The following is a 72,089-nucleotide window of genomic DNA, read 5'->3' on the forward strand; positions in this document are numbered from 1 at the left end:
TGTTTAGCCAGTAACAAATACATTTGACCTGATAGCTTTTTTAATTTTTAAATTTATTTATTTTTCTTTATTTTATTCCAGGGATAAATTTACACATAAATTTTCCAAGGTTACATGATTCATGCTGTCTCCCTCCCCTCTTCTTTTCCCCCTCCCAGAGTTGACAAGAAATTCTACTAGTTTATACATGTATTATCACAAAACCTATTTCCATATTATTCATTTTTTGTAAGAGAATAATCTTAGAAGACCAAAACCCCACACCATATACCCAAATATACAAGTGATAAATCATGTTTTCATTTGTATTTCTACTCCAACAGTTCTTTCTTTAGATGTGGATAGCATTCCTTTTCATAAATCCCTCAGAATTATCCTGTTTCGTTGTGTTGCTGTTAGTAGCAAAGTCTATAACATTTGATCATCACACAATATTTCAGTTACTGTGTATAATGTTCTCCTAGTTCTATTTATTTCACTCCTCATCAGTTCATATAGGTCTTTCCAGTTCTTAAAGAAATCATCCAGTTAATTATTCCTTATAGTACAATAGTATTCCATCACCATCATATACCACAATTTGTTAAGCTATTCCCCAATTGAGGGACATCCCCTCATTTTCCAATTTTTTTGCCATGACAAAAAGAGCAGCTATAAATATTTTTGTACAAACAGGTCCATTTAAAAAAAATCTCTTTGAGATATAGACCTAGTAGTGGATTGCTGAATCAAAAGGTATGCATTTTTAAAAATTCTTACCTTTCCTTTTAGTATCAATATTGTGTATTGGTTCCAAGGTTGCAGAAGATCGATAAGGGCTAGGCAATGGGGGTTAAGTGTCTTGCTCAGGGTCACACAGCTAGGAAATGTCTGAAGCCAGATTTGCTAGACCTGGCTCTCAATCCACGGAGCCACCTAGCTGCCCCCGGTATGCATTCTTTTAAAGCCCTTTGGGCATAATTCCAAATTGCCTTCCAGAATGGGAAAACTCCACTAGCAATGCATCAGTGTCTCAATTTTGCCACATCCTCTCCAACATTTATTATTTTCCTTTACTTTCATATTGGCCAATCAGTTAGGTGTAAGGTGGTACCTCAGAGTTGTTTTGATTTGCATTTCTCTAATCAAGAGAGATTTAGAACATTTTTATATGATTATTAATAGCTTTAATCTCTTCCTCTGAACATCACTTATTCATATCCCTTGACCATTTGTCAATTGGGGAATGGCTTGGTTTCTTATACATTTGACTTAGTTCTTTATATATTTGAAAAATTAGACCTTCATTAGAGAAATTTAATTTACATTTCCCCCCCAGTTTGTTGCTTCCCTTCAATCTTGGTTGCACTGGTTTAGTTTATACAAAACGTTTTTAATTTAATATAATCAAAATTATTCATTTTATATCTTATAATGTTCTCTATCTCTTGTTTGGTTTTAAATTCTTCCCTTCTCCACAAATCTGACAAGCAAAGGATTTTATTTTTACCTAATTTGCTTATAATATCACTCTTTATGTTTAAATCATATACCCATTTTGAAGTTATCTTGGTACAGGGCATGAGATACTGATCTAAACCTAATTTTTGCCATACTGTTTTCCAATTATCCCAGCAGTTTTTGTCAAATAGTGAGTTCTTATCTCAAAAGATGGGATCTTCGAGTTTATCAAATGCCAGACTGCTGAGGTTATTTACCCCATGTCTATTCCATTGATCCCCACCTTCTGTCTTTTAGCCAAAACCAGATTGTTTTGATGATCACTGCTTTATAGTATAGTTTAAGTTCTGGTAATGCGAGGCCACTATCCATCATATTTTTTTTTTCATTAATTCCCTTGATATTCTTGATCTTTTGTTCTCCAGATGAATTTTGTTATTTTTTCTAGTTCTATAAAATAGTTTTTTGATAGTTTGATAGGTATATCACTGAATAAGTAAATTAATTTAGGTAGGATTGTTATTTTAATTATATTAGCTCGGCCTACCCATGAGCAATTAATGTTTTTCCAATTGTTTAGATCTAATTTTATTTGTGTGAAAAGTGTTTTGTAATTGTGTTCATATAATTCCTGTGTTTATCTTGGCAGACAGATTCCCAAATATTTTATGTTATCTAGAGTAATTTTAAATGGAGTTTCACTTTCTAACTCTTATTGCTGACTTTTGTTGGAAATAAATAGAAATGCTGATTTATGTGGGTTTATTTTGTATTCTGCAATTTTGCTAAAGTTATGAATTATTTCCTCAAAATTTTTAGTTGATTTCTAGGATCACATCATCTGCAAAGAGTGATAGTTTAATTTCCTCATTGCCAACTTTAATTACTTCAATTTTTTCTTCTCAAATTGCTACAGCTAGCATTTCTAGTACAATATTAAATAATAGTGGTGATAATGGGCATCCTTGCTTCACTCCTGATGTTATTGGAAGGTTTCTAACTTATCCCCATTGCAGATGATATTTGCTGATGGTTTTAAATAAATACTACTTATTATTTTGAGGAAAGGCCTTTTTATTCCTAAAATTTCTAGTGTCTTTATGGATGTTGTATTTTTAATTTATTTTAATTATTTATTACATGTAGCTATCATTAATACATCTAATAATTAATAATTCAATAAATAACTTATTATTTATTATAAATAAGAGTTTAATGATAATAAAATACTTTAATGATTAATAATATGTTTATTATTAATATATTTATTATTTTATTCCTATTCTTTCTAGTGTCTTTATGGGTGTTGTATCTAGTGTTTTTATGGGTATTGTATTTTGCCATAGACTTTTTCTGCCTATCTATTGAGATAATTTCTGTTAGTTTGATTATTAATATGATCAGTTATGCTGATAGTTTTCCTAATATTAAACCAGCCTTGGATTCCTGGTATAAACCCTACTTTGTCCTAGTGAATAATCCTTGTAATATATTGCTGAAATCTCTTTCTAGTAATTTTATTTAAGATTTTTGCATCTATGTTCATTAAGGAGGTTAGTCTTTAATTTTCTTTCTCTGTTTTTGGTCATCCCAGCTTAGGAATCAGTACCATGTTGTGTTATAAAAAGAATTTGGTAAGACTCTTTCTTTGCTTATTTTGTCAAATAGTTTGTATAGTATTGGGATTAATTGTTCTTTAAAGGTTTGATAAAATTCACTTGTGAATCTATCTGGCCCTGGGATTTTATCTGGGAGAGTTCATTGATGACTTGTTCAATTTTTAACAAATAATTAAAAAATAATATTTTATTTTCCCCCACTTACAAGTAAAAACAAATTATAACATTTATTTTCTTTAAAATTTTGAGTTCCAAATTCTCTCCCCCACTTCCACCCCTGCCTTCTCCCTGAGATGGTAAGCAATCTGATATAGATTTTACATATACTGTCATGTAAAACATTTTTCCATCCTAGTCATTTTGTGGAAGAGATCTCAAAAAATTAAGAAGAAAAAAGCAAAATATAGTTTCACTTCATATTCAGACTCCAGTTCTTTTTTGGAGGGCTGATGACATTTTTCATTATGAGTCTACTGTCTTGGATCACTGCATTGCTGCTATTTATTGGCATATGATTTAGTAAAAATAGTTTCTAATAATCATAATTTATTATGAATTCTTTTTTTCTTTTGGTAAAGAGATTTTCTTCTCTCTAAAAGAATCGCCAAAATTTTTAAGCTTTAAAAAAAATAGATATGAAATGCTTTTTGCTATGGTAAAAAACTGGAAGTAAAGTGGGTGCCCAGCAACTGAGGAGTGGTGGAACATATTAAGTCTATGAATGTAATATAACATTATCCTTGTGCTATAAGAACATGTATCTATATATGTATATACACATTGTCCTTCAGTCTTTCACAATTGGTTTCCTTTGCAACTTAATACTTATTAAATGTGACTGAAGGACTCTGATTAATGAAGTGACCAAGCATGATTCCAGAGAACTATACAATTCACTGCCTGACAAAGAGATAGGGAACTCAAAGTGCAGATTGAGACATGAGTTTCTTTTGTTGTGCTTATTAGTTACAAAATTATTGTTGTTGTTTTTAAGGGTGGAGGGGAATTTGGAGAATTTGAATAGTAGATGCTAAAGAAAGAAAAGAGAGTCAGTGTAGCATTTTCTAAAAAGTGAACAGAAGGTTCAGAAGGAGACATAGACAAGGACAGCTTTGGAGTTAGCATGTTTAATTTATTACATAATTTTAAAGAGAAATGAAGGTATCTCTAACAGAAATGTGAGGTTTCAGGACAATCCTTTTTCTGTTCTTCCTTGTATATGGAAATATTAATATTTGTTGATGTTTCCCAAGTTCAGAATAACAACAAGAATGAGATTATTTTTAAAAATCACACAGGTAGGAAGTATCAGAGGCCACATTCAAACCCAGGATTTGTCATCTCTAGGCCTGACTTCCCTCTATCCACTAAGTCACCTAGCTGCTCCTCTGTGATTTGTTCTTTGGGCCACAGGGTAGCTTTGCTGGGTGATCCATGTATAAGAGATAGTATCCCAAATATTCTAAAAATGAAATTCTGAACACTGGAGTTTTAACTAGTAATTCAGTCATATGAAGCAGATTTAGCTTAGCTGGAAAAAAGGAAGCACTGAGCAGAGGGAAAGGCATGTCCATTGTCCTATCTCTTTGAGATGGATTGGAGACAGGGCATGGGAGTTAAGGAAATTGAGAAACTGGGAGGTTTTTGTACTCAAAAGAGTTGAGGAAAAGAAAAACACTCAAACTAGATACTAACTTTATTGAAGAGGAGGAAGAGTGATTCATAAATCCATTGATGATAGAGTGATCTTTAATAGAGAATAGCTGCCCAGAACCAGGAGAATCATATACACAGAGACGGATACACTGTGGCATAATAGAATATAATGGACTTCCCTGCTAGCAGCAATGCAATGATTCAGGACAATTCTGTGGGATTTATGAGAAAGAACATTATCCACACCCAGAGAAAGAACTGTGGAAGTAGAAACACAGAAGAAAAAAAACTGCTTGATCAAATGGGATGATGGGGATATGATTGGGAATATAGACTCTAAATGATCACCCTAATGCAAATATTAATAATATGGAAATTGGTCTTGATCAATGACATATGCAAAACCTAGTGGAATTGCTCATTGGCTACAGCAGGAGGTGGTAGGAGGAGGGGAGGGAAAGAACATGAATCATGTAACCATAGGAAAACATCATTAATTAATTAATTAAATATTTTCAAAAAATAGAGAATAGCTGTCAATGGATAATGGAAACAGAATGATCTTACTGTGGCAGTGAGAAGCTGAGATTAGGTTAATTCCTCTGTTGGTGAAGGGTATGTCAAAGGGTATTAAAAGAAAGAGCAATCAGCTTTAGCATATCAAATGATATAAATCTTCAAAAGAAAGCTAGATTTGTGTGAATACCTAAAAGGGGAAGAAGAAATGTGAAAGGAATAGATCTAGGTTCATAGGATCTTAGACTTAGAGCTGAAATAGATCTTAGAAGTCATCAAAACCAAGCACCTCTAGATGAAGAAATGAAGGCCAAAAAAAGTAAAGGAATTTTGACACAGAATCATAGATATACAGTTGAAGAGAACCTTGGTGATCATCTAGTATAACTTAAGTGGCAGAAAGATATTAGAAATCAAGCTCCTGTAGAAGTTTGGTAGCACAGTGGATAGTGTGCAAGGCCCAAGGCAGGAGGACGTGAGTTCAAATCTAATTTCAGACATTTCCTAGCTGTGTGACGGTGGCCCAATTGATTAGTTAGTTTTAATTCTAAGATAGGTAGTAAGAGTTTAAAAAAAAAAAAGACTCAAGTCTTAAAAAAATTATGCCTTTTGTTTGCAAAGTTTCTTTAATGACCCCAAACTTCTCATGGAAACAAAGGCCCATCTTTTTAATACATACATTCTACTGGTTTTGTTCTGTGGCACTGAAACAGGAAATACAACATTCCTTGAAAAAGAAATATTAAACAGAAAGCAGTGATTGGTATGAACAGGCAGCAAAATATAATTAATGAACTACTTCAAAGTACTGAAGTAAAAAGCTGATTCCATGGTAAGAGTGAAAGACTATGGATGGAGAACTGGAATGTTCTAGTGATACTCTCAAAGTGTCAGGGGAAATGACATTCAGCAGAACTCATCTGGAGAACTGATGAGTGGTCTTGCATAAGAATCAGACAGGATGATCAAATGTCTTTGGCTTCTGATTGTTATCTTTGGAAGGAACTAATTAATTGATTAGACAGCTAAGTGGGGCAGTGGATAGAGTGGGGGCAGTGGATAGAGTGCTGGGTCTGGAGTCAGCAAGACTTAGTTATTTTAAAGTTCAAATCTAGCCTCTAGCACTTACTAGCTGTAGGACCTTGGGCAAGTCACTTAAGCTTATTTGCCTCAGTTTCCTCATCTATAAAATTAGTTGGAGAAGGAAATAACAACCACTCCAGTATCTTTGCCAAGAAAACCTCAAATTGGGATCACAAAGAGTTGGACGTGACTAAACAACAACAAACGAATTGATCAGATCACAAATCTATTTGAGAATTATCTTTGCCAATTTGCTGGATTTGAGGTGAAATTCCAGAATTGTTTTACTTTGTATTTCTTTTATCATTAGTGGTTTGGAGCAATCTTTTACCTAGTTAATAGTTTTCAATCTATTTTTAATAATTGTTTATATCTTTTGATCACTCATCAGATGGGGAATTGCTCTTGGTCTTATAAATTTCTGTTAATTCCTTATGTATTTTCAGGATCAAATCCTTATCAGAGATATTTTGAAGCAAAGATTTTTTTTTCTCCCAATAGATGATTTCCCTTCTTATTCTAGTTGCCTTGATTTTGTTCATTCAAAACATTTAAATTTCATGTAATCTAAACTATTTTGTGTTTTGTGATCTCTCTAATCTGTTTGGTTAAGACTTCCCCTCCTAATCAAAATTATGAAGAGAAAAGTGACAGCTCACATTTAATAAACTTTATTGCTATCACAAGGATAGAAGAAGATTAGCTGCTAGTTGGGCTAGCCTCCAAGCCAGCAGGGGAGCCCATACAGTGGAGGGAAGAAGTGGTATACATGCTCCATATGAAGACCCAGAACTCTTTGGGGCTCAAACTTATATAGAGTTTTAAACAAAGGGCCAGTATAATACTAATAAAAGATTGCCCTGTGATCTAGAGGACAGTAAAGTAAGGGTATTTTCTAAATTGCTGTATAAAGAGTGAGGAATGAGAAGCAAGGATATAGGAAACTTAATCCTCTTTTAGCGAATCCAGCAAGAGGCTGAGGGGAAATAGTCATTCTCTGTGTTTATTAAATTCAGCCTACCTGTATTCTGAGGGACTGGGGCTATACCAGTCAAACCTGTTTTTATCGGTGGACAATACTTTCAACATTTTCTTCCAGTTATTTTAAGATGCAAATGTTTATTTTGCTGAGTATCCATTTAGAATGGATTGTGGTATAATGCTGGTCTAACTCTTTTTTTTTTTGACAGTTCTCTTTTTTCACCAAGAGTTCTAGAGTGTCCTTCCCCAAGTTGTTTAGGACCTTAGATTTATGGCATACTGGTTACTGAGTTTGATTGCTTTTGACCTTTATCTCCTGCTCTACTTTTTTTTTTCTACTGAACTTTTCTATTTTTAGACCAGTATAACATCAGCTTCACAGTTTCTCCAACAGAAACTACTGAAATTGACTACAGTGGCCTTATAAAAAAACTAGAATTTTGAGAAGCTAGCAGTTTATTATTTTAAAAGTGTAGTAGAAAGGCTGAGGCTAAAATACAGAGAACTTCCTAACAGTTTGAGGTTGCAGATCAGAAACTCCTTTATAATTTGCCTAGAGATGCCTATTGATTTAATCAACTGGGATTATAAAGTCATAGATTTAGAGGTGGGAAAGGTCTTCAAGTTTATCAAATTCACATTTCCCAATTAACAAAAAAGGAAACTGAGGCTTAAAGAGGCTCAGTACCTATAATTACAAACCAGTTTGTCAGGGGCAGAATTTGAACCCAATCATCCTAAAGCCAAGCTCAGCAGTTTTTGCACCATCCCACATTGTCTATCCTGAGCTATTAAGGGCTGCTATGTGACACTGTGGGTAGAGTGCCAGGCCAGTAGTTTGAAAGCCTCATTTTCCTGATTTATTAAGCACTGCAGAAAGTTAAAAAGTTAAGAAGAGCACGTTCCTTTTCTACATGCTGTTATAAGGGAACAAATACCATCTGGCTGAGAGAGAATAGTGCAAATGGAGGGTAATTATTATTATGGGGAACAGAGGGATTTACGAGATGTCTCTTCTAGGCCTCTGATTATGTAACGCCACAAAGTGGACCTTTCTTCTCAAGAAGAATCTTTTCTATCCATAAGGATGTTAAATTACAGTTGACTTTATTAACTTTTGGGGGTTCAATCTGGGGCTGACCTCAGGGTTCTCTTCGACTCCCACACCCACAATGCACCGGGCCACGCCATCTTAGTAGTTCCTCTATCACGTGATACTCCTTTGCGCGCACTCTCCTTTGGCGCCTGCGCAGAAGGTTCGGCTCCCCTCCCCCCCCCCCCCCGCTATTTTTCTCGGTGGCGGCGGCCACGAGCGGAAGTTCTTGGACGTACCAGTTCCGTCTGTGTGTTCGAGTGGACAAAATGGCGAAGATCGCCAAAACTCACGAAGGTAAGGAATATTTCCCTGTTTTCTCTTGATCACCTCTTCTCTTAGGTTCCAGCGGTTCCATTTCCCTCTCGTCCTTTTGTTTTACCTTCTCTGGGGTCGAGAAGATAAACTCTAGGCCTCAGGGTTTGGGGTCGATTGGGCGGCGGCGCAGGCCGCGGTACGATGTAATGGCGTCCCACCCGCTTTCCCCCACCCCCTCCCCGACAGCGCTTTGTTTTGTGCTTCGGTGCTACTCTTCCCCTTGTCTTTCTTTGTGAGGCCGATGGGCTTCTCCTAAGCGCACAGGAAAAGGCCCCGGAGAAAGTGATCGTGAAAAAGGCGCTCGGGGAAAAGGGCACATGCGCTGGTCTTTTCTACCCCCAGAAATGGTGTTATACTTCAGACGAGACAGGGAGGGACTCAAATATGGTGTTTTCATTTGTGGCACCGCGGTGAGACTCCTCCGGGGCCCTTTGGCTTCCGTGTACATATAGAGCACTTTACATTTTTTACTTATCTTTTTAATTCTAATTTAGTTAAGTATTTAGATTTGCCTGGGCGAAGCTATTTGGTACCGTCCTTATTCCCACCCCACCCCCTCCCCGTTATTCTTTTTAATTTTTAATAGATACTTTTTACAAGAGGGAATGGAGAAAGGCGATTTCTTTAATGTAAGAAGCTTAGGCCTTCCTTTTTCATTTTGAAATTATTTTAACGTGAGGGAGAGGGGTTGTGTTAGCAAATTGGTAGTTAATTTACTAAAATCCTCCGTATGGTTTGACCAGGGAGGGGGAATTTCTTTGTATCTTCAGCGCTTAACACAGTGCCTGGCACGTAGTAAACGCTTAGCGAATGGTTCTTGCCTTGAATGTAGAGCTCCGTTTCTGGTTTTCCAATTTTAGTAGCCACAAGAGGATTCCAAAGAATGTTACGCCTGAGAATCTGAAACTAGGCAATTAAAACTTACAGCTACATACTGTTTAAGAAGCTGTAGTCTATATAGCTCTATAGCTCCTACTGTTTAAAAACCTAAACTGGAGGTAATTTTCGTGGTGTTTTTCAAGTTTGTGTTTTTTTGTTTCTTAAACATTACTATCCAGAAGTGATGTTTTTCAAGTGTTTCTTTATAATAGCTTGTCAGAAAAATGAGTAAAAGAACATAAATTTGCATTAAATTTCTAGATGACACAAAGTTGGTAGGGATAGCCAACTCTAGATAATAATAGGATCCAGAAAAACTTACCATTTTACAAAACTTAAAGATATAGCTTTGATTCTTAATTATGTGGAATAGTTTTGTCTTGTCATTATTTTTTATGCTTTGTCTTCTAAAAATGTTCTTTATTAACATGTTTACTAAAAGGTAGCCATGGATAGAATGAGGAATTGAGTTAAGAGCAGTAGGTTTTGCTAAGTTTTCACATCTCAGTGTAAAAGCTTTGGTGGGTAGGATGTTGAAAACCATTAATGTTAAAGTAATTTTTCTGAGTGAATTTTCATGACCGATTTGAGCAACTTGATGTACTAGGGTCATTGAAAACTGACTTTTGCTTTTTTAATATAGTGTGTGTTCAGATATTATATTGCCAAATAAGTTACTAGTTTACATGTTTGTGAAAAGACTTAGATGTTGAATACAAGACATTCCAGTTTAGTTTTTATTTAAAGTTACTAGCTCTACCTGAAGTTTGTACCTTGTCTTGTGTGTCTGTTTAACCACATCCCTTCTCTGAGGTACCTTTATGGGTCTTTGGTGTCACTTCCCATCATTATGCTACATTGACTCTAGTTTGTCTGTCTATTCAATTCACATGATCTACTCAGCTTCACTGAGATGTTGGAACCTTGATCTTGCCATTACTCACACCGTGTTTATGAACTCTGAAATTCCTTTATCTGATCATAATACTTTTTATTCAATTTTTTTAATCTATACTTTATTACCACAAATTCTGCTTTATCCTCACCATATCTTTCAGTACCCCTACCTTTCAGTTTTTTAATGGATCAAACCAGCGCTGGCTACATTTTTCTGCCTTCCCTATCTTTACTTCTTGGAGAACTAATTTAGCTCTATGCCTATCTAAACTATTGCTCTCTTGCCATTCCATTGATCACACCATGCCAAACTCAATCTTGGATTATTTCTTTACTTTAATCCATGTTTATTTATGTAGCATAATTTTAACTGCACCTTGTTGTCAGCAAGGTAATTATTTTATACCTCTTTAGTTATTCTATACCTTTTCATCTCTTCTCAAACCTTCTGTGGCACCCCATTCTCTTACCCTTTGACCTTGCTTCTGCTCCAAAGAAATTGAGGCTTTTTGCTGAGAGATTGCTCTACTCGTGTCTTCCTCCTATCATTCAGATATTTCTCCTCACTAACTTATTCACTCCTGTCTCACATGAAGAGATGACTCTTCTTGCAAAGGTAGCCCCTCAGCTTTAGGAGGTTTCATGGGTAATTTTCTGAAAATCCACAAACTGGATGGGGAGAAAATTACTTCTTTATTTATCCCTTTATGTTTAGTTGTCTTTCCTTGTATCCCCAACACTTAGGACAGTGCTTGGTACACAGTATGCCCTTTTATTTTTTAACCCTTACCTTCTGTCTTAAAATCAATACTGGGTATTGGTTCTAAGGCAAAAGAGTGGTAAGGGCTAGGCAATGGGGGTTAGATTACTTGCTCAGGGTCACATAGTTAGGAAGTGTCTGAGGCCAAATTTGAACCCAGGACCTCCCCGCCTCTGGGCCTGGCTCTCAATTCACTGAGCCACCTAGCTGCCCCCACAGTATGCTCTTAAATGCTTGTTAATTTGCCTTGACTGATCAATTACAATTTTTAAAAAATCCTTACCTTCTGTCTTAGAATCAATACTAAGCATCAGGGGTTAAGGAAAAGAATGGTAAGGATTACTAGACTATTGGAGTGAAGTGACTTGCCAAGGATCACACAACACTCAGAAGTATGGGAGACCAGATCTGAACCTAGGACCTCAAGTCTCCAGGCTTGGCTCTTTCCATTGAACCACCTAGCTGCTCTGATCAGTAATAAATTTAAAAAAACATTTTGAGAAGGATTCCATAGACTTTTCCAGCCTGCCAAAGGGGTACCTAATGTAAAAAAGGATAAGAACTGAACTCCTGTCTTCTTCAGAAGATTGCTCCTTTATCATCTCTGTCTCCTTCCTTACTGCCTTCAAAGAGGATCGTGTCTCCCCCATCCTAAAGACTTCACTTGATCTTACCTTCTCTTGGTATTATCCTTTATCTTTTCTCCCTTCATGGCTAGATTTCTTGAGAAAGTCTTCTATACTTGGTGCTTCTGATTTCTTTTTTTCTCTTCTAAATTCTCTGTAGTCTTGTCTTCCAACTTCATCATTCAGTTGAAATTGCTTGATCCAAAATCAGAGGTGCAGTCTTGCCAAATCTAAAGACTTTTTTCCAAGCCTCAACCTTCTGGAACTCTGCAGTATTTTACACTGCTCAGCACTTCTTTTCCTATATAATTTTTTTCTTCACCTATCTGAATTATTCCTTAGTATCCCTTGCCAGATCTCATGTCACTCCCCATTAACTGTGAGTAGTTCCTAAGGCTCTGTCATGGGCCTTCTTTTCTCCCTCTATACCAGGGGTTCTTTGTTACTGGTATACTCCTTTGGTAGTCTTGTGAAACCTGTGGATCCCATCTCAGAATGTTGTTTTTTAAATACATGAAATAAATAGGATTACTACAGAAAACCAATTAATTGAAATAAAAATATACTTTTTTTCCTGCCCAGGTCATGTATGTTCATCTGAAATTTTTCCATAGCAGTCTATGGACCGCAGTTTAATAAATGCTCTATATTATCTTTATTGGTGATCTTATCAGCTCTCTTGAGTTCAATTATCTACATGCAAATGATTCCCAGATGTATAAATATAGCCCTAATGTCTCTCCTGAATAAGGCCTATGTATCTCTCCTGAGTTCTAAGTCTTGTATTTCCAGTTGCCTTTAGGACATCTTGAATTAGAAGTCCCTGCTGGCATTACCTCAACATGTCCAAGACCAGTACTCTTTTATTTTTTCCTTCCCCAAATCCTCCTCTCCCCAACTTTCCTATTGCTGTCAAGAGTAACATTTTTCTTTCAGTAACCATGGTGACTGAGATATCATTCTTAGTTCTTGAACTCACCTCACATATCCTCTCTGATCCCAGGTCATCTTCTCTTGTTTTCCTTATCTCTATTCACACAGCTTTCCACCTAGTGCAGGACCTTTTTCATTAATAGGCTACTCTATTAATAATCTAACTTGTCTTCCTGCCTCAAATCTTTACCCATTCCAGTCCAAACAACTCAATTGCCTATGATTTTTTTAAACATTTATTAATATTCATTTTTAACATGGTTACATGAGTCATGCTCCTACTTTCCCCTTCACACACCCCCCCCCCCCGCGCTCCCCCCCACCCATGGCTGATGCACATTTCCACTAGTTTTGTCATGTGTCTGCCTATGATTTTCCTAAAACAATAGGTTCTTCCTCCATTCCCTCCATACTTCCCTTCTTCCCTCCTCTTTTCCCTCACCAGTAAAATCCAGTGGTTCTTTATTACCTCTAGGATCACACATAAAATCTTTGGTTTTAAAGCCTCTACCACCTGGCCTCTTCCTTAACTCCAGTATTCTTAAACTTTTCTTTCCTTCAGGTACTTTTTATTATTATCTAGTGACCCTGGCCTGTTGCTCTTCATATATGGCATTCCTGACTCTGCCTTTTCACTGACAGTTGCCCATGCCTCTACTTCCTGTTTTCCTTCAAGACTTGATTCAAATCCTACCTTCTGCAAAAGGCCTTTTCCAATCCCTTCCTTAATTGCTGTGTCATTTACATTTACACTGTTTGTTTATTGTATATACTTAGTTCTCTGCATGCTGCCTCCTCCATTAAATGTGAACACCCTGAGGTCTGGAAACCTGGTTTTGCCTTTCTTTGTCTCCCCCAGGGTTAAATTAATACAATGCCTAACACATACTATATACTTAAAGTACTCTTTCACCATTCTGCCTTTATCAAAAAGTATGTGTTAAATAGACCCACACAGTATATTTGTATATGTAAAGATTTAATGTACATGACCTCTACCTTCTATGATTATTATAACAGAACATAGTTCATCTAGAGAGTATGTTAGCAAAATTGGAAGAGAACTTCTAATGGATCATCTAAAAATCTTTGATACTGGGTTTTTGTTTATTGTGCTGAAATTTGAGTATTCTGGATTTTTAATGGGAATTTTTGACCGTGAACATAAGATAAAGCATGAGATTAGTCTGAGGATTTGTGGATTTGTACAATTTCACCATTCTTCTAGCATGGTAAAGTGAAAAGTGATCAATTAAAGTTAGCAGAGTTGAGATTCAAAAATCCAACTTTGTTATTTGTATAACTGTGCAAACACTTCACTTCTGGCCTTTGGATGGCTTCCTTATTTGTAAAATGTGGTAGGTTGGATTATAGGATCTCTAAGGCCCCTTCCAATTCTAAATCTGTAATTCTTTGAACTTATTCCTGTTTTACATTCATTACACTAGGGTAACCTCACTTCTTAGAATAATTTATGGTGTACAGCAATTGTAAGAAATTATTCAACATCTACTGTATTTGAATTGACCCCTGCCTTATTACTGAATCAATTAGTTTATCCCTATGCTAATACCTAATCAATATTATCCAGTTTAATGTGACTCCCTAAGGATAATGATTATTTCTTTTGTATTAACAGACATTAACATACAGTTAAGGGTAATCAACTAATCTGAATACATACTATAATTTGGAGTAATTAGATTAGGTTATATATAAAATAGTCTTTTTTATGTTAGATTTTAACCTTGTCAGAACATGTACTTGTCTGTCCTAACTAGAAGACCTCTACCCATGTAGCCTGATGAGTGTCACTATGGGCAAGGAAAACCTCCACCCTGGACTATGAAGAGATGTTCTAATGGGATGGAAAGTTTCTAGAAAATGTCATTTTAGTAGTTTGTTGCCCAACACTTGAGTGGGATTCTGCTTGCCCTGTACTTAACATTGGGATGAAGATCTACTAGCTTGTTTGTTACCTTGGAATTTACCCACCCTTTACTTTGTGAATCCCATTGTGATTGTGGGGACTACCATTGAGATTTTGTATTGTACCATCTGAATTATTGGGGACTTAAGAGTTATAAAATTTGTACTCTGGAGCTTGGAGGGGGTCTCAGACCATAAGGAAAGCCTAGGATCCTGATTGTTGAAGGGGTTGAAAGGGCTTATTTAATAAATAGCCATTGACTCAGAGATCTGCCTCAGGTTTTTTTATTGCAAGTTGGACAAATTTCTGGCATTACACACTTTTATGTTTTTGATTTCTCACTTTTCTTGGATTAGGAGAGGTAACACTAGTTTTATCAAAATTTTGGAAAGATATTTGAGTCACAAATGGGATGTTAACATTATAGATTCTGGTTCTCACTTGTTCTTCCCATGAGAGAGGTATCCTTTTTTGTCCTTTTGGGTACCAAGTTGTATACCAACCAGTGAGTGACAAAGCCATATGGTGAGTCCATTTAATAGGATGATAATAGCAAAATAGTTTCCTAGTTTTTCCTCTATGAGATGTAACTTTTTGACTTAAAGAATTTCTCTTAGACTGAAGGCTATATGAAAGAATAAAATTTTTTTTTAATTAACAGCATGCATAGCTTCTAAATTTTCCTCTAGTGTTAATCCTGTAGTTAATCTTAACCACAAATAAAAAATTGATAGCAACTTATCAGTTTATTATATACCCCCCTACTTTTGCTTGCTCTTCATCCACAAGCTTCTCCAAAGTCTTTGACTTCAAGCCTCCTCTTTTCTCTCTAGGGTTTTCCTATTTGGCAACATACACTTCCCTGATTTTAATTATCTCCCTCTGCAGGGGACTAACTCCAGTCTTGGAAGGATTTCAGTAAATGACGAATCATCTCCAAAACTAAACTCATCTTTCTCTAAAATGTCCCTACTTGCCAAATATCCTTCTGTCTTTAAATGATGCCACCATTCTCTGAGGTTTCTAACTTTATAATCAATAATCTTTGATTTCTTCCTTTTCCTTCACTGGGTCCATCCAGTCATTTGCCAGATTCTGTGATTTCCACCTCTGGAAATTCTCCCATCTGTTTTCACTTCTACTTGCCACCATCCTTGTTCAGGCCCTCATCAGACTTATTTTAATGGCTTCCTTTTGCTCCCAGTTTTTCTTCACTCTGTTCTATCTATGCTACTCCTAAAATAAGCTTCCTTATACAAGTCTGACTGCAGGTCTGAATTACTTTTAAGGTAAAGTACAAAGAGCCTCACATTTAATTTTTCCCAAAATATCCCTTTCATGAATTGTGGGGTTTTTGTTGTTGTTGTTGTTGTTGTTGTTGGAGAGGGCTTTTTTGTCGGTGAAATAAACTTTCCAGCTATTGCCTCACAGCTCTTTTGAGACTCAAATAAGAATAAATGTAATAGCATTGGTTTGAAGTCTTGCCTTTGACACTTTTACTAGCTGTGTGACCATTGTTAAATCACTTGACTTCTTGGAGCAGGGGTTGGCAACGTATGGCTCTTAAGCCATACCTCTTTTGAGGGCCAGATATGGCTCTTTCTGCAGGAGCCATAAAGTCAAATTTTTTTTTCAGGCACTGTTATAGGAGCGCGCACTGTTACAGGAGCATGCACTGTGAGCACTGTACAGATCTCACAAAATTACATTTTAAAAAATGTGGCGTTTATGGCTCTCCCGACCAAAAAGGTTGCCGACTCCTGTCTTGGAGCCTCATTTTCTTCACAAGAGATAAAAATGCCTGAAGTACTTGCATCATAGGCTGAGAGGCTCAGCTGTGGTGATGTATATAGAGCTTTGCAGACTTTAAAGGGCTGCCTCTTAATTGTTACCCTGTGCTCTCCAGTTCCTCTTCAACAGAAACTTCCTCCCGTGCCTGTGGGGGACTCTTTTTCCATATCTCTGCCTATTGAAATTCTTCTCTTCCTGTTCTAGCTCAGCTGCCCCATTTTCCATGAAGAATCCCTTCAAACTGAAAGCAATCTCTCCTTGGATTTCTTATGGCTGTTTGTCTGGATGATGTCTGAACAAAAAGGCCTTTACCTTACTGTATTTTCCCTATATCATTATGTGTATATATTTTCCTTGAATTAGACTATCTAAAGACAAGGATTATGCCAGTGCTCATCTTTGTAGTTCCGGCAGTGTTGAACTGTTGAAATTGGCTCAGTGTTCACTCTCAAATCTCTTCTCTCACCAGTCTATACATCTGGTAAAGTAATAGTCCTAAAGCACAAATCTGAACAAAATCCTCAATAAATTATTAAATAAACTCAAGTGGCGCCTTCTTGCAAATACAAACGCCTCTGTTTGATATTAAAAGCCTTTCAAAATCTGACTCCAACATACTTTTCCAGACTCATTATACATTACTCCCCTTAAAACACTAGTTTATTAAAAACAAAAAACAAAAAAACCTTCTTGCTGATCCCCATACATGACATTATGTTTCCTATCTTGTCTTTCTATATCTGGAATGTACTGCCTAGCATGCAGTGCTTGCCAGTAGTAGGTACTTAATAAATGTACATGGACATTTTCCTGGAGATTAAATAGATATTCAAATAGCCCGATTACTGGGGCATGTGGTTAGAGGGCCTCTGGTAGAAGGTATAAGTCAGACATTAGCACCTATATATTGTGTCCCACCTGGATAGTGCAGCTTTTTCTATCGTCAAATATGTTCATATTTGTGAAGAATTTTCTCTTGAGGGCTCTCCCAAATAGGGATTTGTATTTTGGACTCTTGATTTAAAAAATATTTTTGATAACTATATTTAAACAAAGGTGGTTTTCTTTGCAGCCTTTTATGATTTTTTTTAACATTCTGAAAAGATGTTGATAGGTTTCACCATACTATCAAAGGAGTCCATGACAAAAAACCAGTTATAACTTCTGCTCTAAAACCCGGAGGAAGAAGAAGAGCTTTCAGTGGGATTCATTAGTTTGCTTCTTTGGCAGAGCCTAAGACATAGAAAGGAGAAAAGAAGAGAAAAGGGAATGAAGAAAAAGGGAAAGATGAGACAGGTGCTTAGTTTAGAAAATGAATAGTGAAGTGTGTGCCCTAACTGCCTCCGGAGTCATAAACTCAAAGACTTTTAGAGATGGAAGTGATTGCCAAGGTCAGTATATTTGCTAAAGCTAGATTGATTTTTTTTCAGCTTTCAAATAAAAATAACCACAAACTGAGGAAGAGGGAAGGAAAGCCATTGACACGTTGCACAACAGTTTTGAAGCTTGAGGATGGAACTTCTAGGGGAAAATGTTCCCAGTTTTTAGTGGCCAAGTATGTAACAGAAAAATTCATTTGTACCATTACTAAAATGAGAGTGATGTGGGAGGTGACTTTAGGGTATTTCAATTGAATAAAGTCCAACTTTTTTGGAATTTTTTTTTTAAACATCCAGGAGGATTTTAAGTTTGTATTGTTGAATTATGAAGCATTGGCTACATTTCAGGTCAACAAGTCCAGTATATGGTAATCTCTTTGAGAGTAAGGGCTATTTTAGGTTTCTCTTTGTATTTCTAGTACCTACCATAAAGTGCCACGAACATGGCAAGCTGTTAATAAATGCTTCTTGAATTGTTTTGGAAATCAGGCTACTGAGAAGTTGATTTATTTTTAATATATAAAACATTTAGTTTGGTCATTTAAAAAAAGTATTGGGCCTGTTATTTCATTAGGTATGGGGAGCATTCCACTGAGGAAAGTTCCTCTGTGCTTGTTGCCTTATAGAATTGGGATAATAATAGCACCTTCCTGATAGGGCCTTGTGAGAATCAAATGAGTTAACATGTAAAGTACTTTGCAAATCTTAAAGCACTAATTATTATCATTTACCAATGCATATCTGACACCTCTACAAAGTAGTCTGTAGCCTGGGCCATTGAGAAGTTAAGCGACTTCCATCTTTGCCATCATTTTATGACCTCATAATTTGTTTTTTGTCTTTACTGTGATTTTTAGTGAGTTGTCTGTATTACTCATTTCTTTCCCAGGCCATCACTCCTTTCCTGGCTACACTCCCCTCTCCCTATCTCAATCCTTTGGTTAGCCAGTTCAACTCTATGCTATCATTCTATGCCCTTCTGTTCTTTTCCTGTTACTCATAGGCTGCTGCATGGGACTAGGGAAAATTTGAAACCATGTTTATTGGGATGCACTACACATTATATTATATAACCATAATCTCAACAAGGCCTTCATCATAGGGAAGGAACCCTTTTATATTGCCTTAATCAGTTTACTGTCCCACTCATTACAGAATCTATTCCAAGCCTTTTCATTCGTCCTAAAGCCTCTGATAACTCCCTCCTGACTACTTTGTCAGCTGAGGGCCTTGCCTAAATACTCTGCTTAAAATAGAGCTCCCTCTTTTCTCTCTTCATCTCACATCACTCTGAGGCCTTCCCTCACTGACCCCTTTCTCACATGAAGAGATGATCCTTCTGGTCAAGGCAAATTCCTTTACCTGCAACCTTGACCCCATTGCATCTGTCTTCTCCAGCAGATTACCACTTCCGTCATCTTCATTCTTACTAATCTTCAGTTTTTCCTTCTTTACTGGCTTCTTTGCAGCCTACAGATATACGACCTATGTCTCCCCCATACTTAAAAAACCCTCCCTTGATCTATTTATTTGAATCACTAACATTTATATGCTACTTTCTGTATCCCAGTTTGTATTAAAGGCTTTACAGTTATTTTCTCATTAGATTTTCATGACAACCCTGGGAGGTAGGTGCTATTATTATTTTACCGATGAGGAAACAGATGATGCAAACAAAGGTAAAACTGGCTCAGGGTCACAAAACTAGTGTTTGAACTTAGGTCTTTTTGGTTCCAGGACCAGCACTCTATCCCCTGGGCTGCTACCTCAGTAGTCACCTGTGCTTTACCAAAATTAGCTAAACTCCATAAGAAAGTGTGTACTTAGTGCTTCCATTCTGTCTCCTAAACCTTCTATAGTCTGACTTCCTTCCACCTTCATCATAAAACTGAAACTGCTTTCTCCAAAATTACCAGTGATGTCTTTTTTTTAATTTTTAAAATTAAAAAAATTGACCTATCCATTTTTTTTAAACCTTTAATTTCTGTGTATTGGCTCCAAGGCAGAAGAGTGGTAAGGGTAGGCAGTGGGTGTCAAGTGACTTGCCCAGGGTCACACAGCTGGGAGGTGTCTGAGGTCATATTTGAACCCCAGGACCTCCCGTTTCTAGGCCTGGCTCTCAATCCACTGAGCTACCCAGCTGGCCCCTTCTCAGTTTACTGTTGAGGGTGCCACTATCTTACCAGTTACCCAGGCTCCCAAGGTGTGATCCATAATTCCTCACTCTTACATCTCCCCTTCCCATATCCAGTCTATTGCCAAGTCTTGTTGATTTTACTTTTCCAAAATCTTTAAGTCTTTGAGGCTGCTGCAACAATGGAGCAAGCCTTTGTCATCTCATATTGAACTATTACAGTAATTCAATAGATTCAGTTCAATATAGGAAACATTTATTAAATGCCTACTATGTGCCAGTCCCTTTCTGCAAGGAATTTACAGTCTAAAAAGGAAAGCAATAATATCCTTCTGGAAGGTTTCTGCCAGAAGTCACAAAAACATACATTCTACTCATTAAGCTCCCAGACTGATGATTAAACAGTTTTCCATTGCCTAAGTATGTGAAGGGAAACCCAAGGAAGCCAAGGACAGAGAAGGCAAAAAAGGCATGGTGGTGGGGAACAGATACTCAGTACCCAAGCATGGATGTACTAAAGACAAGCATTCAGGGACCAGACAAGCTGGCTTGGGTGGATCAGACAAGGTGGATTGGGGTAAAGGTCTTCTTTTGGGGGCAAGGGAGGGGTAGGGTCCTCATTGATCTGTTCTTTCACTTAGAGGGTTTTTTTTTTTAAGGGAAGGGCATGAGAGGTTGGAGCTTGGAGCCAAGGGGAGAGGGAACATAGTAATGTACAGGAAAATAGGTGAGTTTTTTTGCATGTGGATTTCTTTCAGAATTCTTTTAAGTTAAGGCAAGCTTTTTCTTAATGTCAATTTTTTTTTTAAACCCTTACCTTCCGTCTTGGAGTCAATACCACCGTGTATTGGCTCCAAGGCAGAAGAGTGGTAAGGGTAGGCAATGGGGGTCAAGTGACTTGCCCAGGGTCACACAGCTGGGAAGTGTCTGAGACCTAGGACCTCCCGTCTCTAGGCCTGGCTCTCACTCCACTGAGCTACCCAGCTACCCCCAATGTCAATTTTTATAAAATGAGAACTTTGTGTATTTGGTTTTAGAGTCCTTTATAATTTGGCCCCTTCCTACTCTGTCTTCAGAGACTTTATTCTGTGTCACAGTCTCTAGCATCCAGTGGTGCTGAGCTTATTGTTCTAACAAGATTGTTATGTCTGACTCTTTGTGACCCCATTTGGGGTTTTCTTTGCAAAGATACAGGAGTGGTATGTCATTTCCTTCCCTAGCTTATTTTACAGGCATTGAGGCACACAGGGTTGAGTATAATGCCCAAGGTCACACAATTAGTAAATGTCTGAGCCTGAATTTTGAACTCAGGTCCCCTTGCTCCATGACTAGCACTATCCACTCTTAAGTTTTTCACTGAACTGTCCCTCATGATTGCATGCTCTTTATCTTTTTTCATGTTTCAGCTAAAATCTCATTTGCATGAAGCCATTTCAGGACTCCCTTAATACTAGTGCCTTCCCTTTGAGATTAGTTCCAATGTATCTTGTATATATCTTGTACATATTTGCTTTCATGTTACTTCCTTCTTAAGGATATGAACTTCTTTAGAACAAGGACTTTTTTTTTTTGGCCTACTTTTGTATCCCTAGTGTCTAGAACACAGTAAGCACTTAGAAAAAATGCTCGTTAACTCTCTTGTTAACGTCTCTCAGACAGGACAGTGCCATGAAAAGATATGCAGTTAAGTTTGTTTTTTAAAAAAATCTATCATGCTTTCATATAAAATGTGTCCCTTTGTGTCACTTTCAGAGATAGTACTTTGCTTAGTGTGGACCATTGTGATATAGAATAAAATTTCTGAGACTCTTAATGCTAAACTACTACCATTTATTCAGGCCAAATAAAACAACTGGAAAGAAAATAACTTAAACAGAGTTGGGGGCTCAGTGGATAAGAAAGAGAGCCAGGACTAGAGATCCTGGGTTCAAATATGGCCTCTGATACTTCCTAGCTATGTGATTCTGGGCAAGTCACTTAACCTCCATTGCCTTAGCATTTATCACACATTGATTTGATACATAGTTCTGATTCTAAGGTGGAAAGTAATGGTTTAAAAACAAAACGAGATGAAATAATTATCTGCAATCTGGTGGATAGGATTTTAATGAAGAACAATGGTATTGTTGAACTTGATCTAGTTTGGTCCTCCTATAATTCCTATCAGTTCTGTGCTATCAAATGTATGCTGAGAAAGAACCAATGTATTCTATATAGATACTTACTCTTTAAGTCCGTTTTGTACCACAAATATATTGTTATACTTTATGCTAGGAACGCAGTTATGAAAATTGATGATGCCTATTAAAGTATATACGTTTGATATGCCATTAAAATCTTTAAGTTTGATAATATTTATTTTATTATAATATTCAGGTTCACTCATTGACTCTTTGCTATTTGGCCATCTCTTCAAGTTTTTAAAAGTTGTTTTCTGTGAAAGTTGTTTTAAGTTGTATTTACATAATGTCTCTATATGTCTTGGTGCAGGTTAAGTCCCAGTTGTTCAATGCATTGGGTATGTCAAGTTGAATTTCTCTTTATTCTTCTAGGTTTTTATTAGTAATATACAGGAAATCGAATGATTTGTTAATTTGTTTCTTGATAAAATAATTGCTATTGTGTTAAAGACCTTTTTGTTGGTCTGTAACCCAAAGAAATCAAAGGAAAAGGAAACGGTTCTATGTGTACAAAAATACTTATAGCTACTCTTTTTGTGGTGGCAAAGAATTAGAAATTGGCTGAACTAGTTGTGGTATATGATTATGATGGTGTGCTTACTATTGTGTCCCAAGAAATGACAAGCAGGCTGGTTTCAGAAGAACTTGGGAGATTTATTTGAACTGATGCGAAATAAAATGATCAGAGTCAGGCTATCATTGTACACAATAATAGCAATATTATACAATGATCGACTGTGTGCATAGTTTCCAACTTATCCATGTTATTTGTAATGCTGTTTATCCTAATCATTTTTGCATTCATGTTATAATCTTAAATTGGTCATAATGAATAATTTGGATGTAATATAATTTCTTTGACGGTATTTTATTTAATAATTATTATTTATTACTAATATTCTTTCTTTCCTTTGTCTCTCCCTGGTTTAGGAATCAGGACCCTGTTTGTGTCATAGAACTTGATAGAGTGCTTTCTCTCTCTCTCTCTTTTTTTTTTTTTTTTTAAACCCTTGTACTTCAGTGTATTGTCTCATAGGTGGAAGATTGGTAAGGGTGGGCAATGGGGGTCAAGTGACTTGCCCAGGGTCACACAGCTGGGAAGTGGCTGAGGCCAGGTTTGAACCTAGGACCTCCTGTCTCTAGGCCTGACTCTCACTCCACTGAGCTACCCAGCTGCCCCCTGCTTTCTTTTTTTAAAAGCAGTTTATCCAGCTTAAGGATTATTTAAGTTTCTGATATAACTTATTGGTAAATGGATAGTTATGGAATTTTTTTCTCATTGAAGTTCATTTTTGACTTGCCTCATCTTTCTTGCTAAAATCAGATTGTTTAGTTTATCCATTTCCTGTTTTGTAAATTTTGATACTTCATATTTATTTAGAAATAAATGCTTTTTGTTTGTCTTTAGTTTTGTGGCCATAGAATTATGTATAGTAATTTCTGTTCATTTTATTCCTCTCTCCTTGTTTTGTTTAGCTAATTTGGTATTCTTGAATTTGGAGTCTTGAGAATTTGGGTTTCATTTCTTCTTTGCTGCTTAGTCTGTGTCCAACCTTGAATTGAAAGTTATTTAAGTTCTCTAGGCCTCAGTTTCTTCATCCATAAAGCAATGAAGGTGTGGACCAAATGACTTTTAAGCTCACTTGTGGTTTTAGGCCTGTGATCCAAAGACTTCCATTAATAGAAATATTAAGAGAACAGGACCAAGGACAGATCCCCAGGCACTCTAATAAAAGATCTTTCTCCAGCTTGATTTAGAGTTATTTTAGTGTTTGGATCTGATCATTTAAACCAGTTTAGAATCTACATGATTGGCTTATCATGTAGTCCACATTTCTCTATGTAGAGGTATTTTAGTGGATAATTTGTTGGATTTGAAAATAAGGAAGATAAGAATCTGACACTCACCTTTGATACTTAATTAGCTATGTGACCAGAGAGGCCAGTTACTTAAACTCAAGTCAGTTTCCTGATCACTAAGATGACAATAATAACCTGTAGTATCTACTTCATATAGTTGTGAAGCAAAAGTTAGATTAGGTATGTAAAGCATTTTTGCTAACTTAAAGAGTTATATAAATGTTATTAAACTTATCTGTACCGAAGTGGCAAAATATAGTTAGATGCTTGGCCAGAATCCAGTTATAGAGTATCTATTTCTCTTATCACCAGGTTAGCAAACCTGGCGAAAACGAAAATAATTTATTCATTTGACTTGTTCTTGAGGACCTCATAAAGATTTTTAGGGCTCTCTTTCTTGTTCTAAGTACTGATAAGCCATGACCATAACATTATGTTCTAGAATTTTGTCAGAAATTGCAAGATCATTGGTCTATAGTTTGAAGAATCTACTTTTTTTTCCCTTTTCTGAAGAAATGGGCTGAAATTTGCTTATTACTAGTCCTTTGCACTTCTTCCATTTACTTTGACTTGGGTTTCTCCACTCCTGGAGAATGATAGGATTAGTTGAGGGAAAAATTCATTGAGAAGACAGGTATGTTATATTTGGCCAGAGTGGAACTCAGGATGCTCAGTGATCAAGCTGATCACTTGATCGAACTCCTCTGACTACTGACTTTTTTTTTTTTTTTTTGAGAGCTGAGGATTCCCTTATCTGAAAAGAAAGATTTCAGAGACTTTTTCAGAGACTTTTTGAAAGAATTGAGAGTGGGGAGTCTTGGAAGAGAGAGTGGGGAAAAGTTAATTAATAAGGGTTACTGTTTAGGAGTTTAAGATGGAAGTTGTTATTTTTGATTTCTTAGTAAAAAGTCCATTAATCTAACAAGTTAATTAGCATTAAGTGTTACAGCTAAAGAAAGATAGTTCTTGCCTCAAAGAATTTACTTTCTAATGGAGAATACAACATATAAAAAGTGTAGTTGAAAGAGTTTTTGTGTTTTGTCCTTTTGAGATACAAGCTTAGCTAGTGGTATTGCTAAGTTCCAAGATTATACAAAGTTTATTGATTTTTGTAGTTACAGTTCCAACTTGGCTTCCCAGGATAGTTGGGCCATTTCATAGCTTTATGAATAGTTCATACAAATGGTGTGCCTATCTTCCAAAAATTGCCTTTTTCACCAGTCTTAATGCTTCTGAAATAGCTATTTTAATTTTCTCCTTTTGAGCAAGTGGAGGGGTAAGGCCTGTAGGAATAATTGTCACTACCTAGTCTATCCTTGGTTCTTTGATTTATTTTTTTTTAACCTTTCCTTACCTTCTGTCTTAGTAGTGATTCTAAGGCAGAAGAATTGGTAAGAACTAGGCAATTGAGACTCAAGCTCACACAGCTAGGAAATATCTGAGGCTGTATTTGAACTCTGATCTTCCTGCCTGGCTCTCTATGCACTGAGCCACCTAGCTGCCCCTGTCTCTTGAATTCTGATTTCTCATTAGAACAAGGCAGAAAGTAGATGCAGATAAGGTTCAGAAAGTACTTTTTCCGCTTTGTATCATTGTCTCCAAGAACCAAATGTATGTTATTCAGAATTGTGTTGGGCTATTTGTCCTCAAAATACAGCAATTGTCATGATGTGATGATATGGTGTTCTACATGTTTAATATGAAAACTGCAATAGGAACATATTTGAGAAATTGTTTTGAGGGAACTTCAGAACACTGGTTGAGTAATATGCCACAGTGCCTTACATATTTCCAAGAAAGTTTGTTGGTTGAGTGAAACGTTCAAAAGAATTTTTATTGTGCAGAATTTTCTTTAGACTGAATAAGAAAGAGTAGATAAATATTTGACAAACAAAAAGAGGCAGCCGGGTGGCTCTGTGGATAAAAGAGCCAGGTCTTGAGACAGTCTTGGATTCATATTTGACTTCAGGATAGTTTCTATCCATATGACCCTGAACTTAACCATAGTTGCCTAGTTCTCACTGTTCTACTGTCTTAGAACTGTTTAAAAACAGCAACAAAGAACAAGTTCTTGAACTTCAAAGTTTCCTCACAAGTTTTCATATTTCCAATATTTCTAACTGGCAAAACATGAGGTCTTATGTTCTCTTTCCTTCTCCTTTTTTTCTTTTCCCTTTCTCTTTCCCCTTCTTTTCTCTTCAGTTTTTAGTGGTCTTGGATTTAACTTTTGTTGAGCTACTTTGATTTCTATTTTAAAGTAGCATTTTAATAAATATAGACTTCTTTTTTGTGTTTTTGTGGAGTTATGCTTGAAACTTAGAACCAAAGGTTTTGTTTATTTTTCTCTTATTGGTTTGCTAATCTTCTCAAATCCTATTCTACCCTCCCCTTTTCAAGTGGAACTGAATATAAAAATGGAATTTTAGAGCCAATTAATTCATTATATATAGATTATGTCTTCTTGAAGCAAGAATGGAAACTTATTACCTTCCCAGGCAGCCCATTGTTTTTTTTAGTCAATGCCTAATAATAGAAGTTTCTCTTTGTTGCTATACTATTTGCCCCCAAACAGCCTTTAGTCAGCCATTGATTCTTGTTTTTCTTGTTTCATCTCTCAGAGTAAGACTAACTATACTAACATAAAACATTCATTTAATTTAAAATTTGAGAATCATAAGAATCAGAACTACTTAAAATTAGATCCCACCACTGATACTTAACTGTGACTTTGGGAAGTTTTATTTAATCTGAACCTTCCATTTCCTCAGCTGTAAAATCATAAAGTTGGACTAACCTCTAAAAGATTTAAAAATTAGTCTTACTGTTCTTGACATTTTCAATTTAATTGTTTACAATGACATTTAATTCAAGCTTTCAAGATCCATATATGAATCTAATGGGGAGAAGAGAACAAACATTTGTAACAGTGCCTACTGTTTGTGAAGCATTGTGCTAAGTGCTTTGCAATTATTCTCTCATTTGACTTTTAGAACAACTTTGGGAGATAGGTGATATTATCAAACTTATTTGAGAGTTGAGGAAATTGAGGCAGATGACTTGCTTGGTGCCACACAAATTGTCTCTCAAACTGTATTTGAACTCTGCCCTTCCTGAGTCCAGGCCTATCACTCAATCCACTATGTCACCTAATTGCCTCCTAATATGCATTATTATTATTATCATCATCATCATCCTAATTGTTTATAAGTAGATGAATAAGTATATACCCAGCACCAGCCTAATAGTTTAGGCAGATTCATACATCAGTTTGACTGCAGGGCATTTCATTTTTAGTTCACAGAAACTTAAAAAACATCTTATAAAGTCTCAGGTCCTTAGAGTAATTTGTTTTAAGTATTAAAATCTTGACAAACAATGATTGAATAAACCAAATAAGTACTAAAATTTTAAGTAAAATAATGGAATCCAGGAAAGTTACTTTTTGGGGAAAAAAAGAAAAGAAACATGTAAACTTCAACAGAATAATGTCAGCTTGTTTGCTCCATGACTCCCATCTGATTTCTGTGTATTTACAGAATTTAGAGTAGGAATCATTCTTTACTAACTTTTTACAGATGAGGATGCATAGGCCTATAAAAACAAATGACTTGTCCCAAATCACACAAAACTAGAAACAAAGCTGGCATTTGAACCTAGGTCCTCTTATTTATAATTGGCAGCTTTTTGCACTGTTATGAAATACCTTTGTGTTGTTCTAACTTGCTTTATACCTTGCTCACAAATGTTGATTTTGCACTACCTCTTGGGTTACTTTCTTCATAATCCTCAATTTTGTACTTGCTGAAAGATTTGCCTTGATGTCAGCAGTTACAAAGAACTCTCATAGCTACCCTCCCGAGAAGCTACTGGATATTTTTGTTTTCTTTTGCTTATAAAGATAACTTTTTTTGAGACCAACCCCCACATTTATCTTCAAGCTCATTTTCCTTGATGTAGTGTAGCTCAACTCTTTTGAGAGTCGGGCAGGATAAGTAGCAGTGTAAAAAGAATATAGGATCAGAAATAAAGATATAGTTTTTAGAATTAATGCTAGCATTTAGTGGCCTATGACTATTACAATCATTTAACCTTTTGAGTTATGTCATTTTGTGTCATAAATCCTCACTTTGCTTGTCTGAAAAACGAAGAAACCAATAATCCATAGTGTTTTGAAAGCTAAAATTTTTATAATATAAACAAAGTAGTAGTGGGAGGGGGTGGTGCAAGGTGGTGGTAGGTAGTAGTAATATTTCCAAGATTTAAGAATCCAATACCTTTCCCCCAAAGTAGCATACTATTATTTTGTATATGATGGAAATTCTCTTCTCACACAGCCAAACTATAGGACCCCAACATGGTATTTCAAGTTGGAATTTTGAGCAGAGAAATTTTTATACATTATGACTATAATCTGTCTGGAAAATAGCCTCATTGGTACTTAACCAAGTTTTTGAGGGCTTATTTAATTAATCACTCATTATATCTAAAGTTTTTCTAGTGGGCAAAGTAATTTCTTAGCTTTTTTGCTAAAGGACTCCCTGTGGTTTAAGTAAATTCTAATACTTAAACATGGAACTGCTAGAAAATGAATCCCTTTACCTTTCTGACTAGACAACCTCATTTCAAGTGTTTTATCTTAGTAAAAGAGATCAAATTCTTAGTACTAGATCTTATTCAGTTCTGTTCTCTTTCCTCATCCATCAATAAATATATCAAATTGAATGAATGAATAAATGCTATAATTAGATAATTAATACATATTTCTTTACAGATATTGAAGCACAGATTCGAGAAATCCAAGGGAAGAAGGCAGCTCTTGATGAAGCTCAAGGAGTGGGCCTTGATTCTACAGGTTATTATGACCAAGAAATTTATGGTGGTAATGACAGCAGATTTGCTGGCTATGTGACATCAATTGCTGCAACTGAATTAGAAGATGTAAGTTTAAAAAGTAAAAATTCATTAATTTGGAAGAAATAGAATAAACAATTTCCTTTTTGTTTATATAACATTTTACAGAAGCTTATCATTTATGTTTGTGAGAGTATGACTAGCTTCTGTGGGACATAATCATTCAAATCTATATGTTTTAGTTAAAGAATATCAGTTTTAATTGGAATGTTTCTATTAGTTTTAAAATAAGAGAGAAAAGAAAGTTTATTTTAAACTTCATTTTAAAAAAGACTATCAAATTATTTTCTCATTCTTTTATGTTCAAAATTTTTTATATAGTTTTGAGCATCTTTCATGGAAAAAATGTTTAATGCTTAAAAATGACAAGCTTCTAGTCACAAATCGGCACTTAAGTTTTCCACAAATGCTAGGGGTGACTGAATTCTCATACTTGCTAAGATAGTAAGGGTTCTTGTTCTGTAGAACTGAAACTGAGGGAAATTGTGTTATATATTAGAAATAATGTTTGAGAGACTATAAGTAAGACACTTCAAAGTTTTAAAATATTGAGTATCATAAAATATTCCTTAACAGGGTCTCCAGCACTATGCTAGTAGCATAATTTAACTTCTGACTCTTCACTATAATATTCTGCTTCCTCATTATAGTTCAATTAAGAAAAAAGGCTTAAAAATATCAGCAAATATTTTGAATTTATCACATCTGTAGACATCCCTTCCACTTATAGATTAGTTGAAACACATCTTGTTCCAAACTTTATTTTTTTGCTTAGGATGATGATGACTATTCCTCATCCACAAGCCTGCTTGGCCAGAAGAAATCAGGATATCAACCCACAGTGGCATTGCTTAATGACATACCACAGTCAACAGAACAGGTAACATTTTCTTTTATATAGCTAAAGAAACTGAAATACCTCATTAAAATTTTCTTTAGTTGAGAATTTTACTTTTCTAAATTGTGAACTTATTATGAAGAATATATGGTATAGAAAATGTGTTTATTTTGAACCCTTTCCTGTATTCAGACTCTTTCTTGCAAGAGACATTTTATGTTTTTAAATATATATATAAACTGATTGATGGATTCTTTATTTCTGTAGTATGACCCATTTGCTGAACATCGCCCTCCAAAGATTGCAGACCGCGAAGATGAATATAAAAAGCACAGGCGAACTATGATAATTTCTCCAGAGCGGCTTGATCCTTTTGCAGATGGTAATTGATTCCCACTTTTCTATAAGTCTTGTAATATTTGTTTGTATGAAGTTGTCTTTAGCCCTTTGATTTTTTTTGGCATGCTTATGAATTTAGTTTTTCTTTTTAAACAGCCCCTTATTAGAGATGTATATAGATTTTGAAGTCACAGATGCCATATTCTTCATGTTTATAATGCAAGTTTTCTTTCTAGGTAGAAGGACAAGAAAATAATGAGCCAATGCCATAGAAACGCAAAGGGTTAAAGGTTTTTCTTTTCATTTTGTTTTGGGTTACGCATACTATACTTTGAACAAATGTGTGTGTGTGTTTCTGCTCAAAATACTTTCAAGTCTTTGAAAACTTTGGAAGTTTTCATTTCCAAATCATATAATTTTACAGTTATGACTTTTGAGATACTATTTCTCGAGGCAGAGTCCATTGCTCTCAGTAACGCACCTACGTTGCTTTAAGCATTCCTAAGTATATATACAAAGACTTTAATCCTTTTAATAGTTGGAGTCTGTTTTGCTAATTTTAGTATGCAAGTCAGCTCAAGGGGCATAGTGGGCCTGATGGAAGCTTTCCTCAGGTGAGTGAGTTTCACAATCAAAATCAGGTGCCTGTTTCTTAAAATTAGACTCTGTTGCAGGTTTTACAAATTAGAATTTCTGCCTGCATGAATTAGTAGGGATATTTTTTTACTTGCTTAATTGTAATTGATTTAAACATGTATGTCAGAATTCACAGGCCCATACTAACTGTCCTTAATTTCTTTCCTACAGCAGTACTGCTATATGCCAGTCCTGTCTGCATTCTTAAGGGTGCAGTTCAACACATCCTGTGTAGATTATGGTGAAAAAGTATTCCAAAGGAAGTCTTATCAAAGCTAGTGTCAGAATGACACTGCCAATTGGGCATGGTCTTCAGCATAGAAAATGTTTTAAGAATTTCATTCCCCCCCCAAATTGTGATGCTATACTATTTGTATAGCACATTTTCCCATTTCTAAAGAGTAGTGTACCTCCAAGCATCTTCTTCTTATGTGGTACTTGGGCTTCTTTAAAATATTTTGAAGTTTAAAGAGCAAATAATTAGACTTTAGGGATAGAATTACACATCTCATTGTACACGACTTGTGTGTGTGTGTGTGTATCATAGTAATTGTAGATGTAATATATTTCAAGTAATTTATAATTATGCTTTCACCAGAGAAAATATAATTTTCTGGAATGTGTCATGGAGATTTAAAAAAAAAAAAAAGAAGCCCTCTTCTAACATGGCACTTGAATACAAATGTAGAAGTGTTTCAATTAGATTTGCCAGAGTATAACTATATTTTAGACCATTATGTGATGCACTGATTTAGGCTTAGTTTATGAAAGTCAGGATTTCAACAGCTTGCACAGGTAATGTTTTGAATATAAATATCTTTCCAAAGTGTTACTAATGGTAAAGAGATAATTTTCTAGGCTGCTATTCTGCTGCTTGAAGTTCAGAACTGCTGGTGGAGACAAAGGCACGAAAGTGTACGTATTCCGGATTAGCAACCCAGGAACCCATCACTTCTGAAGACTCTTTAACTGTGTTTTGTCATTTTTATTGTTTTATCTGCATTAAAGTACTTGTTTTAAACTGCAGTAGTTATGTTTGTGTTCAAACAGGTTAAATTGATCAGCAAACTCAATAAACAGTAAGATGTGTAATTATTAAAAGTTTTCGATAAAAAAAAGTAAAATTAAGTGATTATGGAATAACATATTATTAGAGCAGGGCAGATAAATCATTTGAATTTAATTATCTTTTATTCATTGTGCCCCTGTCCTGTTGCTGTTATTTTCTGCAGGAGGCAAGACACCTGATCCTAAAATGAATGCTAGGACATACATGGATGTTATGCGAGAACAGCATTTGACTAAAGAAGAGGTCTGTTAAATGTTCTTTCTCTTAATTTTAGGGTTATGGAGGTTAATAATGGAGGATGACATTAAGATAATTTATAGTATATTAAATATTATTATACTTAAAAAATTATACTATGGTTCGTAAGATTTTGAAAGAAAAATCTCTGAAAAATAAAGATGTATTGAGAATCTGTGGACAAAGAAGATTGGTTTAAAGGCATGCTTTCAGAAAGAACTTTTTTAAACAAGTGGGGTGACTTTTCCCAGCATATATATGATGATTGTTGGAAGAGATTATTTTATTATCTAGAGGAGGAGAAAATGGACCAAATCAAACATGAAGAAAAGATGAAGAAAGGGAAGATTAACGATGCATAGGACATGACAGAAGTGGTGGGAGGTAGTGTGTGAGAACAGTACTAAAAACTATTTTGAGGAGTAAAATTTCATCATTTATTAAATCTTATTTTTTCAGAGGGAAATTAGGCAACAGCTAGCAGAAAAAGCTAAAGCTGGAGAACTTAAAGTTGTCAATGGTGCATCATCCCAGCCTCCATCAAAACGCAAAAGGCGTTGGGATCAGACAGCTGATCAGACTCCTGGTGCAACTCCAAAAAAGCTCTCAAACTGGGATCAAGCAGAGGTAATTATTTTGAAGTTTTGAGTTGCCACTCAAAACTGTTAAAAATTCTATTTAGAGAATGAACATTTTTGCTTTTAGGGAGATAACTACTGATATTCCCACTTACACCTTTAGTATATAATGAATAAATGTTGAAAATGTGTTTTTAATGAGTTGTACCATTTCTTAGTAGAGATTGCAGCTAATTATATGATTGGGTTTTTTGTTTTAGACTCCTGGGCATACACCTTCTTTGAGGTGGGATGAAACACCTGGTCGTGCAAAGGGTAGTGAGACACCTGGAGCAACACCTGGCTCAAAAATATGGGATCCTACTCCTAGCCATACTCCAGCAGGAGCTGCTACTCCTGGACGTGGTGATACTCCTGGTCATGCAACACCAGGCCATGGAGGTGCAACTTCAAGTGCACGTAAAAACAGATGGGATGAGACTCCTAAAACTGAGAGAGGTAGGTTTTGGATCAAACCCTTTATTAAGAAAGCAGATTTGGGTGGCATATTTAGTAAATTGATTTGCTGAGTAATGTCGGAAAGTCATTTTAATCATTGAAATCTGTCCTATGTGGACTCTAGTATAAAGAAGTAGCAAGTAATTCTTGTGATTGAGTGAAGTTTTATTCCTTGTTGCTTTCCTACTTTGAAGAGGCTGAAAATTAATTGAAGATTAGAACAGAGGCATTTAATGTCATGTTCTCCTCTGCTGGGCTTTCCTCATGAACTAGATCTCTCCTGACATTAGAAACTGGTATTATACATTTTTTAGAAGAAATCTTTTCTGTTACATTGTTAAACTTTAATAGCAGTTAGGTTGGTGCTGAACCTGGAATCCGGGAACAACTAAACTTAGCCTTTCTGACTCAATTTCTTTTTCTATAAGATGGGGAATAGAATAGTACCTGTCTCCCAGTTTGAGGGAAAAGTAAAGTATTTATAAGGTGCTTTCAATTTCTTCTTCCCCCTTCCTTTCATTCCCTGGCTTCCCCATCATATAACTCAGAAGGTAGAATGAAAGAAATCAATTCTTAGGAATTTTTATTTTCTCTAGCTTTTAGTTGTCTTATTGCTGTAGATTATTTTCCACACAGATGTAAAACAATCCAAATTTAAATTGCTCTAGTAAATTGAAATTATAAAGTGTTTGTGGTTTTGTTTTATGAAAGATACTCCTGGTCATGGAAGTGGATGGGCTGAGACTCCTCGTACAGATCGTGGTGGAGATTCAATTGGTGAAACACCAACTCCTGGAGCAAGCAAAAGAAAGTCACGTTGGGATGAAACACCAGCTAGTCAGATGGGTGGAAGTACTCCTGTTCTGACTCCTGGTAAAACACCAATTGGCACACCTGCTATGAACATGGCAACACCCACTCCAGGTAGTTATTGCAACTATATTTAATATCTGTTTTAAGATAATGTATATTTTATTGGGAATTCCAATTAATAGCTTCCATCTTTGTCAGTAAGTTAGAGAATTGGTAAGAAAATTTTGATAGTATGCAGAATAATGTAATTCTGTTTTGGTGGTAGGGTTAGATGATCATGAATGCAGTTGAAAAGACAAACCATAAGGCTTAGATTTAGTAGTCTATATGGTACATATCTATATTTTAAAAGCCTTGTTAGTAAGTCTCAAAGTTAATTTTTGGTGACTTACTAAATCTCTACATCTTTTTGCTTGATATATAGGTCACATAATGAGCATGACTCCTGAACAGCTTCAGGCATGGAGATGGGAGAGAGAAATTGATGAAAGAAATCGTCCACTTTCTGATGAAGAGCTGGATGCTATGTTCCCAGAAGGATATAAGGTAATGTTACAACATTCTAACCCTTTTTATATTTAGCTTTTCTTTTGGGATCTGCATTTTATTTTTAATTGATCTATTCATTTTTTTTTGTTTTTTTAAACCCTTGTACTTCGGTGTATTGTCTCATTAGGTGGAAGATTGGTAAGGGTGGGCAATGGGGGTCAAGTGACTTGCCCAGGGTCACACAGCTGGGAAGTGGCTGAGGCCGGGTTTGAACCTAGGACCTCCTGTCTCTAGGCCTGACTCTCATTCCACTGAGCTACCCAGTTGCCCGGATCTATTCATTTTTAAAGAAGTCTGTGTAAATTCTTTTGACTGACTTTATTTGCCCTGATTCTCCTAAAGCTTACCTTTATTTCCTATTCTTTTCTCCTTAGTTCCATTATATTGAGATACATCTAACCATAATGTTTCAAGTTGTAACTCAAAAAATAAATTTCTCTGAAAATTGACCCAAAGGGAAAGATTAGATAAAGCATAATCCATGACGTTTACACTCCTGTACTTGATGTTCATATAGCTTTATGAGCACTTTAGGATCTGTTGTATATTAAATAAGGTTAGATAGACTGGTGACAGCTAAGGGACTCAAATCGGTAGAGCACCAGGCTTAGAGTCAGGAGATCCTGGGTTCAGATGTGGCCTCAAACATTTCTTAGCTGTGTGATCGTGGGCAAGTCACTTAACCCCCTCTTGCTAGTTGTTACCACTCTTCTTCCTTGTAACCAATGCTTAGTATTGATTCCAAGATGTAAGGTAAGGGTTTTAAAAAAAGTTCAGATAGACTGGTTACTTGTAAGCTGTAATTATCTGCTAAAATGAAGATTTCTTATTGGAGTATCATTAAGACTTGACTTTTGTTTGTTTAGTTACTTATCCATTTATTTATTTCTTAGTTTTTTAAGAATTCCTTTTTTTTTTAAAACCCTTACCTTCCATCTTAGAATCAGTACTGTGTAGTGGTTCTAAGGCAGAAGAGTGGTAAGGACTTGCCTAGGATCACACAGCTAAGAAGCGTCTGAGGTCAGTTTTGAATCCAGGACCTCCCATCTCACTGAGCCACCCAGCTGACCCCTTAAGCATTCCTTTAAAAAATTTTTTTGGAGTTCCAAATTTTCTGCTTTCCTCTTGCTCCTCCTCTATCTATTGAGAAAATAAAGCAATATGGTATCAGTTACTCAATTGTTGCTTTTAAAATTCTTTTCAATACTTGCCACGTATGTGCCCAGAAAAATGTTAAGGCTAATCATAAAAGCAAAGAAAAATTACTTCTCAAGGTTTTATACATATCTCCAAGGATTCTTTTGCAGTGGTATTAAGGTACTAGAATGGAAGATGGGCATTTTAACCCTGACTTTATTCAAGGAAGATTGGAAAGACTTTGCTTTGTATGGAAATGATGTTTAGGACAATTAAGTAGAACTGTAGGAAAAGGATGAATTTTCAGGCATATAGTTTAGTCCCACCTGCATTTTCCTTGGGAATAAGAATTATAGAGTAAGTATGCTACTTTAGAAGTCCAGGAATTCTTTTTTTTTCAGCTGTAGCATTTTCCCAGATCATATTTATTAACCACTTAATCATATTGGGTTTTATTGATTTCTTTTATATGAGCAGTTAAGACTTAGGATGAATTGCTACCTAATTTTAAGAACTTCTAAAACTCGTGAGCATAGAAACAAGTGTCCCCCACAAAAGGTTGTCCATAGCAATACCATTTTACATGATGCATTATAACCACTCTTCGTTGAAGAGTTCCAAATCTCTTTCTTATGTTACTACTTACTTCCACATAGTTGTATAAAGGCTTGTTTTTGTAAAATCAACTAATGATCTTATATTGAATATTTCTAGGCCTTTTCACAGGAGCTTGAAAATTCGTGGTTTAAGTTATAAAAATCTTTTAACAAAATTATTTTTGTAATCTGATTTGATTCTATATCTGGTTTTATAATTAACTTCTTCATTTCATTACTTAAATTTTTCTCAAAGCCTATGTTTTTCCTCCTGTTTATTTTTTACCAAAAATAATCTCATGCATGTATATAGTTAAATTGTGGGTTTAAAAACTAGCATGGAATTAGATAGACTCCTGGTATGGAAAACTTCATAAAAATTGATTCAATGCCTAAAATAAAACCACAGATTTCTCAGTTCTAATTGTCATTAAAAAAATGTTTTATAAAAATGCCAGAACATAACATTTCCATTAAAAGCATGAATTTATGCATTTCCTATTCTAATTTGTGGAATCTTAAGATATATGTATTGCTGCCTTGGTTTAAAATTTTTGATTGACGTATAGTCAAAATTTAATGATGTATAGTTTTAAAGCCTTGAGTGGTATGGCTTTTATAAATAAACATTGATCCAAGATTATTGTTTTTAAGTACCTTCTTGTTTGTTCTAATTAATAGGAACTCTAACTCTAATCTGTGTTCCTTCATGCCTTGCCATACTTCCCACACGTTTTTATCATTCTTTTCCAAAGAAATGCCTTTTATAGTATACATAATGTGTCTTCAGAAATATAAGTGATCAAAGTCTTAAATCAGTATGAAAAAATAAATGTTTTAAGAAAAACAGAATTCAAGTTTCATCTCTGACACATGCTGGCTCTGAAACTCTGGGAAAGAGGGTAGCTTTCTAAGATTTATCAAGTCATCTGACTTTATTGGTAGAAGAAATTTCTCATAGAACACACTATACCAGTGAAATTACAGGTTTAAAATAAAATCGAAATATGTTTATTATACCAAAGTAATTGAGTCTTTGGAAGGTAATTCATTCTTGTAATTTAAAACTCATTAACATAGAAAATGTGTTTGAGATTTGACATTGGACGATCAGAATTTCTTAAAATTTTAAATCATGTAATGCTATTATTACATTTTGATGATACTTATATATCACTATTGAACTCTTAATTCATTAGGTACTGCCCCCTCCAGCTGGCTATGTTCCTATTCGTACTCCAGCTCGAAAGTTGACAGCCACTCCTACACCTTTAGGTGGCATGACTGGATTCCACATGCAAACTGAAGATAGGACTATGAAAAGTGTTAATGACCAACCATCTGGAAATCTTCCCTTTTTAAAACCTGATGATATTCAATACTTTGATAAACTGTTGGTAAGTAAAGATAATAGAATTAATAAAAGGCTTTAATGTGTTTCCATTTTCATTTTTGGGGATGGGAATTGATTGTGTGTAATGCATATATTTTAAAATTATTTATTAAAAATTATTCTATAGGTGGATGTAGATGAATCAACACTTAGTCCAGAAGAACAAAAAGAGAGAAAAATAATGAAATTGCTTTTAAAAATCAAGAATGGTACACCTCCAATGAGAAAGGTGAGAATTAATTAATTTTACTTTTTTCTATGGCCCTGTTTTCCCTAAGGCAGAATAGAAAGAAATCAATTTATTATGCAGCGTGAAAATTTTAAGGTAGATTTTTATAAAGAATCAAACTTTTTCTTTTTAACATTTGAAATGAACTTTAGGTTTTGGAATTTTTTTAGAAACCTGAAGTTGCCTTTTAGAATATTAGTTGGTTTTGGGTATTAATATGAAAAGTAGAAAAGAATTGGAACAGTATTAGTTAATTGAGGTCATCTTTGTACTGAAAATAGGAAGATAAGTTCTCTGAAATTGTAAAGACTTTTGTAGCGTTCTTTATCATAAATTGCACCAGAAAATCATTGGTTTTCATCTTTCATTTGGACACTGGTGAATAGCTCATGTGGTAAATTCATTGCTATACTATTCCTAAAATGCTTGTGAAATGTCCTTTAACTCATTGATTTATATTTTTAGGCTGCATTGCGTCAAATCACTGACAAAGCGCGTGAATTTGGAGCTGGGCCTTTATTTAATCAGATTCTTCCATTGCTGATGTCTCCAACACTTGAAGATCAAGAGCGTCATTTGCTTGTAAAAGTTATTGATAGAATTTTGTATAAACTGGATGATTTGGTTCGACCATATGTGCACAAGGTTTGTTTTTTTCTTCTTAGCTTTTAAAATTATCTTTTTCATCAATAGCTTTTGAGAATTGAAGAAATAGTAAATATTTTTTCCATACTGTTTGTAATTATTAAAAATTGACATTTGAATATTATTGTTGGTTCTCTAGGATGACTTGGAATCAGGAAGGAGATGGGCTTGAATCCTGCCTTAGATACTTGTTAGCTGTGTAATCTTGGGCAAATCACATAACCTTTCTGTGTCTCAGTTTTCTCATTTATAAAATGGGAATTTAAAATTTGCTTCATAAGACTCAATGAATCAAATGAGTTAAGATGCAAAGTACTTTGCAAACCATAAAGCTCTACATAAACATTTGCTCTCATTTTCAGTGATAAAACATTTTTGTAGAAGATGAGCAAATTATAAAATGATACAGTAACTCTTATCATCCAGAATCCTCTGGGAATAGTGCTCTAAGTACTTGGAATTTTTGTACTCTAAAACAATTATTATTTCCTTGAATCAATGAAAATATCACAGAATTTTATGTCCTTTCAAAAAGAATAACTAGAATATGATTTAACCTATTGATAATGCAAACTTATAAGAAGTTATACTGTGCTTTTAATACATTAATGTATTAGGGCTTATTGAAGTTTAAGGCAGTTTACTTTTCCAATAAATTACCCCTATTCCTGCTATAGGTTTTACATTCTAACTTCCTTTGCCCACTTCTCTCATCTCCATCTTATTGTTTGTTAATTCTTTAAACAGTTTTTTAGTTCCAAATTCTTTCCCTTCAGCACCTCCCCCCTACCCATTGTGAAGACAGATATATATCTGTCTTCACAATGGGTATATATATATATATATATATATATATATATATATATGTGTGTGTGTGTGTGTGTGTGTGTGTGTATATATATATGTGTGTATATATATATATACACACCTGTTATATATGTGAAGTCTTGCAAAGCATATTTCTAAATTAACTAAATTCCATGCTTTAAGATTTTACTCTAGGACCTGGTGAATGGTATGTAATTATATCAAATATATGTCAAGTAAATTTGGGTCATTCAAAGAAAGATATAAAACCATAATTGGGAATATTTTAGGAGATTGTCTTCTATAGGATGAGCTGATTGTTGTTATAACTTCTATTCTCTTTTTTCTCTTCTCAGATCCTTGTGGTTATTGAACCACTATTGATTGATGAAGATTACTATGCCAGAGTGGAAGGCAGGGAAATAATTTCAAATTTGGCTAAGGTATTTCTTTATCTTTGATGACATTAAGTGAATTTTTTTAAAAGAAAAAAAATTGGCCATAGAAAATGTGTGAATTTCAGAGGACAGTTGCTCTTATATTTAAATATCAGTTAGAGGGAAGGAATTAAGTAATCTACTCCTCCTCCTAGGTACCAGAGAATTGTAGTAAAGCAAGTTGGTGACTAATTGGAGAGGGAGGGAGCATTATGTAATGGAAAGTGTGTTGGAGTTGGGATCCAAAAACTTAGGTTCTATTCCTTCCCATGACACTATCAGTGTGTCCATAGGAAAGCTCACTTAGTTTCCTTAACTATAAAATGATAAAGAGAGCCCTGCCTACTTCACAGGGTTATTCTGAGGGAATTGCTTCATCTACTAGAAAGTCCATTATAATTAACAAAGTACTTGAGGGATATAAATGTTCAACTTTCCTATGTAATTTCACCTTTCTTTTAGGCTGCTGGCCTGGCGACCATGATTTCCACTATGAGACCTGATATTGATAACATGGATGAATATGTCCGTAACACAACAGCTCGAGCTTTTGCTGTTGTTGCCTCTGCCTTGGGCATTCCTTCTTTGTTGCCCTTTTTGAAAGCTGTGTGTAAGAGCAAGAAGTCCTGGCAGGCGAGGCATACTGGTATTAAAATTGTGCAGCAAATTGCTATTCTTATGGGTTGTGCTATCCTCCCTCACCTCAGAAGTTTAGTTGAAATCATTGAGCATGGTAAGTTGTTATAAGTATGCTTACCTGGCTGTTGATTTTGAACTTAAAGATGTGATATTGACTTAAAAAATTTAGAGGACCAAGTGTTTATTTGGGGGAAGATATACTGAAGATGTCTGGAAGGATGAAAGCATAATTGGATGTTCTTGACTGTTGAAAGCAAGACTGATAATATACCTCTTACTTTAAAAAAAAAAAACAAGCCTTTTCTGATGTCTTAGAATTGATAATTAAGTATTGGTTTCAAGGCTCAAGCATAAAGACTAGGCAATTGAGGTTAATTGACTTGCCCAAGGTCATGAAGTTAGACTGTATCTGAGGCCAGATTTGAACTTAGGACCTCATGTATCCAAGCCTGGCTCTCTATCCCCTGAGCCACATAGCTGTCCCTGATTGTGCTTGAAAGAGGCAGAGAGAGACAGAGAGAATGAATATCACACACAGAATAATGGCTTAAAATCTAGGATGTACATCATCATAGCATTATAGACATAGATGTTATGTGCTAATGGACCATAATTATGATGGGGTTTTTTGGTTGATTTTTAAATTTTCCTGATTCCACCTACCTTTTGTGTGTTTTGATTAGAATATTATAAGTAGTGTTGTTTTTTGTTTGTAAACTTAAAGTCTTATGTTTCAGGTCTTGTGGATGAACAACAGAAAGTCCGGACCATCAGTGCTTTGGCTATTGCTGCTCTGGCTGAAGCAGCTACTCCTTATGGCATTGAATCTTTTGATTCTGTGTTAAAACCTCTGTGGAAAGGTATCCGCCAGCACAGAGGAAAGGTATACCTAAAAATTAATTCCTTTTTTACTTTTTGGCTTCTTTTGAAAGCTACAATTTGAACCATAATTTTATTATGTTTTTTAATAAAACAGGGCTTGGCTGCTTTCTTGAAAGCCATTGGATACCTTATTCCTCTTATGGATGCAGAATATGCAAACTACTATACTAGAGAAGTCATGTTAATCCTTATCAGAGAATTCCAGTCTCCTGATGAAGAAATGAAAAAAATTGTGTTGAAGGTACACCATTTTTACATAAATTTATGTAAAATGGATTTGTGTCAGAGTCTAAAAAGGAATTGTAACATATCATCTATAAAGAAACTGATTAGTTTTGTGGAAGCACTTTAATTCCATTTTTATTAAATATTGCCTCTTAGGTGGTAAAGCAGTGCTGTGGGACAGATGGTGTAGAAGCAAATTACATCAAAACGGAAATTCTTCCCCCATTTTTCAAACATTTTTGGCAACACAGAATGGCTTTGGACCGAAGAAATTATAGACAGGTAAGATTTAGTTAAAACCATTCTGATGTGTGGCAGTCATTCTTAGTTTAACAATGAGAGCAGGATTTTCCATGCTTACTTAATTGAATATAAAATCATATAGCTATAGATGATGTGCAAAATTTTCTTCCAGATAATTAGTTTAGTAGAGTCATACTTAACTCTTAAACTTGTACTTTTTTGTCCAATGCTTCACTTAAAAAATTCTGCGTAGAGCAATATTTTAAACAAGATTTTTATGTACAGTGTTTATCCTGTATGGTTTTTGGCTTCTTAATTCCACAACATGGTGAATTATGTTTACTCTTGAAATATGTCACATTCACTGAAAGCACAAATATAACCCTTTTTGCTGTTCTTTGCATTACAATAGAATCTCATTGTGGAACTCTCTGGTTAACATGTTTGTCTAAGTTTTGGAGTATTTTTAAAAAAACCTGAAACCTTATCCGTTCACTATCTTGTTCAGTAATATCTTGTAAGTGTCCTTCGTGCAGTTCAGTCTCTAAAATCTGGATCTTTTCCTCAATTCTGGGCATCAGTTTAACATTTGCTGAGTGCCTTTTAGATGAAGATTCTGAGCCAATAAAAGTTAAGATACTTTAAAACCCTAGCAGTTAAGATCCCAGGCACATTTCCAAGGTTCAGGTATTTTATGGACTGGATATTCCCACATCCAGTGCAGATTTCAATTCCTGTGCAATATAACTTATTTTGACTTGTGGCTGAAAAATCTGTGATATTTTAACATTAATCCATTGATTAGTTTCTCTGAATGTAGCTGGTCCTGGGACATTAGACAGTCCATTAGTAGCCCTATACTAGGCATTTTTCTAGCTCAGTGAGGCCTACCAGAGCTTCTGTTTTTTTACAACTATAATAAAAAGTAGAAAGTGGCAAGGGAATAGAAATACAAAAAAAGCCAAGAAGTTGGATGAACAGGGGAATCAAAGCTTCATGAGAGTAGAGATTGTTCATTTGTGTCCCCTAGCATCTAGCACATTGTCTGCAGCAAATAAGTGCTTGTTGATTAGTTGTTTTTAGTTGAAAGGAGAAGGGAAGGTTTCCTGTAGGAGATGGCACCTGATCTGAGCTTGAAGAATTGAAAAGATTAAAAAAGCATAATTGGGAGATAATACATTCTAATTAGATAGTCATGAGAAAAGGATAGAGCAGAAGTTAAGACAATGTTGAATACTTCCTTTTTTATTACAATGTACAAGTGCAGAGTGAGCTTGGAAGAGAAGTAAGAGACAAAGTTGGGAAGTGAAACAGGTTATAGAATGCTAAGGAGTTTAAACTACATGCTAGGGACAGGGAACTCCAAATATTTTTGAATTGGGGAGTGACTTGAGAACTGTATATTAGGACAGAATGGAGGGTTGAAAGATAATATAATAATAAAATACATGAGAGGTGATGATCTGAAATAGGGTAATGATAGTGAGGAATGAAGAATAAGGGATAGATTTGAGAAAGGATGGAAAGGCAAAATGTTAAGACTAGGCAACAACTATTGAAGTTGGGGGGGGGGTGCATAGAATCAGGATAACTTAAAGGCTTTTAATTTTTTTAACTGAGATAATAGCACCCTTGATAGACATTATGAAGTCATTATAGATTATATTGAATATGTACTTATATGCTGGAAGCCAGTTTTCTTTATTAAATATGGTGTCTATCCAACCCACCCCCAGTAATATCTTGGGAAAACAGATGACAAAACCCAAAATTTTTAGTTAACCAGGATGTTAATTAGAAAGCACTTATGTGCTGGTCATTGTGCTATGATGATAAGATACAAAGAAAGGTAAAAAATCTCTTCCCTCATAGAGCTTGCTTTCAGAGTGAGACAACACATAAATAACTAGGTATATATAAAATAGAGTTAATAGGTGGGAAGTAATCTCAGAGGGGAATGCACCCAGGAGCTGGGAGAATAAGCTGAGACTTTCTATATAAGGAAGGAAGTGAAGGAATCTTTTCATTCAGAGGTAGAGAGGTGAGCATTTCTGGTTATGGGAACCTGTCTTTGCAAAGACACAGAAGTGGGATATGAAACATCAGGTTCAAAAAACTGTTAGGAGTTGTATGTAGCTGATTTGTAGAGGATTAGAGTATAAGAGACTAGAAATGATGGGGCCAATTTGTAAAGATTTTAAAATTTGAAACAGTAGAACTTTCTGATTTATAAAAATCATTATCAGCTGGGCACAGGATAAATGGGAGTGAGGATAGACAAGTCAGGAACACCAATTAAGAAAAGATTTTGTAGTAGTGGTTAGAGCTCCAGGCTGGGAGTCAGGAAGACTTGAGTTCAATGGCCTCAGACACTAGCTGTGTAAACTTGGACAAGGCACTTAGCCTTGTTTGCCTCAGTTTCCTCATTTATCAAATGAGCTGGAGAAGAGAATAGCAAATCTCTCCAATATCAGGAAAATCCTAAATGGGGTCATGAGTGCTCAGATCTGACTGAAACAAGTAAATGAAAAATTGTAGTTGTGCAGATGAGAAATTATGAGGGCTGAATTAGGCTCACATCTAGGTTGTAGCTGTGTAAATAGAAGGACATCTGAGATGATTCTGTGAAGGTAAAACCAGTGAATTGGCAATGGATTTGATATGTAAGGTAAGAGTGAGGATAATACTGAGTTTGAGATCCTTTTTGGCTGGGAGAATAAATATTGCCCTTGATAAGGGAAGTTTAGCAGGAAGGTTTGGAGGAGAATGGGACAAATGGGGATAGGGCAGAGAGGTATGAATTCTCTTGAATGTGTTGGTTTTGAGATGCCTACAGGACATCGCAATTCAAGATATCCAATAAGCAGTTGAAAATAACAAGCTTGGAACTTAGTAGAGAGAAACTAGAGCTGAATATAGATCTGAGAGTCATTTTCATAGATATGACAGTTGAACCAATGAGAGCTGAGCAGATCGAATGAGATAGTAGAGAGGAAAAAGAGAAAACAATGATCCAGGACCTAACTTTTGGGGAATACCAATGCTAAGTCATGCTAAGTGAGTGTATCATGAAGGAAGCATTAAAAGGAGACAGAAGGATGAGTCATTCAGATAGAAGAACCATGAAGCAGTACTGTAATAAAAACTTAGAGCTTCTAGGATGGGAGAGTGACATGTCAGGTTTTGCAGAGAAGTCAAGAAATTTGAGGCTAGAGAAAAAGCCATTAGATTTGTCAATTAGGAGATCTTTGGTAACCTTAAAGAGAGCAGCTTTATTTGAATGATGTAAGAAGAGAATGCAGAGAGTTTAGAGGAGATGAAGCCTGTTTTAAATAAGGTTCAAGTCTTTGTATGGAGCTTATTAATAGCACATTTACATAGTAGGCACTTAGCAAAATTTTTTTTGTTGATTCAAGAACATAGCTAACTATTTGTCATGACACTTGATAAATTCTCATAGTACCTCTATTTCTTTACCCAAGAGGTTGAAAAGGAAAAATAATTTTTTCTTCTGATACCGTGTCATTTTTTACACATGCCATTCAGAGACCCTGTTAACACTAATTTTTGTATATCTGAAATCTCAGGGACGTGAGGAACCATAAGCAAATTGTTGTAATGATGCCTCTAACCTTCACTTCTTAAAATAAAAATGAATTAAGAATGTTTTTGAGGTTGTTTTTTCTCTTTTCAGTTAGTAGATACCACAGTGGAGTTGGCAAACAAAGTAGGTGCAGCAGAAATTATTTCCCGGATTGTGGATGATCTGAAAGATGAGGCTGAACAGTACAGGAAGATGGTTATGGAAACTATTGAGAAAATAATGGGCAACTTGGGTGCAGCAGATATTGACCACAAACTTGAAGAGCAACTTATTGATGGCATCCTTTATGCCTTTCAGGAACAGACCACAGAGGTAACCAGTTTTAAGTTGTAAGAAAATTTTACCATTTTTCTTTATAATGTAACAAAATTGGTTACACTTAAGTGTCCTATGCTTTTATAGAGATATAAAAAATGAAATTTCAATGGCAAGAATCCTTGTTTATTCAAGGTTTTTCTGTGATAAAAACTTAAAATTTGAATGTCTTTGTCTTTAATTTTCTAAATTACTCTTAAAGAGTGTTTTTCATTGTGCAGTTTTTACTTGTTCCTTTAAGCCACAGTGAACCACACCAGGAAGAACTCTTGATTTAGGGTCAGAAAACTAAGGTGCTAATGACCCTTGCTTTGATGCATCATAGTAATTGAATGACTTGTTGGGTGTTACTAAACCTGAGTTTCAATTTCATTATCTGTAAAAAGAGCTAAAGAGTTCTCTACACATTCTACTTCAGAGTTTTTGTAAGGAATTGCTTTGTAAAATTTAAAACGCTGTAAATATGAGGAAGAACCTTTAAAATGGTAAGGAAATCCCTGAAGTATTCATCTGCTATATTACTGTTACACATTATATATTAACTGCCTCTTTTTTTTTTTTTTTTTTTAAGGACTCAGTGATGTTGAATGGTTTTGGCACAGTGGTCAATGCCCTTGGCAAAAGAGTCAAACCATACTTGCCCCAGATCTGTGGTACAGTTTTGTGGCGTTTGAACAACAAATCAGCCAAAGTGAGACAACAGGCTGCTGACCTCATCTCTCGTACTGCTGTTGTTATGAAAACTTGTCAGGAGGTAATTTTATGTACTCCCTTTTTTTCTCTCTCTTTTATATAAAATGTTAAGTAATTTTAGTATCTGTTTCTAAATTACATTTCTGTGTTTTAGGAAAAACTGATGGGACATTTGGGTGTTGTCTTGTATGAATACTTGGGTGAAGAGTACCCTGAAGTATTGGGAAGCATCCTGGGAGCACTGAAGGCCATTGTGAATGTAATAGGTATGGAATTTTGGGAAAATGTGAGATATGCCTTAGCCTTGTTTGATTTATACATTGTTAATTTGCACTCAAGCATGGTAGTTGGGACAATAATTCCCACTCCTGGTTTTGAACACTTCTGGTTGCTCCAAACTAAGGAGGCCATGAAATTATTACATCTCCAAAGAAAAATAATTATTTTTAGGTTAATATAGTATGTTAGGTCATTAGGTCAGGAAGAGGAAGAGGCAGTTCTAAATTTGAAATGCTTGGCATTTTAGAATTTAGATCTTTTGAGATAAAGTGTCCTATCAGTTTCTAAAATCTAATTTCAGCTTTAGAACATAACATTAAAGAATATCAACAACTCAAAATTGGCAGATGACGACAGATCTTTAGTTTAAAGTTCATTTGATTTAATTGAGATTATGAAATCATTAGTTTACAAGATATTGCTTCTTCACTTTTATTCATATCCCATCTAGTCTGCCTAGTAGATCTTTTAAAATAATACTAAGTTAGCTGTCCCAAAGGAAGTGTAAAAAACATTTGCAGCAAGCTTAGAATAGATTATTTTTAGAAAGTGGAGAATAAGGATGAGCTTTTAGTAAGAGGGCAGTATGATGAAGCAAGATAGCTTTCCCGATAATAATAATAACTTACATTTATATAATGCTTTAAGGTTTTCAAAGCGCTTTCCTCACAACAACCCTATGAGGTAGGTAGTGCAAGTATTATGCCCATTTTACAGATGAGGAAACTGAGGCTCTGAGAAGGTAAGTGACTTGGCACAGCTAATAAGTGTGTTAAGGTGGGATTCAAACCCAGGTCTCCTGATTCCAAGTCCAGCCCTCTAGCTACTGTACTATACTGCATCTCTTTCATAGTATCATTTCATTGTGTCTGAAGTATAGCTACTGTCAGAGTCAACCCCTTCAGGGTTTGGAGGGGCCCCAAGTAACCTCCATGAAGATAGTCAGCTATGGGCTGTGGCAGCTATTTGTCCTACTAACTTAACAAAAGTTATTTATGCAAAGTCAGAGAACTAAAACACTGCATTGACATACATGCATATAATCCCCAAATCAATTAAGTCCTTTTAAACTTGAAAGATTCAATTTGTTGAGGGATAATCATTTGGCTCTGGTGTGCATGGGGTTTTCAAACCTTATGGTTTGCCTGGGGAAAAGTGGGAAAGACAATGGAGAGCAAATCAGTCAGAGCTAAAAATCTTTGAGTGAGAGCAAGAGCCCCTGCCAGCTGCCTCCTTTTTTTCTCTCCATAGGTTTAAATACCACCCAAGTATCCCCTGCATTGCAGGGAGACTGGAGATCTGTTTGTTTTGCAGTTAAAGGGTAAGGGGGCCCTTTCTGAAATTTTTACTTTAATTTAAACTTCTACCCCTGGTTTGAAGTAGTATTGTGCTTTGCCAGATCATTAGATAGACCCTTATTTCGATGTCAGTATAAAAACACATTCCAAAACCAAATAAACATTTTTGGGGATCGTTCACCGCTTTGAATTGCCCATCTCACTGATTTTCTTTCATTTAATGTGCGTAATTGAAAGTTGATGGCAAAAATGAAATTTAAAAATCAGTGTCTGAAGTTCTCTATAGGTAGTTGAAAGTCTTATGCCTAGTTGTGTACACAAAAGTTGCTCAATAAAGGTAGAAATAAAAATATGGTTCACATATTAATTGATTGTTTATTGATTTTCATTAAATAGGTATGCACAAGATGACTCCACCAATTAAGGACTTATTGCCAAGGCTTACACCTATCTTAAAGAACAGACATGAGAAAGTACAAGAAAACTGTATTGATCTTGTTGGACGTATTGCTGACAGGTATTACTAAAAAGCTTAAAAATTTCCTCCCAAAACTATGCATTTTAAAAGTTAACTTTGAATTTGCTGTTTCCCGGAATGTATAAAATAATTTACATATACTCATTTGTTAAGAATAACTTCATGTTGTTGAGGTCAGCCTAAATTGCTAGTTCATTAATGATAATTAATTCATAATTAAGTTCAGTAGTTTTTCGCTAATATTTAAAGTTATAATTTTAAGACCTAACCAGATTTTCTGTTTGAATGATTTTGTTTATTACTAATTGACTTTGTGTTACTTAAAATTTGTGATCCTGTGAGAGAGAATTGCAATTGATTACCTTTAAGAAAAAGTTTATTCCACCAACCTTTTGAGGATTTGGGGCAAGTCACTTAACCTTTAGTTGCAGAGATAGTGCTGACCTGCATTGGAAGGGAGTTTCTTCACCTAGGAGTTCCTATGTCAGTGAAAGTGCTGGTTCTGTCCCCTAGCTCTCCCACCCATTAGCTGAGGAGTTCTTCACTGGAGGGTCCATGAATTTGTTTGTTTGTTTTTTAAACCCTTACCTTCTGCCTTAGAATCAATGCTGCATATTCATTCTAAGGCAGAAGAGCAGTAAGGGCCTAGGCCAGGGGTCAGCAACCTTTTTGGCCGTGAGAGCCATAAACGCCACATTTTTAAAAATGTAATTTCGTAAGAGCCGTACAGTGCTCACAGTGCACGCTCCTGTGACAGTGCCTGAAAAAAAATTGACTTTATGGCTCCCGCAGAAAGAGCCATACATTGCTGACCTCTGGCCTAGGCAATAGGGGTTAAGTGACTTGCCCAGAATCATACAGCTAGGATGTGTCTGAGGCCAGATTTGAACCCAGGGCCTCCCATTTCTAGGCCTGTTCTCGATCCACTGAACCATCTACCTGCCCCCTTGTTTTAAAAAATATTTTGATAAATGCATTTCAATAGAATTGGTTTCCTTTGTTATCCTATGTATCTTATGCATTTGAAAACATTGTTTGAGAAGAGATCCATAAACTTCACCTAATTGCCAAAATAGTGCATGGCACAAAAATGTTATGAAACTCTAGCTTAATTGTGGCCTAGCCATTGTCGTCACTTGAAGCCTCTGGTTCATTGTTGTGGGATTATTGAAAGCATCTATAGGCTGAGCACTCTCTGGTATCCAGAGAGCAATGTTGCTGGCTTTTAAGATGACTCTCCCATATGTATATACTGCTAATATTATTGTGCTGTTGCCTCCAGTAGAGTGGGACCTGGTGAATTTTTGATTAATGTTGTGTGCACATATATACCCCTCCAACCCTTCCCCTGCCCCCAGCTAGCTAATTAATGTAGTTAATTACAGTCTTTTTATAGACCTAAGGAACCATTCGTGCACGATCCAGAGACATCAAGAAAGAGGCCACAATAGTTTCAGATGTTACATATCTAATATCCTGCTATTAAAAAAACTTTTTTTTTTTTTTTTTTGATATCAGACTGTTTAATGGCTTGTTTTGTTTTCAGGGGAGCAGAATATGTCTCTGCAAGAGAATGGATGAGAATTTGCTTTGAACTTTTAGAATTGTTAAAAGCTCATAAAAAAGCTATCCGGAGAGCCACAGTCAACACATTTGGTTATATTGCAAAAGCCATTGGGTAAGTAATTACTTTTATTTTTTATTTTTACTTTTATTTATTTTTTTTTAGGGACCCTTACCTTCTGTCTTGGAGCCAATACTTGTGTATTGGCTCCAAGGCAGAAGAGTGGTAAGGGTAGGCCATGGGGGTCAAGTGACTTGCCCAGGGTCACATGGCTGGGAAGTGTCTGAGGATAGATTTGAACCTAGGACCTCCTGTCTCTAGGCCTGGCTCTCAATCCTCTGAGCTACCCAGCTGCCCCGGTAATTACTTTTATTGATTTCTTGGACATTTATTATAAAATTTTTTTGTTATATTTTAAATTGTTCATATGTCTTTATATTCAAGGTCCTGAGTACTTAATACATACTTTAAAGTAGTTATAGTTAAGAAGGCACTTTTATCTTTTCCCATTGGCATTTTCTATAATACCTTAATTTTAAATTTAGTTGGAAGGGTGTTTTCTTTACATTTGAATTTATGTTTTTTGTAATCTTTTAAAAAGAATTGTTTTCTTGTCCTTTCCTTACCCATTGAGAAGGTAAGCAGTGATACCCATTATACATGTGAAATCTTGAAAAACATTTCTGTATAAGTCATATTGCCCCTCCCCCCAAAGTAAGAAAAATGAAGAAAGTGAAAAAAACATGCTTCGGTCTACACTAAGTTCATCAATTCTCTGAATGTAGATAGCATTTTTCTTGAATTACATTTGAAATATACAGAAAATTTATATTTGAGCCTTGTGGATATTTTGTTTTGTACAACCAAAATATCAGTCATATTTATGTTCAACACTGTCACACTTTCAAGAATTGTTCAACAGACATTGATTAAGTACCTATTACATACTAAGTCCTATATTAGTCCCAGGATTACAAAAATAGTCCTTTGCTTCAAAGAGTTTATATCATATCAGGACAAACATCACTTTCATTCACAGTAAACAAAAGGCAGTTTGTGAGGGGACGAACAAACAACTGGGGAGAAATTAGGAAATGCCATTTGTAGATGATAGTTGAGCTACACTTTTGACAGAATAACTAGGGATTCTAAGAGACAGAAGTTAGGAGGGGATATATTGAGAGGTTGAGGACAACCAGTACAAAAGTGCAGAGGTTAGAGATGAAGACTGTGTTTAAGGAAGAGTAAGCAAACAGTTTGTCAGTCCAAAGGAGTGCCTGGAGGAGTAATAATCTACCAAGTCTGGAAAGAGAGGTTGGAGTTGGTTGTCTAGGGCTTTAAATGCCAAGCAGGGCCATATATTTGTTCCAAGAAGTAAGAGGGAGGACTTTTGCTTATTGGGCAGTAAGTGGCATGGTTCAGAACCATTCTTTGACAGCTACATGTGTGGTTGGAGAGGGGAGTCACTTGAGCCAGAAAGCTATTGCAATAGTTCAAGCAAGATGTGATCGAGGTTTCAACCAGGGCAGTGGCCAGGTCACTGAGGAGAAGGGGATAGATTCAAGGATATAGTGGAGTTGGAATCCTTAAGATTTGGTAATTAATTGTATAAGGGAGAGCAAGGAGTCTAGAATGACTGCAGAATTGTTTACTGGAATGACTCGAAAGATAATAGTGCTCTCCCCAGAAATAGAAAAGTTTGGAAGAGAGGTGAGTTTAGGGGAAAGATAATGAGTTTTGTTGGATGTCTTGGACCCTTCAAAAATTTCCATTAGGCAATTAGTGATACAAGACTGGAGCTTAGGAATTATTCTTCAATATTAATAAAAACCATGACATTAGGAAATCAGTTTAATACACATGACTAATTTAATGTACAAAAGAGATATATGCCCTTCTGTGTTAATGCTCACTTAACCTGCATTATAACTTATTTATTAGTAGAAATAAACTGAGAAAGCTCTTGGGCAGCAATAAAGTGCAAATCATATGTGTCTTCTCTAACTTAGTGATACAGAGTGTGATAATTGTGAAGCCATAGTTCATTCACATAGTTCTAATTCAAGTTTGGTTCTCATTCCACCTGCCTTTTTCTACAATTTCACAGTTATCTTCTTAAAATGTTAACTTGCAACAAATAGCTATTGATGAATTTGAGGCGAAGGCCATAGTCAGTAACTTCTCTTTATTATCATGTTTGAGAATAGAAGGGAAGAAAAAGAGAAAGAGTTGCCCCCTCCATACTGTGATATGGTAAAGGTGCCATTATCAGTTGCTTAGAGACCATCCAAACTTAATGCCTTACATGTTGCCAGCCCAATGGTTCAGATTATCTGACTAGAGACTAAATCCAATGTAAACATTTTCTTGATTTCCGTTTTAGAAATGGAAATTTCTTACTATATTTTAAAAAAATGAACCAATTGGGGGCAGCTGGGTGGCTCAATGGATTGAGAGTCAGGCCTAGAGATGGGAGGTCCTGGGTTCAAATCTGGCCTCAGATACTTCCTAGCTGTGTGACCCTGGGCAAGTCACTTAACCCCCATTGCCTAGCCCTTACCACTCTTCTGCCTTAGAACCAATACCCAGTATTGATTCTAAGATGGAGGATAAGGGTTTAATGAAAAAAAAATGTGAACCAATCTGTATGTTTCAATCTGCACTCACAATTCTCTGAATGTGAATAGTAGGTAACTTAGAAAGATAACAGAGAGGCTTTTAGAACCATAAAATCTTAATGTCTTAGAAGATACTTTTGAGATCCTCTAGGTCCCTACTTGATTGATGAATCCCCTTTTTCCATATCTCTAACTTGGAATATTAACTAGAATTGGTGAGAATATGGAGTATCACATATTTTATATTTCATTATAGAATTCTTTTCCAATGTTGTTTTCCAATATAGTTATTTTTAACTTTGATGCTAACAAGTTTGTGGATGCATTTTTCCCTAGACCACATGATGTGTTGGCCACACTGCTAAACAACCTCAAAGTTCAAGAAAGACAGAACCGAGTATGTACTACAGTGGCCATAGCTATTGTAGCAGAGACATGTTCACCCTTCACAGTCCTGCCTGCACTAATGAATGAATATCGAGTTCCTGAACTGAATGTTCAGAATGGTGTTTTAAAATCACTTTCTTTCTTGTTTGAATACATTGGAGAAATGGGAAAAGACTATATTTATGCTGTAACACCGTTACTTGAAGATGCTTTGATGGACAGGTCAGTTTTGTTTTTTTTTTTTTTTTGCCTTAAATTTTGGTTTCTTTCTCTTCCTGTTACTGTAAGAAATATAATAGCTATGTATGACTCATTGAATAACACCTCATCCATTTAGTTTTGATACAGTGAAACTAGTTGACAGATCATTTCTCAGATGTTGTATGTTCATATCTTTTTACACATGCCTGTATCTTTATCTGGAAGTTTAACTTCAGGAAGCCTCAGCCATTAGGAAGACAATTTTGAACACAGAAGTGAAAAAATTAGACCCTTGAACAGTGAGAAAAACTTGTCACCACAAAGTCCTAGTGTTTTTTTTTCAGACGGGTGTGATGTTGATATATGGCCAGTTGTAAAGTTCAAGTTAACTAATTTAATGAGTTTTGGGAAGCTGCATTAGTGACAGAGCCACTAGATGATCCAGGAGGGTGATGACTTGAAAATCACTATCTGTAAAAAGATAATAGTGTTGGATTATTTAGCAGAGGAGTATATACCCATTTGTACATAAGGATCCCATTATTATCAAGGGAAGGTTACATTAGTGTAATAAGTTGTCTAAGAGATAAATACATAAGAAATTTTTATTCCCTTGTTTTGAGTAAACTGTCTTTCAAAAGTCTAACTTTATCAGAAGCATATAATGTTTGGGTTATCTCTGGTTTTAAATCTGTGAAGTTCAAATTTAATGAGATTTCAGGATGTGGTATTTCAGTTATTATTCTATATGTGTTATGTCTGCTCTTTGAGTGGTAGATTTAAAAAATAGTTTCTGATACTCATTTTTCTTCTAATGAAATACAATAAGTTTATTTTGGTGGGGGTAAAACAGTTTTCAAGCATGCTATGCTTTTGAGCTGAATTCAGTTCTAATAATTCTAATGATAATAGGTTAATAATTGTAAGGAAATGAAGTTTCAGAATGCTTTGATTTTTCCTAAAATTAATGGCGAATACATAGTGTATTTGCTGCTAATGTTCTGAAGGAGGGAAGCTTCTAATAAGCAATAAATGTTTTCTATAAAACTAAAACTAAATTTTGTTTCGTTACAGAGATCTTGTACATAGACAGACTGCCAGTGCAGTGGTGCAGCACATGTCTCTTGGGGTTTATGGATTTGGTTGTGAAGATTCTCTTAATCATTTGTTGAATTATGTATGGCCTAATGTATTTGAGACATCTCCCCATGTTATTCAAGCAGTTATGGGAGCCCTGGAGGGCCTAAGAGTTGCTATTGGACCATGTAGAATGTTACAATACTGTTTGCAGGTATGTTAAAGTCAAAAAAGGATTAATTTGTGGTTTGACGCATTTAAATCAGTTTTTGTAATGATGAAAATAGTTTGGTAAAAATCAATTACTAAATTAATAAACTACTGTTCTTAATTATCTATAGGACACTACGTATATGGGCAAAGCAGTTACATCATTAAGGAAAATGACAAAAGAATCGGATCTTGTCTGAACAAATTGCTTAACAGTTTAGAAAATTGATTTACCCTTTGAGAAGAAAAAATATCCAGACTTCTGGATGACTTTTATGTTTGAAATATGCTTCTGAAAAGCAGATAACATCAGTATGTTGCTTAAAAAACTAAAGTAATTTTAATTTATTTTTTTATTTTTTTATTTTTAGGGTTTGTTTCACCCAGCCAGAAAAGTCAGAGATGTATACTGGAAGATTTACAATTCTATCTACATTGGTTCACAGGATGCACTCATAGCACATTATCCAAGGATCTACAATGATGAAAAAAACACCTATATTCGTTATGAACTTGACTATATCTTATAATTTTATTTGTTTGTTTTTGTGTTTAATGCACAGCTGTTCCACACCTTAAACTTGCTTCAATTCGGTGATGTACAATTTTAAACATTGCAGATCAGCGTAGAACTGGTCATAGAAGAAGAGCTAGAAATCCAGTAGCATGATTTTTAAATAACCTGTCTTTGTTTTTGATGTTAAACAGTAAATGCCAGTAGTGACCAAGGACACAGTGATTACACACAATTTACTGGAGGGATTTCATTTTGAATTCATCTTTATGAAGATTTAGATTTCATTCCTTGTGTTTAAAGGGGATGTTTATTTGAAAAATAAACATTTGTGTACAAAATGCTAATTTGTGTGTGTTTTTTGAACATGGAAACTTGTAAAATGAGGAACTTTGATAAAAGTGTTGGTTTGTGTAGGTTGAGTGGCATCATTTAACTTGTCACCTAAATTTTATTTTAAAAGGCAAGAAAAACGCACATTTCTCTTAAGTGGTGACAAATGTGTTTGTCAAAAGTGATACAATCCCATTGTTTTCCCCCCTTATTTCAGGGTGAGAATACTTTGGGAGTTACTCTGACTTTGAAAATAGCATAACCATTCCACCATGAAGGTTCACTCATTGTCACCACAGAAAGAGCACCTTTACTGATTTGTCTTGAATAATATTTTGCACTTACATAGCGCCTTTCATCTCTAATGATCTCAAAATGCTTTATAGACAAGCATTGTTAAAACAAATGTTGAAAGTTGTATCCAACTTTTGATAGCAAATAACCAATTTACTGTAGGAAAACCTGACTAAAATTTTAAAGATATCTTCTACTGCAAAGTATTTTTATCTATTGTGAGGGAGACAATCTTCAAATAATTGAAATAATAAAAGAGAAAGTTTTCAGTCTCCCAAGTGTGACATAGTCAGATATCTATTTGATCATCCTTGGTTCAATATTATAAATAGATACCGACGAAACCATTTTCGTCTGCTTCACATTTGTTTTGCATTAGGCACTTAGCTAGTGAATGAATTTTCAAATTTCAAGCCTGGACTGAAATACACCGTTTTTGGAGGGACCAGCACTAAATAAGTGCCATTCTCTAATAAGCAATATTTTAGGAAAGGTTGTTCTCTACCTCCCCCTGTAGCTTCTCTGCTCTTGCGTTTTTGTGGTCCAGCATCCCTTATTTAAGGTTTTGGCTTTACCCATGGCTTTTTTGCCCTTATGTTAGTATTTAGGTAAGTATGAGATGTAGTGGGAGAGAAAATGCTCATGGCACTGTAAGGCAATCTTTTTCCCACTTTGTCTAATACTGGCCACTTAGCATACCAGCTTTTTGAAATGTATTTTTGTTAGCTTTAGATGAGAGAAGTATGGCAATAGAATTAAATTTACTTATACAGAATTGCTATTTGGGCAGTAAAATTTGAACTCTGGTTGTCACGCATGGAATAGTTTTCTGGCAGTTACCCATTAATATATGTTACGTGACTCTTCCCTACCTCCCACCATCCCCACACTCAGTTATGTATGTTCCAAAATGATCTTCACATAATTCTTGTAGCAAATATTGATAATAGTAGGTAGAAATGGCATAATTGTTAAAATCATGCTATTAACAATGGCTGGTGTCAAATTAGCATCAAAATTGATCATGAGACTTGAAGAAAGATTACAAAGCCAAATTGGAATATGCCAGGTTTTGTGTGCAATATGTTATTTTCAACCTTGGCAAAATTTGAAAATACAATTCAAGTATTCCTCATGTACCTACTATGTGCTGAGTACCTTGCTACACACGTGAAAGTATCTATGCATTTGTTGTGGCAAAATAGAGCACAGGAGAATACTACACCATAAGTGACTTTATAAATGCAGAGAATTTGTGGGCACAGACAGGGGAAGTCCTAAAGGATGCAATCTTAAACATCTGGACCAAACAGAGGCTCAAGAGTTCCTTAAGAGTTAAACTATCGTTTTGTATGCTTATTATTGAATAAGAAAAGCATTTTGTGAAAGTGAAAGACGCTATGTGAAGTTAAATTCTCTTTATCTCCAAACTTCTTTCCCACTTTGTTTTGATGTTCCTAAAGCTAAACTTAAAACAAGGGCAGAAATTAATGTAATGGGAAAGTGGGTGGGTTCTTTTTCTGCACTTTTGTTGGTTCCTTTGTGGGCTTTTGCCCTCTCAATTAATCTCTTTGGCTGTTCAATTTTTTCTTATTGTATTTTTAAAATTTGTTGTATAGTACCCTGTGACCATCAGGCACCACCAGATAAATAAAACTTATTATATCTAATGATTTAGTAAGACCAATTTTTAATCGGCTAGTTTTAATATATTGATATCACATTGTATACTGTGTTTGGTATGCCACCTTACTAATAGATATCATATGAGGTCTTTGGACTGAGGATATTCTGATTAGAGAAGTTTCTGAAGAACCAAAGAATTTTTAAGTAATGCAAGTTGAAAAATGGTCATTATAGTCATATAAGGTTTTTTGTTTAATTTTGTTAAATTTCTTAACATTTTGCAAATAGCTTTAAAGTTTCTAAAGTATCATTGTGGAGTCAGAAAAGCAATAATTACAAGAAAGTTTTCAGAAAAACATTGTTAGAGCTGGGTAGCACTTGTTTAGAGACCTAGTACCTTAAGAGTCATACCACTGAGTTTATTCCATATTAAAGAAAATGTTAGTGCCAGGAGAAAAGTTTCTTGAGCAAAACCATTTAAAAATACTCATTTTCAGATAAACTTTTATTTATAGCTATAATATAGTCCTTACATAATCTAGATGTAAAGTCAATCAGCAAAAATTCTAGGGTCTTTTTTTTGCAGGTTAAGATAGATTGTTAATGATTCACTGCTCAGTGTTAATCCAAGAATTCCACCAAAGGAAAATTTGGTTATTAATAATAACATGCAAGTACACATCTTTTGGGGCAGCTAGGTGGCACAGGAGGTAGAGTGCTCAGCCTGGAGGCAGGAAGACTCATCTTTGTGAGTTCAAATGCAAAACTAGCAATGTGGCCCTAGACAAGTCACCTAACTGCCTCAGTTTCTTCATCTGTAAAATGAGCTGGAGAAGAAAACCCAAAATGGGGTTGTTCATGGAGAATTGGTTTATCTTGACTTGGTTGCAGTATTGGAAAGTTGGGCACTAAATTTTAATTTAGGAACTCAGATCAAAGTAGTCAGTGGTCAGTAACATAAAATGCATATGCCCATCTTCCAGGAGTGTTAATCTAGTTAGCAGTTATTTAGATTTTAAAATTTCAGGTGGCTTGTTATGATCCATTAACATTTGTCTTAATTACCTTAAGAATTTGGTATGACATCACTGGCAAAGTGTGTCCTATTCTGGAAACTGAAGTCCTATTCTGGAGCCTCATCCTGGAATGGGTTCTTAAAGTCTGTGCTGTTGAAGCATAAACTGAAAAGTTTCAGATATGGGCCCAGTGACGTGCAGTATGTCTCTTTCTGAGGTCCAGTCTAGCTACATTCAAACACTTGACTTTAGAATGATGAATTTATTTTTTTTTGAAGACTAGTAGTTAAGCAATGAATATGTACTTAGGTATTCTCCAGGAGGTCTATCATTCTCAGTTCTAAATCATTCTCTTAAGCCTGCAAGTTACATATGAGTTGTCATTTTGTATTTGTAGGGGACATTTCCATAATGGAGATTTTCATTGCTGAAATCACAGTTCCAAGAAGGAAAACAAAAGTCAAGGTTGGATGTGTGTGTGTGTGTGTGTGTGTGTGTGTGTGTGTGTGTGTGTGTGTGTGTTTTAAAGGAATGCTTGAGATGTGTCGAAGGAAGAAAAAGGTGATCGTAATCTTTATTCATCAATATTTCTTGAGCAAAAGCTTTGAGAAAGGGAAAAAAATTGGTAGCATCTAGAGATTAGTAACACCTATCCACCTTTGGAAACCTTTGAACCTGTCAGTAAATATTCTAATGTGAAAATATTTTTATCACTTATTTACTGAAAACTTTTAAGGCAAGAAATCATCATCGTAATCTGCTATCTGGGACCAGGAAAGCTTAAAACCCAATGTAGATAGCAGTTAAACTTGAGATGCTTAACAATAAGGTAGATGAGAAGAAAACGATATGGAAAAAATTCCAGGAAAAGATTAGATATAAAGCATGTGACATGGAAGGGTTATGTCCTGGGTTACTAAAATAGAGAAAGATACCATAAAAATGAAACTAATAAAGCACTATAAATTAGTCATTGATTTTGGGTTTGGGTGGTTTAACAAAAAAGAATCTCATATTTAATAGTTTAGATGGGGTTAGGGGAATCCTGGATAGGGAGAAAACTTCCTTGCTTGATTGACTAGAGAACCTGAGACTGGCAGATGCAATGAATATCTGTTATGCTTTTATTGAGGCCCTTTTGATTTAATTAGCTCTAAATTCTAAGTTTCGTTGCCTAGATTCACCTCTGCTACTTACTGGTTGTATGGCCTTGGGATATGGAAGCTTATTTTCTCATCTTTAAAATGAGAGGTTAGGACTAGATGAGGCCTAATGTCCATTCCAACTCTAAACCTGTGATATCTGATTCCTGAAGTTCAGTTTTCAAATCCCTTTATGATTACATGGCTAAATTAAATTTTTTACCCTTGGTTTTACCCTTCAATTACCTTGAAAATTGTCCATAATAAAATTGTTTGCAGCAGAGAAAAGTAGGTGATCTTAAAGGACAAAAAGAACTTAGCACCAATGTGTCAGGTAAGTGGCCACCTATAACACCTATGCCCAAGGAAAGTGCTATTTCTATTTTAAAATTGCTCCCTTGAAAGCAATCTGGTATTGGCTAAATAGATCAATGGATATCAATGGATAGATTAAGGGTAAGTGATCTCAGCAATCTAGTGTTTGATAAACCCATAGCTTTTGGGATAAGAACTCACTATTTGACAAAAACTGGTGGGAAAGTTGGAAAACAGTATGGGAGAGATTAGGTTTAGATCAATATCTCAGACCCTATACCAAGATAAGGTCAAAATAGTTATATGACTTAAGCAAAAAGAATGATATTAATAGTTTGCCTGTCTGATTTGTGGTGAAGGGAAGAATTTAAGACCAAATAAGAGAGAACATTTCAAGATATGAAATAAATAATTTTGATTATGTTAAAAAGGTTTTGTACAAACAAAACCAATGCAACCAAAATTAGAAGGGAAGCAACAAACTGGAGAAAAAAATTTATAACATTTCTCTGATGAAGGTCTAATTTCTCAAATATATAAAGAACCACATCAAATTTATAAGAAACCAAACCATTCCCCAATTGACAAATGGTCAAAGGATATGAATAAGCAATTTTCAGATGAAAAGATCAAAGCTATTGATAATCATGTGATCAAATGTTCTAAATCCCTCTTGAGAGAAATGCAAATTAAAACAACTCTGTGCTATCACCTCACACCAATCAGATTGGCCAATATGATTATAAAGGAAAGTGATAAATGTTGGAGGGGATATGGCAAAACAGATAAAAATGCATTGCTGGTGGAGTTGAGAACTGATCAACTATTCTGGAGGGCAATTAGGAATTATGCCCAAAGGACTATAAAAGAATGCATACCTTTTGATCCACTAATACTACTACTAAATCTGTATCCCAAAGAAATTTTTTCCTTTTTTTATTTCTTCCCTTTTTTAAAATTTCAAATATTTTTCCATGGTTATGATTCATGGTCCCCTGTCCTCTTTCCTTCCCCCTCCTGAAGCTGACAAGCAGTTCCGCTGGGTTATACATGTATCATTGTTCAAAACCTATTTCCGTGTTATTCATATCTGCAGTAGAGCGATCTTTTAATATCAAAACCCCAATCATATCCCTAATTGCACTACATGATCGATCACATTTTTTGATATATATTTTTTATTTTTATTTAAATATTTTTCCATGATTCCACGATTCATGTTCTTTCCCTTCCCTCCCTCCTCCCATAGCCAATGAGCAGTTCCACTGGGTTTTACATGTATCATTGATCGAGACCTATTTCCATATTATTGATATTTGCGCTAGGGTGATTGTTTAGTCTACATCCCCAATCATATCCCCACTGAACCACGTGATCACATTTTTCTACTATGTTTCTGCTCCTACAATTCTTTCTCTGAATGTGGGTAGCGTTCTTTCTCATAAGTCCCTCAGAATTGTTCTGGGTCATTGCATTGTTGCTAGTACAGAAGTCCATTACATTCTATTTTACCACAGTGTATCCAACTCTGTGTACAATGTTCTCCTGGTTCTGCTCCTTTCACTCTGCATCAATTCCTGGAGGTCTTTCCAGTTCACATGGAATTCCTCCAGTTCATTATTCCTTTGAGCACAATAGTATTCCATCACCAACAGATACCACAATTTGTTTAGCCATTCCCCAATCAAAGGGCATCCCTTCATTTTCCAATTTTTTTGCCACCACAAAGAGCATGGCTATAAATATTTTTGTACAAATCTTTTCCTTATTATCTCTTTGGGGGTATAAACCCAGCAGTGGTATGACTGGATCAAAGGGTATGCGTTCTTTTAAAGCCCCTAAAGAAAATTTTTAAAAAATGGGAAAGGACCTCTTTGTACAAAAATATTTATAACTGCTCTTTTTGTGGAGGCAAAAAATTGGAAAATGAGGGGATGCCCCTCAATCAGGGAATGGCTGAATGGTGATTAAATTATTATTTTGGTATAAAGCAGTATGATTTCAAAAAAGTCTGGAAAAATCTCATGAACTGATATAGAGCAAAATAAACAGAACGAGTTGGTCATTACATACAGTATCAGCAATACTGTGGAATGACCAAATGTGATAGTCTGCTACTAACAAGCAATGCAATGATCCAGAACAATTCTGAAGAGGAATGCTATCTACCTCCAGAGAAAGAACTGTTGGAGTAGAAATGCAGATAAAAGCATATTATTTTTCACTTTTTTGTTTGGGTTTATGTTTTGAGGTTTTGATTTTAGAAGATTATTCACTTAAAAAATGAACAAAATAGAAATATTTTGCATGTTGATACATGTATAACCCAAATTGAGTTGCTTGCCAGCTCTTGGAGCAGGAAGGGAAGGAAGAAGGGAGACAATTTGGATCATATAACTCTGGGAAACTGATGTGGAAATTTGTTATTATATGTAATTGGTAAAAAAAAAAAGTAAAATTTTTAAAAAGTGGAAAGCAAAGCAAAGCAAAATTACTACCTTCTGTTAAAACCCTGAAGATGTTTCAGATTTCCCAGGCTAAAGGACATGACAAAGGAAACACACCCATAAGAATCCCCAAAGGGAGGCAGTGTTATGGTGAATCTTGGGCCAGAGTTAATTGAGAGTGTTGAATCCTAAATGGGACACCAAGATATGATAGTGAACCCAAAGGAGCACCCATTGCAGTTGATGTTACAAAGGAATATATGGAATCTGTTTATTCCAAACCCAAGATGACTCCAGTATCTCAGGGCTATCAGCCAAGTTAGGAATCAGCTGATAGAGGAATTCAGTTAACTCTGCCCCTGAAGCCCTGTGAATTTGATAATGACTTTGTTCTGACTGTGGATTTGATCACAAAGTTGAAGGAATATAAATAAACCCTTCCTTAAGCTGACACAGGGTACAGTCAACTTAAAGCCCACTATATCATTGAGGACTCTCAGGCAAGTTGTAGTCTTAAAGATGATTTAATAATTTAATGGATGGGGGGCAGCTGGGTAGCTCAGTGGAGTGAGAGTCAGGCCTAGAGACAGGAGGTACTAGGTTCAAACCGGGCCTCAGCCACTTCCCAGCTGTGTGACCCTGGGCAAGTCACTTGACCCCCATTGCCCACCCTTAACAATCTTCCACCTATGAGACAATACACCGAAGTACAAGGGTTAAAAAAAAAAACAAAAAAAAACCCAAACAAATAATTTAATGGATGCAGGGAAAGGAGCTGGGTAATGACTGGGAGAGTGGGAATTGGAAATCCCTAAATATTTCTAGATGACTGTATTATTGATAAATTTTCACTTATATATTGCTGATCAAAATTCTTGATTGTTAACAGCCTGTCTGAGGCCGGAAAGGCCACAGTCCAGACTCAAGGTTATCCTGCTGAATGATAGATATTTTGATGGTCTTCTTGGTAATTGTAATTCAGGGAACAAGAATTGATGAAAAACAGTTGAAGCTGGTTTCTGGTTGATGAATGAATAGAGCATAAGCTATACCTACCCAAACCACCCTTCACCCAAAATATCTCACAACTGAGACCCAGATGGGTTCAAATCCTTTCCTTTTATACCCAAGCCTAACTGCCCTTGGCTCCTGCCAAGGTCCTGCCACGCTCAGTCCATTCTACATTCTAAGCAGGTAACTGTCCATCATCTTGGCTTCAACATGGCTGTCATATATTTTCTTACAGCAGTTAGGTGGCCCAGTAGATTGAGAACCAGGCCCAGAGACAGGAAGTCCCTGGTTTAAACCTGGTCTCAGATTCTTCCCAGGTATGTGACCCTGGGCAAGTCACTTAACCCCCATTGCCTAGCCCTTACCATTCTTCTGCCTTCGAACCAATGCATAGTATTGATTCCAAGACAGAAGATAAGGGTTTGGGAAAAAAAGAATCCCCAAAGGATGGAGGCCATGTCTGTAGAAATTGCTCATAGTTTTGAAAAAAGGGCGGGGGGAAGGGGAAGAGAGAAAAAAGCAGAAGGAGCACCATTTGTTCATTGTCCTACTTTGCAACTGGCACTTTCCTGAGGTGACTGAACCATTTAAGTCACACTTGTAGCAATTTCCACAAAATTAGTAAATTTCATATTAGCTGTTGAAGAAGCCCAAAACATGCCCCTTAATTTGGTGACTTCTCAGGATGAGAAGAATCATCTCTGCAGTCATAGATAACATGGATAGAGTGGTGAGCCTAGTTTAGAAATACTCAAGTCCTGATCGAACGTAATGGACTTCTCTGCTAGCAGCAATGCAATGATCCAGGACAATCCTGAGGAACTTAAAGAAAGAATGCCATCCACATCCAGAGAAAGAACTGTGGGAACAGAAATCCAGAAGAAAACATGATTTATCACTTGTTTATATGGGTATAGGATTTGGGATTTGGGTTTTAAAAGATTGCTCTATTACAAAAATGAATACTATGGAAAGAGGATTTGTGTGATAATATATGTATAACCAACCCAGTGGAATTGTTTGTCAACTCTGGGAGTGGGAGGGAAGAGGAGAGGGAGAGAACATGAATCATGGAACCATGGGAAAAAAAATTAAAAATAAAATAAATAAAAATAGTACTCCATCATATTACTGTACTTTGTTCATCCATTCCCTAATCTATGATCTCCTTATTTGTTTTGAGTTCTTTGCTACAGCTAAAAAAGAGCTCCTAAAAATATTTTTGTACATGTAGTTCCTTTCCCTTTGATCTCTTCAGAGTATAAGCATGGCAGTGGAATCATTGAATCAAAGGACAAAGACAGTTTAGTGATTTTTGGGACAGAATTCCAAATCGGTTCTCAGCACATAATTCCACCAACATTACATTAGTTTGCTTGTTCTTCTGCAGCTCTTCCAACAACCATTATTTATTTAGTTATCTACTCACTCATTTATTTATTTGTTTGTCCATTCATTCATTCATTCATTTATTTATTTTGCGTCTTTGTCAGTCATGGGTACGAAGTGGAAGTTCGGAATTGTTTTAATTAGCATTTCGTGTATTATATGGACCTTTATTTTATAGGATTGGGACATACCTCGCTTTTGAATTCCTCTCTTACCTACAATAACTCCTGATGGTCAAAAGAGGGCAGCAAAGTCCACTAAAATGATTGACTCAGATTAAGGCTGTGAGGGGGCTCCAATGTAAGAGAGAGACAGAGCTCTGTTTTTGATTTGTTTGTAGTAATACAAAAGAAACGAGAGAGATGAGGCGATATTACATTGAGGTTACCTGGCTTGACTACCAGAAAGGTCTGCATACATCAGACTTGTTCATGGGTCTGCATCAATGATCTTGGGCTCATGATTCAAGATGCTGCTGGTCTGAAGTCCTTGGGGGGGGTTCCACCCTCCCCCCCTTTTTTTTTAAAGTCTAGCATTCACAAGTGTTTGGATTGCCTCATGCTACACGTCCTCAGACTATTCCAAGAAAACTTTGGATGCTATAAAATACTTTCTTTTTCCTTTTAGCAGACAGTTAATTTCTTCTTCTGTGAAACCTGATTATCCAACTGATGTAAACCCACCTTCCCTGCTAAGGAGAAGCGTGCCTCCTACAGGTAATCATGGTATTATACATCGGTGCTTAGTTTCCAAAGAGCTTTCTTGAACGTCATTCGCTTCAGCTTCACAACTAACCGATGAACTAGTCAAGGCAGGTAGTAGCATCCCATTTATTGATGAAAAAACTGAGGTTCAGTCAGATGGCTTACTCAAAGCTAATCAGTTTAAGAATCATAGTCTTTTAGGATTTAGAACGGCAGGAATTATGAAGATCATTTAAGGTCACTTTAATTTAGTTTTTACAAATGAGTGTAAGTGACTACGACACTGGATTTGGAGTCAGGAAGCCCTAGGTTCAAATTCTGCCTTAGAAACACTCTAGCTGCCCCAGGACAAGTTATTTAACTTTTTTTGTGACTCAGTTTCCTTAACTGTAAAATGAGGGAGTTGGACTTGGTTTCTACAATCTCATTTAGCTCTAAATCAACAAGCCTTTTATCCTATGAACTGAGGTCTTTCATTAAAGTCACTTAAGTTATGAGGATCTGAACTGACATCTTAACTCCAAATCCAGTGCTCTATCCACAATTTTTTTTTAAACCCTTGTACTTCGGTGTATTGTCTCATAGGTAGAAGATTGGTAAGGGTGGGCAATGGGGGTCAAGTGACTTGCCCAGGGTCACACAGCTGGGAAGTGGCTGAGGCCGGGTTTGAACCTAGGACCTCCTGTCTCTAGGCCTGACTCTCACTCCACTGAGCTACCCAGCTGCCCTCTATCCACAATTTTTTACCTAACAAATCCAAGCCTGTAACCAATGTCTCTTGATTCAGTGTATTTCTACTATACTATCTTTTGATGGTGATACTGCTGTATGTAGGGAAGGGTAGCTTCCACATCAAGAATTCCCCCCTTGGATGAAATCTCAAGTCCAGGGGGGGAAATAAAATACTATATAAAGAAATAACACAAGTGCTTTCTCTATCCTCAGGAGAATAGTTTATATTGGTGGAATAAGCTGTTTTAAGTTAGTTCATTGTGATTCATAGTTTTCAAGAAGAGGTTAGAAGGGGTCAGCTAGATAGCACAGTAGAGAGCCAGACATAGGGTCAGGAGGACCTGATTCCAATTCTGACTTCAGATACTTTCTAGTATCATCCTGGGCAAGTCACTTAACTACAATTGCCCGGCCCTTACTGTTCCTTTTTGCCTTAGAATCAATACTTAGTATTGAAGGTAAGAGTCGTTGGTTTTTTTAAAGGATACTTAGTATTGAAAGCCAGGTCTAGAGATGGGAAGTCTTGGGTTCAAATTTGGGCTCAGACATTTCTTAGCTGTGTGACCCTGGGCAAGTCACTTAGCCCCCATTACCTAGCCCTTACCACTCTTCTGTCTTGGAATCAACATACAGTATTGATTCCAAGACAGAAGGTAAGATTTTTTATTTTTTTAAAAAAGTAACAATAACTTTGAAAGATTTAGGAATCCTAACCAATGTAATAACCAGATGAAGAATGAAACATGCTATCTGCTTCTTTACAAAGAAATGATAAACTCAAGGTACAGAATGACATGTACATTTTTGGACATAACCACTGTAGTAATTAATTTTCTTTGCTATGCATATTAGTTATAAGAGTTCTTTTTTTCCTTTTTCAGTTTGGGGAAGGGAAGTTGGAAAGAGAGAGGAGAGTATAGGATTATAAAGCAAAAAAGGACCAAAAAAAAGAGGGTTATTGAAATAAAATGGGAAGGTCCTATCCTTAGAGGATGCTTAGATTTGTCCCAGCTGGTGGGTTATACAGAGAATGTTCATTGGCTGGTTCTATCAGTGGAACTTTGAAGATCCTATTTTGGGCCAAGTTCCTCAGAGACCCATATTATAAAATGATGAAAACCTAAATGGCCCAGGAATCAATTAGACATTGTCTCAATAGAGGCATAGACAGAAATAGAAAAGTTTTGAAGGGATCTCTCTCTCTCTCTCTCTCTCTCTCTCTCTCTCTCTCTCTCTCTCTCTCTCTCCTCTCTTCCTCTCTCTTTCTCTCTCCTCTTTTCCTCTCTCCTCTCTCTCCTCTCTCTCTCTTTCTCCTCTCCTCTCCTCCTCTCTCTCTTTTCTCTTCCTCTGTCTGTCTGTCTGTCTGTCTGTCTGTCTCTGTCTCTGTCTGTCTTTGTCTCTGTCTCTCTCTGTCTCTCTCTCCCTCTCTCCCGTCCTCTCCCCCCAACAGGCTTTTAAGTGAGGAGGAATGGTATGATCTGCCAGATGGGTGGGTAAGGCATCTGACTATGTTTCCCCCTCACCTAGCTATCATCTGTTCCCTTACACATGATGTCTGTTTCTTTTTAATTTATTCTCTCCTGATCTTAGGTAAATGGAACTGACCAGGTTACAGCCTTGTAAACTTACTGACTTAGAAGAGTCATCCAAGGTTCCCTCAGCAACTGAAGGTAGTAGCAGAGACTGTGGAGTCTTTATAGCAGCCAAGTGCCCTGCTTGGCCCAGCCCAACAGTAGACTGACCTGTTAGCCAAGTCGTTACATCTTGGGAGGAGCCCAACTCAGAAAGGGAGCAACTCATCCCTCACCAATACAATGAATTGCCTGAATAGAGTTTAATGGGTGTCCTATGAAGGGAGAAAAGGACCCCTAAGGCTAGAGATTCAAGGTACCCTTCAGCCCCATGAATTCCCCACATGCTTACTGGACTAGTGTTGTGCTTTAAATTTGAATCCACTCTCCCCAAGGACTTTGTCATAAGATCATCGTGTGCCTTTTAGGGATGTTTGGGGGGGGGGTGAGGGAAAGGGGAGAGAATGTTTTTGTTACTTCTGTCCTTGTGCCATATTAGCAAATAACCCTTTAATTATATCAGTAGAATTATAATTTAATTAATTAATCAACCAGCTAAACTATATCAGTGGAATGATCAGTACTGAGTTGCATATTGGATAGGAGTTCATAAGCAAACCCTGTCCCTCTAGGTCACCAGATGATAAAATCTTGAGAGGAGTAGTTAATTGTCCTTTGGGGTCATTTCCTGCCAGTGCAAGTAGGAATTGTAGAAGCAATCCAGAGGAGGGTGCTACAAACACATTATTTTAAAACATACTGAAGAGAGCAGAAGGAAGCCCAGATAAGCAGAATAGCTTTCAAAGTTACTTACTGAATTTATTATATAATTCAAACAAAACAAAACAAAAAACAAGCTGTACAAAATGGAGATTCACTATTACACGTAGAATCCTTTTTCTTTACTGTTTTGTATATGTAAATGCTAATTTATTTATTTACTTTTTTGGTATTTGAGTTCAGAATAAAAATAAGCATTTTTTTGGAGGCGCCAAGATAAGGAAGCATGAATAAACATGGTTTGTGACAGGGTACCCAACTGACTATTGTTATGTAGAGATGGATGCATGGAATCCCTGCAAAAATACAGGGACAGCCTCACCCAGAATTCCAGGGGACCCCCCTGGAGAACTTTGGGTGAGGAGGCAGTTGAGAAGGGTTGAGACAGTTGCTTTGTGGGGGTTGAGGTGAGCAGATCACTGCTTACTGCTCCGGACTTGGGGGGTTCACCTGAGTGGCCATTGTGGCAAAGCCATCGTGGTTTCTACACAAGGGTTAGCCTGTTTAATAGGGTTGGCCTTTACCAACTTCAATACAACAAATATTTAGTGATTTAGAGAGTAAAAATATTCATTAATAGAAAGAGAGCCAATTCAGCTAGGTGCCTTCACCCCCTCCTGTGGGGGGGAAGGGCAGCTTCAACCTAACAGATCAGGGTCACCTTTCCTTATCCAAAAACCTTCATTAACCCCTCTAGTTTTCCTTTTTACTTCTTACTATAAGCTTTACCTTCAAAATCTGTGCCTGAAATTTTCAGGAAAAGAAATCAAAAGTATCAATAAACACATGAGAAAGTGTTCTAAATCTCTAATAATTAGAGAAATGCAAATCAAAACATCTCTGAGGTATCACCTCACACCTAGCAGATTGGCTAAAATGATAGAAGGGGAGAGTAATGAATGTTGGAGGGGATGTGGCAAAATTGGGACATTGATGCATTGCTGGTGGAGTTGTGAACTGATCCAACCATTCTGGCTGGCAATTTGGAACTATGCTCAAAGGGCTATAAAAGAATGCCTGCCCTTTGATCCAGCCATACCATTGTTGGGCTTGTACCCCAAAGAGATCATAAATAAACAGACTTGTACGAAAATATTTATAGCTGAGCTTTTTGTGGTGGCAAAGAACTGGAAAAGAAGGGTATGTCCTTCAATTGGGAAATGGCTGAACAAACTGTGGTATATGCTGGTGATGGAATACTATTGTGCTCAAAGGAATAATAAACTGGAGGAATTCCATGTGAACTGGAAAGACCTCCAGGAATTGATGCAGAGTGAAAGGAGCAGAGCCAGAAGAACATTGTACACATAGACTGATATACTATGGTAAAATCGAATGTAATGGACTTCTGTACCAGCAGAAAGCAATGACACAGGACAGCTCTGAGGGATTTATGGTAAAGAACGCTACCCACATTCAGAGGAAGAACTGCAGAAGAGGAAACATATAAGAAAAGCAACTGCTTGAACGCATGGGTCGGGGTGGACATGATTGAGGATGTAGACTCGAAACCACCACACCAATGCAACTACCAACAATTTGGTAATAGGTTTTGATCAATGACACATGATAAAACCAGTGGAAATGTGCATCGGCCAGGGGTGGGGGGAGGGCGTGGGGTGAAGGGGAAAGTAGAAGCATGAATCATATAACCATATTAAAAATGAATATTAATAAACGATTAAAAATAAAAAAAAGAAAAAAGAAAAAAATCTGTGCCTGAGAATTATTTGGGAATACTCACTGCTCAAGTCTGGTCATCTAGTTTGAATCCTGTCAGCTGCCAGTTTTAAGAAGATCAGATTCATCTCAGTCCTCAACATATAAATAATTAGCTTCTACTTATTCCTCTATCTGACCTTTGGGGAATATAAGTTAAAGAAAGGGAACATCATTGGGGTTCAGCCATAACAGAAACTTACCAGAAGTACCTCAGTCAGTCTCCATTTTCCCAACTGAAACCTCAACTGCTTGGAGGGAGGGGTTTGAGAGTCAAGAGTGTCTTACCCCTCCCTTCTCACTGAAGCCTGTCAATCAGTGTCTGTGATTTGAAGGTTTACTGGCCCTGGCATAAATATCTGCTTCTCCAAATTATCTTTTATTATCATCATAACACTATAATGGAGGATGGAGGATGCAGAAAGCAGAGGAAAATAAGGTTGGATAGGGAGGATGGAGAGGATTATGGGAGGCCTTAAAAACCAGGCAAAGGAATTTAGACAGCAGGGAATCATGATAAGTTTCCTGCAAATCCCTTAGCAAGGAAACACAATGATAGAAATATTGATATAGCTTTCATATCATGAATTAGGTTCTATCAAAATAGAACTGTAGCTGAAAAAATGTTTCTGAGTACAGTTAGTTCTAAAAGAATAGACCTTATCAGATGCAGGCTGTGTGTTATCCATCAGGATTGGGTACAAGAAAAACCAGAGCTGCCCTGGTGGTTTGACTGGCTGACTTGATGTGGTGAGAAGGGCAGGGGAGGAAAGAGAAGAAGCTGGGATTATCCAGGTACTCTCAACTTTAGGAGGAAAATGATGGACAAAAAAAAGTACTAAAATGAAAACCTTCTTGAAATGGAGGGATGGAGCTAATGGTGAATCAGAACTGGGATGGGTGCAGAGCCGAGCAAGCCTCAGTCTTTGTAGCAAAACTGGTGACTTTCTGTGGTCTGAAACACTCCCAAGACCAGTCAGAACCAGATTAAAATGTAATTGGGAGGGGGCAGCTGGTTAGCTCAGTGGCTTGAGAGCCAGACTTAGAGACGGGAGGTCCTAGGTTCAAATCTGACCTCAGACACTTCCCAGCTGTGTGACCCTGGGCAAGTCACTTAACCCCCATTGCCTATAAAAAAATATAATTGGGAGATATTTAGTAAAATAAATAAAAATGCAGCAAATTAGATTATAGTTAATTGTAAAACCAAGTTGGTATGCAGCCCACAGAGATATTTAAGAATGGTTTAATGGCCCCCAGTTTCCTTTTGAGTTTGACACTATTGATTTAGAATACCTTCATGACACAATCCAGCTTTTGGTATAGCTCCTGGTACATAGTAGGCACTTAACAAATATTTACTTATTGATTGATGATGACAAAGTTTATTTATAACTCCTAAGATAATGTCCTAATGTGTGTTTGGAATTCAGGGAGGTGCCATTTAAAAGTATCTTACAAACTTCCTGTGGACATCTGGGGAACTTTGAGACTACATCCCCCGTGATCCAATGGGTTTACGGTTTTGAGACGTGGGGATGTATCCAACATATAGGGCAGCTTAAATTCGGAGGTCGGGTTTGAGACGACCTCTTGAGGCTATGTAGTGAGGATGGGTGGCACTGGCGGTATCTTTGAAGAGATTTTATCAGGCATGTGGTCAAATTATATATTCTATCAACATGGCCATGGCTTTAATTAGACTACTAATTTCCCTCATTTTATCAGTCTTTATCATTTTTAATCATTACACTTATGCAGGTAACTTAGAAGAAGAAAGGTTTTTTTGCACACTCATTCACTTTGGAAACTGTCTTCAAATACAAGGGCTCTTGATTTTTTTGTGTACCATAGACTCCCTTGTTGGTCTGGTGAAGCTTTTTCTTAGAATAATACTTTTAAATTCATAAAATAAAGTACAAAGGATTACAAAAGAAACCAGATTAGTGAAAATGCAGATGAATTTTTTTTCTCATGCAAGTTAATTAACTACAGG

At 36.0% G+C, this 72,089-nt stretch overlaps 1 protein-coding gene across 5 annotated transcripts; it reads left to right on the forward strand.

Annotated features, from left to right (window-relative positions):
* Positions 1-8,648: 8,648 nt before the first annotated feature.
* SF3B1 (splicing factor 3b subunit 1) lies at positions 8,649-57,311 on the forward strand. 5 transcript variants are annotated; one of them, XM_044669674.1, is made up of 25 exons: positions 8,649-8,685; positions 28,847-29,013; positions 29,762-29,866; positions 30,092-30,206; positions 32,032-32,111; positions 32,565-32,732; positions 32,944-33,181; positions 33,893-34,105; positions 34,419-34,540; positions 37,476-37,673; positions 37,797-37,898; positions 38,364-38,543; positions 39,707-39,793; positions 40,250-40,520; positions 41,164-41,309; positions 41,403-41,549; positions 41,690-41,815; positions 45,471-45,692; positions 46,267-46,449; positions 46,543-46,654; positions 48,362-48,482; positions 49,990-50,121; positions 52,962-53,234; positions 54,288-54,504; positions 54,872-57,311. In XM_044669674.1, exons 1-25 carry the CDS (start codon positions 8,658-8,660, stop codon positions 55,028-55,030), a joined length of 3,912 nt encoding a protein of 1,303 aa, XP_044525609.1. In that variant the 5' UTR covers positions 8,649-8,657; the 3' UTR covers positions 55,031-57,311. The 5 variants fall into 5 exon arrangements, with proteins under 5 accessions (XP_044525609.1, XP_044525611.1, XP_044525612.1 ...); XM_044669676.1 differs by lacking the exons at positions 49,990-50,121; positions 52,962-53,234; positions 54,288-54,504; positions 54,872-57,311 and adding an exon at positions 47,919-47,988 and having other exon boundaries at positions 48,362-48,476; XM_044669675.1 differs by lacking the exons at positions 8,649-8,685; positions 28,847-29,013; positions 29,762-29,866; positions 30,092-30,206 and adding an exon at positions 30,537-31,714.
* Positions 57,312-72,089: the final 14,778 nt, after the last annotated feature.

This window comes from Gracilinanus agilis, chromosome 3 (genome assembly GCF_016433145.1).
Source record: "Gracilinanus agilis isolate LMUSP501 chromosome 3, AgileGrace, whole genome shotgun sequence".
NCBI classification, from domain to species: domain Eukaryota; kingdom Metazoa; phylum Chordata; class Mammalia; order Didelphimorphia; family Didelphidae; genus Gracilinanus; species Gracilinanus agilis.

Coding starts and splice junctions, on each gene's coding strand:
- SF3B1 (XM_044669674.1), top strand. CDS start 8,658: ATGGCGAAGATCGCCAAAACTCACGAAG. Junction 30,207..32,031: donor GCTTGATCCTTTTGCAGATG/GTAATTGATTCC, acceptor TATTTTCTGCAG/GAGGCAAGACACCTGATCCT. Junction 41,816..45,470: donor ACCGAAGAAATTATAGACAG/GTAAGATTTAGT, acceptor TTCTCTTTTCAG/TTAGTAGATACCACAGTGGA.